The 71,919-nt window shown below is 43.8% G+C and overlaps 10 pseudogenes; 2 read left to right on the forward strand and 8 right to left on the reverse strand.

Annotated features, from left to right (window-relative positions):
* Positions 1-16,276: 16,276 nt before the first annotated feature.
* On the reverse strand, positions 16,277-16,485 carry LOC138822516 (mediator of RNA polymerase II transcription subunit 21 pseudogene; annotated as a pseudogene).
* Positions 16,486-17,714: 1,229 nt separating this feature from the next.
* On the reverse strand, positions 17,715-19,295 carry LOC138822518 (transcription initiation factor TFIID subunit 7-like; annotated as a pseudogene).
* A 3,375-nt stretch (positions 19,296-22,670) lies between these two features.
* On the reverse strand, positions 22,671-24,282 carry LOC138822517 (protein Red pseudogene; annotated as a pseudogene).
* Positions 24,283-25,433: 1,151 nt separating this feature from the next.
* LOC138822519 (zinc finger matrin-type protein 2 pseudogene) lies at positions 25,434-27,800 on the reverse strand (annotated as a pseudogene).
* A 1,036-nt stretch (positions 27,801-28,836) lies between these two features.
* Positions 28,837-30,137, reverse strand: LOC138822520 (WD40 repeat-containing protein SMU1 pseudogene; annotated as a pseudogene).
* A 35-nt stretch (positions 30,138-30,172) lies between these two features.
* LOC138822521 (pre-mRNA-splicing factor SLU7 pseudogene) lies at positions 30,173-31,906 on the reverse strand (annotated as a pseudogene).
* A 13,338-nt stretch (positions 31,907-45,244) lies between these two features.
* Positions 45,245-47,077, reverse strand: LOC138822522 (zinc finger matrin-type protein 2 pseudogene; annotated as a pseudogene).
* Positions 47,078-47,982: 905 nt separating this feature from the next.
* On the reverse strand, positions 47,983-49,626 carry LOC138822523 (pre-mRNA-processing factor 17 pseudogene; annotated as a pseudogene).
* Positions 49,627-67,114: 17,488 nt separating this feature from the next.
* Positions 67,115-68,849, forward strand: LOC138822524 (pre-mRNA-splicing factor SLU7 pseudogene; annotated as a pseudogene).
* Positions 68,850-71,682: 2,833 nt separating this feature from the next.
* On the forward strand, positions 71,683-71,759 carry LOC138822525 (small nucleolar RNA U3; annotated as a pseudogene).
* The last annotated feature ends 160 nt before the right edge of the window (positions 71,760-71,919 follow it).

Raw genomic sequence — 71,919 nt, forward strand, 5'->3', positions numbered from 1 at the left:
ACTGCCGTGTGCCACATAACACAGCCGTGCTGACTAGTGAGCTCAACCCCCATCCTGCTTACCCAGCTGTGCCACACCAGGTGTTACCTCAGTTATGTCTTGGATTTACTGCCACGTGCTGGCCTCTGTGGCCTAGGTACCTGAGGTCTCAGGCCAGGAACTCACAGCTCCACACTGATTTTTCTCTGCTTGTATAACTGCCCTCTCCCTCCCACCCCAGGCCCTGTCCTTTCACTCCATCTCTTCCTTTGGCCACCATTTAAAACCGGGCAGAGAGAGCTGAATGAAGAGACAACTAGAACCACACCAGTGTATCAACAGGAGCACACAATGCACTCATGCACACACACACACACATGCAAGTACATGCACACATACATTGCTCCGAGTCAATGCAGCCCACTCACCCCCACTCCCAGCTGCCCCTCTGTACCTTTCAGGAGTCTTCAGCCTGGTATAGGAGGAGGAATCCTTGGCCTGGTATATCCAGAGGTCTTCTGTTTTCCTTCCACTACCAGACTTACAGGTTTGGATTAAGGTACAAGTTTGGCTCTTTCAACTGAGAGGGTAAATAATCATGGCTCAGACAAGACATTCATTTGTTTTTTTCTCACCCAGAATTCTCAGTGATATGGTGCTGGGTGGGTAACTTTACCCACAGGAGCTGGCTCCTGTCCTTCCAGGAAAATGCAGAGCCATGTCTTTTTAGGATATGAGTAGCAACTCACGCATACCACTTCAGCTCACATAATGCAAGTAAGCGCTCAGTCATAAGGCACACAGGGGCTGGATATTATATTTTGGTAGTCATGTCCCATCATACATTGTATCTACAAAGGGAATAAAGGATTTGGGGGTAAATGCAGGAGACACTGCTATAATCTTTAAAATCTTCAATGTGAGTCCCCCAGGAGAACTGACCTTTTTCTGTAGCCTTTCTGCCTCCCTTTCCTTTTTCAGTTGTTCATCTATCAAAGTTTATGAAGCAAGGCTGGGGGCAGAGGTCAGTGGTAGGGCAGTTGGCTAGCATGCATGAAACCCTGGGTTCAATCCTCTACACTGCTAAAACAAAAACAACCACTAAATATAAAACAAAAGTCTATTAATTAGCTATCAAGAACTAGGCCTTGGGCTTCGTGAATGTACACAGGGTTTAGCCTGAAGTTTTTCATTGTTGAAAGAAGGGTCAAGGCTTTGGCTGTAACTACTGGGAATGTTCACTTAAAAAAAAAAAAACAAAGATGCTGCATTACAGAGTAGGATGAAGGAATTCCAAGCATGGGGAACTTCTCTGGAAGCAGCACCTTATGAAGGGGCAGTGGGCAGTGGACAGGGCCCTGGGGGTGGCGCATGGCTTGTAGACTTAGGCAGGGGATGAGCAGACAGTTTTCTCAGCTTTGCTCTCAGCAAAACTGCAAGCACCTGCTTTATCTGCAACTGAGAAGCCAGCCACAGCAAGTCAGGATAGAGGACAGCAGGCATTTCCCTGTAAGCTCCGGTGCAGAGGCAAAGCTGTCTCCACTGAAGGGGTTCTGGGGAAATGACAAAAATTGGATTCAATCCTGTACTCGATAGGCTCTCTGAGAGTCCCTATGCAGAGGCCTGGTCTCGAGGTGTTTCTGTAATTTCCATAGGATCATAGGATTTAGAACATCAGCTGATAACTGTGTGCATAGATCATAACCAGCTCTTCTTATTCATGCTCATGGAGATGTAAACTAGAAAAGAACTGCTGCTCTACACTCAGAAAAAAAAAAAAAAGCATGGATGCCCGATTTGGATGACTTTGTATGAGGAGGTACATGTCAGATGACCCTGAGAAACAGTGTCTGTGTTTTCTGTTGCTAATTGTACAGTACCACAGTCTGGTCTGCACCTCTATGGGACATCAGAAGAGCAGGATCCTCCGGATCTGTGCATCAGGACCTGACCGTCCCGCCACAGCTGGTGGAAGGGGTTCGGCCCTTCCTCAACCAGCGTCAACTTATAAAGGAATGCCACCAGGAACCCCATCTTCCTTCATCTCTTGCCCAAGGCTCCATTAGGTACATGCGCCTTGGTGGCAGTGGCCTTCAGACAAACCTGGCTATAAAGTTCTGCTACTGGCTGGCCCGGAGACTTTAGGCAAAGTGGACCTGTCTTACACTCACAGTCCTCATTAAAGAATGATTTACTGAGCACCTACCTACCAGGTACCAACAATCCCTCATTCTTAGCAGTTGTGTAAGCCTTTGTGCCATTCACCATCATTTGGCATAGGAAGAAACACTCACAGAGGGGAAGTGACTTGGACTACAAGTCACAGGCTCAAAAGGTTGGATGACGGATCAACATGGACTCCTGGTCTGTTGGATGGGAAAGCCCATTCTCGTCAACTCTCCTTAGTCAGCAAACTTGCAACAGGAACACCAGCGTCCAGGACTCTGGACTTTCCCATGAACATCCAACACTGTTCTCCTTATTTATGGACCGGTTCTCTGCTTATCTTGGAAATGCGCTTGTCACTTAGGGGAATCCCGTGCCTAGAGCTCGCTTCTATCTTTCCACTTCTCTGTCTTTTGCTCTCCATGCTCTCCATTCCTTTCACACTCCCTTCCCCCCCCACACCTCCCTACCCCCCACGCCGCTGGGCTCTCCCTCTTTCATTCACCTCCCTCCTTCACAAAAACCCTCCTTCTGCCCTCTAATCCTGTCTTTGCCTGATTCTGTGGCTCCCCCCACCTCCATCCCCCTCACTCATCTCTGCTCGTGCTGGGCCATGCTCTTCAGACATCTCATTAAAGTAATTGTTGACCTGAATTCCTATTCCAATGCATCTATAATTATGCTCCGCAGGAGACCCAGGGTGAGGGGGAGGGGAGGATTCAACACAGACTCTTAATCTATTCCGCAGGAATCAAAAACAACTCCCAAGAAAGCAGCTTAATAGCCACGATTAGTGGAATGTTGCTCGGCCATCCACGGGAGATGGCACTGCCCACCTCCCTGGCATCAGCTCAGAGACATCAAAGGTCCTCTCCGAAATGAGTAAGGCTTTAGGGTCTAATTTCCTTTTCCTAGTTAATTAACTGGATGAGGAGAGAGCTGGTGAATTCTACGAGAAGGGCTCCCTTGTCCTTGCTCTCTGTCCTCTAGGCACAAGTCACGCCCCTCCCTCACCTCCCCCCCCAATCAGGCCTTGTAAGCTTTGGCTTGACTCAGCCTCCGAGCGCCCCTCCCTCACCTGCCCTCCCCCCTCCCCAATTAGGCCTTGTAAGCTTTGGCTTGATTCTCAGCCTCAGAGCAGGGTCAGCTCTGGTGAGCAGCATGGGTTGTGACTGTTTGCCAAGATTAAACCAAGCTCCTGGCAAAGCCAGAAAATGCCCTTTCTCTGCCTCAACTTTCTACCCACCAACCTCACATTTTTCCCATCCATAAAGAGAGCAGGGCCATCAGCATGGGTAGCCAGCGGCTCACTTGATGCTGAACCCTTGACAGAGGCCCGAGCAGCAGCCTCTGAGTTAAAGGCTTTTCCCAGAGACCACTGGGAGGGCAACTTCAGGAAGCTTGTGAATGGGTCTGTGCTAGTTGAGCTCGTGTGGAGTGTATTATTTCAGAGGTTTGCAAAAAATCAAGCCTGCAACATGGGGTGCTGATACATGCTCATCAGCCCAGCACTCTAGACGCTAAGGCAGGAGGATGGCGGGTTGGAAGGAAGTCTGGGCTACATACCAAGACCCTGTCTCAACAAACACTACCATCATCTAAAAGGGCAGATGAAAGCCAGGTCTCTGATTCTCAGACTCAGGTGCTCTGAGTCTAAGAATTTGCATTTCTTAGCAAAGTTCTCTGCGAGGATTCTCCACCTGAGGAGAATTGACACTTTGGTTTTTCAAAGTGTGTTCTCCAGAACAGCAGCACAGGCCCTACCCTGGAAACCCACTAGGCATGCAAAGTCTCAGAACCCACCAGATCCACAAGTCTGTCCAGTGTCTGACATTCTCAGGTTAAGTCACAGCTCGGGTGTGGAGGAACACTCTAACGACCCCACGTAAACATGGAACTGGGGACAGGTGGAGAAGAACCTGTGCCTCCCAGCTGCCAGAGTGCAGTGTCTTCACAATAGTCTCCCCTGGCTCTGTCTCGGCTTCCATTGTCCCTCCTCATGCCCATCCCTACCCCACACCATGAGGGCCTAGTTAGCCTCCATTATCAAAGCCCCGACATGGTGAGAAATGTTTCCTAGGGAATTGTGCTAGGGGAGCAGACCCCGCCTGCTGGCCTGAGGCTGATAGTTATCACTTCTGTCCCCCATGGATTCTCATGTGTTTCCCCTAGCTCACTCCCCTTCTCCTTGGGGAAGGAGGGGGCAGCCTTTACTACCCTCCCGGCTTTGAGAAACCTTATCCTAGTGAGAGACCAGGAAGATAGTTTTGTCTTACTGTTATCACGCCGTGGCAGCCTTAATGAAAAGTCATTATGCATCACAGTCAAAATTAATCATTTCATAAGCTGTGTTATTTCTTCTTTGGCAAAGGAATGAGAAGTCATCTTTTCCAGCCACAAGAAAACAAACATCAGTCACCTTCTACATCCTGAACCACACAAGGCCCTCTTGTCTTCAGTGTTCTCCCCCTAATAGGAACCTGATCTAATGTTGGCTAGAAATGGCCAGGTGGGGGGTGGGGGGGACAGGGGGTGGGGGCTTTAAAAAGTAAACAGCCGTTAGCAGTTCCCTGTTAATTTCCAGCAATTCCCCACGTGATTCTCCCCTGACACCCTCCCCCACCCTCCCCACCCCCCACCCCCGCCCAAGGCCCTGGTTTACATCTGTGTTTGATTTACTTTTCCACTCACAGTTAACTAAAACCTTATTAAGCTATATAAGTCAACAATAAGATAATACTATGTGCCAGAAACTTCATGTTTAGACACCGTACTATTCCAGCTTCCCAAAGACTCGAGTGCAAAAGTAACAGTGCCAGGTAGGACTCCACTCACACATTCAGGCAAGAAGAGGCCATGGTTCTTGCCCCAAACCTCTTTTTCCTCATCACTTGGATAATCTTTGCTCTTCCCAATCTTGCAGGCCAGATTTATGGAGTTGGAAGCATTTTTAGGGCCCAAGGAATTCCAGAATTTACTCCCATATCCACAACAGACCCAACTGATAAAGATAAAGCCCTAAAGAAGACGCTATCTCCTCCTCCTCTTTGTCTTCCTCCTCTCACCAAAGCATCCATGGATTCAATAAACTTATAACACATTACCACATTCTGAACTCCAGATGAAGTTAACCTTCCATTCTTCTGGGAACTTACAAGATAGGGTCGTGGACAAATGTAGCAGCAACTATCTGCCAGGCAAATAGATGTCAAAAGAAGGTTCGTGAAGCAAAGCTGACAACAATTTCTCAGGGTGTTGACAGACAGTCCCGTGGCCAATCATTGCTGTTTAGAACATGTTTCACACCTGTTGGTTGAGCAAGAGCAACCACACTGAGAAATCAGAGGTTTCTACAGAGACCGAGTCTCAAATCATGGTCAGTTATTTCTCCTATGGCATTTTTGCTTGGGGAGACATGGGGAGTGAAGACAAGAAGTCAGCCACAGAGATACTTTTTTTGAGTAACCAAGCAAGCAGAAAAAGGAGAGGAGGACAGGACTCCAACAGGTGATGGTAAAGGCCCCTGCCTTTTGAGAGCCAGCCAACTGGCCAGCTGAGACGTACTAGCTACACATACACTAGGCAAGCAGAAGGCATATGCTTCTCAGAGTGTAGGTTTTCAAGACAGTTTACAGAGAAAAGGAGTGCTAGCTTTTAACCACTACCCCCCTCTTCCTTCCCATCTTTTCTCCCTCTTTCTACCACATTTTGTAAAACCTTTGCACCCACCACCCTCCCAGCTTTACCCATTCCTCCTCCCTCCTTCCCCAAGGCCACAAAAGGCCTCCAGACTTCAAACAGTAAAGTGCTCCTTGCCTCACCACCCAGGTTTTATAGACTGGAGGTTAGGACCCACCCTCCTGCCCCAAAGCACCCAGGATGACTTCTCATTGATTGTGAGGCCTGAATTCTGGGCCTGGGCACTGCTCCTCAGCTCTTCAACTCAAGGCTAGTGCTCTTCCACTTGAGCCACAGCACTACTTCTGGCTTTTTCTGCTTATGTGGTGCTGAGGAATCGAACCCAGAACCTCATGCATGCAAAGGCAAGCACTCTACCCTTGAGCCACTTTCCCAGCCCAACTAAAGCAATTTTATAGATGAAAATTTTTGAAACTCAACACGTTCGCATTACATCAACCTCCCCAAAGCCACAAGTGTCAAAGATATTTACTGAAACAACAGACTCGGGTCCTCCCTGAAGATTTTAGTCATCATTTCCAGGGAAGAAGCTGGTTGACTGGAAAGAGGGGTTACATGCACCTCCGGTGATTCCTAACTACAAGATAAACAAGTGAATGCAGAGATAAAGTCTTTCCATAAAGAGGCTGACCCTTGTTTAACAATTATGCCACTGTGAGCAGTGAGAAGCCATGTTTGGGGGTTGTTTTTTTGGCTGTGGAAGAGAGGGGCAAGCTAGAAACACCTGGGATTAAATAGCTTCACTCCTTTTGCCCTGGGTTGACAGACCAGGAAATAAGCCTAGGGAGGACAGGAGTTAGCGCTTGATTAGGAGAGGGAGAGAGCCAATGAGAAGTCACCCAGGGTGCTTTGGGGCAGGAGGGCGGGTCCTAAACTCCAGTCTATAAAACTTGGGTGGTGAGTCAAGGAGCACTTTACTGCTTGAAGTCTGGAGGCTGTTTGTGGCCTTGGGGAAGGAGGGAGGAGGAATGGGTGAAGCTGGGAGGGTGGTGGGTGCAAAGGTTCTACAAAATGGGGAAGAGAGAGAAAAGAACGGGAAGGGAGGGAGGGGGGTTTGTGGCCTTGGGAAAGGAGGGAGGAGGAAGGGGTGAAGCTGGGAAGGGTGGTGGGTGCAAAGGTTCTACAAAATGTGGTAGAGGGAGAAAAGAATGGGAAGGGAAAGGGGGGAGTAGCGGTTAAAAGCTAGCGCTCCTTTTTTCTGTAAACTTCCTTGAGAATCTACATGCTGAGAAGCGCATTCTTCTGCTTGCCTAATATGTGTGGCTAGTAAGTCTCACTGACTATCAAAAGGCAGGGGCCTTTACCATCACCTGTTGGAGTCCTGTCCTCTTTGTCTGCTTGCTTGGTTACTCAAAAAGTATCTTGGCATTGGTTTTTCTTAGAAAAAGTGACTACCACTCTCTTCATAGTAGAGGCAAAGCTTTAGTCTTTCGGGGAAAAAAAACTCCAGGAATGACTTCTGTCTGAGGAAGGCTTACCAATGAACCAGAATTGGCCCATGGGTCTGACAACTTGTCTTCTAGCTACTACTGGTAGGCTGAAAGTTCTTGAGTCTTCACAAATAAACTTCCTATGCAGACCTGCTCTCTCGCTGGTCACTGCCTGTGTTGAGAACAGCGCTTCTGTGTTCTAAGACTAGCTCCTCGTAATGGTGGTGCTTCTTGCTTTATCTCAAGGTCTTCTAAGCCTCTTGTCTCACTTGTCTCCAGGAATAAACTGCCCCCTCCCCCTGCCAAAAAAAAAGGGAGCAGGTGTGCTATTGCAAAAGCTAATCAGGAATGTGAACTCAATCTGGCAAAGTCTCTGAAAAGGAAATGGTAGCAACCTACGTGTTTGTCTCTCCTGCGGAAGAGAATAAGTTGCTGTGTAGAATTGGGGCAGCAGATGGTACTTAGCCTCTATGCACTCTTCTCCTGTGCGTGTTACTCAAATCCTCAAAGACTGGACTCTCTGGAACTTAGAATCGAGGCTAGATAGCTTTGGGAAGCTCTTTGCTGTTTTCCTACACAAGGGAGAGGAGCCTAGGAGTTCATACCGTCGCACAGCTTCAACTAATGTATTTTCAGTATTGTGATTAAGCCTCACCTGTGGTTATTGAGCTTTTCTCAAGCTGGAAGAGGAGGGGTTCTCTAGAAATGTCTAGAAGCTCCCCTTGAAGTTCAGGTAGAGACAAACCCAGGTACTACAGAAGGGGATCAAAAGCTGACTAGTCTGGAAGAGCCTAGATTCAAACAGACTGCAGAGTGCTCTAGAAAAGTAAATGAAGGTTTAGTATGCCCAGATCAAGGTGCACTAGGGTTGACTGTTTCAGAGAAGAGTCCACCCTTGAGAGACAGCCTCTTGTGAAAAGATGAATTTACTGGGGATGTGGCTAGCTGACCGGCCAGGGACACAGCACAGACTCGAGCTGAAACTGCAACCCTGAACAGTCCTCAATCTGGGGTTTTGAAGGGCCAAAATCATGTGGTCCAGCCTGGCCACACACAAGTGACCAATGGGATTGCAGCACACAAATGGTAGTCTCCTAGTAACTGTTTGAACTGACTTATTTTGGTTTGAATTGGTGCGCGAATTTGGCAGTTCCCCACACAAAGCAGGTGGATATTACTGGTGGGGCTTGTACGTTCCAGAAACATGTCATATGTCCCTGCATCCTTGAAGCTGGGGGTTGTTAGAGACGGCTATAGGAGGATACGCAATGTACACACTGAGGTCTACACCCTTGAAGCAGGAGGCAACCGATCACGGGGTGGGATGCACATCACATGGCAGGCGCCATTCTAATTAGGCAGGGTATGAGCTAGGGCCGAAGTCCATGTGAAATACATTTTAAGGTCTCCCTTTATGGCCTCTTTGTTTTTAATTAAGGGTCGATTTCCTCCTTACATGGACAACCCACGTGGAGTGGTTGGCCTGAGAGGAAGCCTGTGGGTGGCTCCACCTAAACAGGGAAGAGTGTAGTACCCAAGTCTCAGGACCCTCACCAAGAAGACCACCGAGTCAGACGTCCCGAAATGCAACAGCAAGGCTGCAGCTCGGGCCTCATCCTACACTCCGACACAGTGGAGCCTAGGAGGAGAGCCCAGAGCTAAAGATTTGCAGGGCTTATAAAGGAAAACAACCAGATGTTTGGATTACCACCACCACGTGTTGCTCTGCTAATTGGTGGTCTAGGTTTGCTCCCAGGATTTGCTTCTGAGGTTTACTTTAACTTTTGAATAGTTTAAACAAGCAACAAATGGTCACTGCCCCAAAAATGGAGTTAACCCCTCAGGAGCAAGAAGCTCTGAGCTTTGGGGACAGATAATAAAGGTGTGGAGTGTGCCCAGATGAAGCAGTTCTCAGCCTAGTGAGATCTCTTTAACCTTCAAGAAAGGATTCTCTAGAGATTTTATTTCAGCCTAAAGGGAGGTGGGCGTGTCTCATGACACCAAACAACAACCACCTGGTAGAAAGTGATGGTGGCTGGGGGTATGGGCTTGAGCTCAGCTGGGGTTGGCCTCTGTCACAAACACAGAGCGTCTGTGAGCTAATGATGCTTGGACACAGGGTTTAGCCTTAGGCTGGCTATACAGCACTGCTCATCACTGAAGTGTTCAGTGAACCCGAGTGGCTGGCTGTTGAGTCTTTTCTGAACTCAGGTTCTGTCATATTCATCACTTGAGCTTCTAGTGGTGACAAGTAGATCATGGGAAGTGTGTTTTACCTCCATGTAGTGTGCCCGCCTTTGTAAATCACAGGTGGTTCCGCACTTGTGTATCTTCCTAGCTTACCTGTTCAGGTAGAGTTCACATCTGAATTGCAGAAGCCTGTGTCCTGAGCGGTTACTTTGAATATTCTAAAACAACGGATGAGAAGATATTCTTTTTAGGGCCCCAAAAAGTAATGTAAAGAAATCTTCAGGGTTAGAATCTGAGCCCATCATGCCAAAAGGGGCTCCAGCTGCCTCTAAGGACTTGTCAGTCGAAGAGTGATGGTAGCTATGTCCACAGGTGCAAATTCGCTGCAGCCTTAAGCTCAGCTCCTACATGAGGCTGTCAGTCCAATAATGCAGGGCAGGAAGGCGCCCGTGAAATCCAAACATTCACTCCAGAACTCAGATGAACCTCTCGTGTCTGAGGAGAAGCGGGTCAGCTGACACTGTTTATTAGCTGAATGGGAAAGCTCCCCCCTTCTCCCCACCCCCCTCCCTGGGACCTACATGTGTGGAACCAGGTGCCACTGGGTTCTATGCCATGTGAAGTCTGAAGTTCACAGTATCAGTTGTTAAGGTCCTAAAAAGGGTCTACAGCTGCTGAGTTGCACTAGCATGAGCTCAAAAAGTTTGAGATTTCTGTCACTGTCTTTCAAATCCTTTGCTGTGTGGTGATGCTGAAGTCCTGGAGTCTTTTATTCTGTGCTCCCGTGTTGGGATGGCTCCTCTGAAATGAGTTATTGGGAGTTCTAATCACTAAAGGATAGGAGTTGAAATTTAGTTCTGGGATGACTGGGTAGTGCCTGATTGCCCTGTTAACACTGGCACGTTCAGAGGGAGGATTCCTTCAACCCAGGATCAGCTAGGTCCAGTGCTGGCATTTCCTATAGCCAGATAGAAATGTGGCAGAGGGGCATGTCCAAAGCTGTTGGCTGAGGGCAGCCAGGGAGCAGACTTCTGTTGATCTGTTGGAATCAAGTGAAACTAGACTCTTGCTTCCTGCTCTTGGCATGGAACAGAGCTTAAAGTTCTTCCCAGCACTAAGGTGCTGTCCATAAAGCAGGAAAGCTAACAAACTTACTGGCTTAGATCCTCAAAATGGAGTGTTGATCCCCTACTCACCCTGGAAACAAAGGTCAAATCTCGGGGAAGTGAAGATAACCTAGTGATAAAAGCCGACAATACCAAATGAACCACAGGACCACAGCTTCCCAGCACTACAGGTAATGAGTAGGATCGGTGACTAGTAGGAATGCTTCAAGAGAAATTGATAAAGCTTGTCTACACACAGCCTCTAGTGATTTACATTTGAAAAACTCGGAGCTAGTTTTAGACACCCCCCCCCATACATAAGCTATAAATGTGTGTATTGAGTAGAGGAAAGACACAGGATCACCATGAGAATTGGCAAGACCAATATCTACCAGCCTCCTAGATAAACCTAGAAAACACGGCCAAACATTGCCCTAGGGGTAGGTAGCCAGCCAGCTTGAGGATGCATTGTATCCACTTGGCTTTAATTTGTCTGTGGCCATTGCTCACAGCTGGCCTGGGATTTGCAGAGCCCTTTAGGATTTTCTAAAGACTTTTGTAGGACTGAGCCTTTCTCCCTTTTGCCTGAACTATCAGTACTATAACTGGTGTCTGTTGATCTTCCACACTTCTGCCTTTGCATGTAGAAAGCAGAGATTGTTTGATTTTCTCCTGAGAGCCGCTGTTGCCTTGTATTGTTAGCCTAATCTCAAGTGGTTTTTTCCCCCAGTTTTACAAGAAATCGGGTTAGACTGGCTAAGGAGGGCATGCCTCTTCAGTGACTAGGAAGTTTTCAGGAATAAATGCTCCTTTCCTGGCTGAGTTCAAAATGCTTCAAGTCTGCAGGAAGTTGCATATTTCCTTGACCTGGTCGCATGTAGCCCTCAGTCCTCTGGGGAGATGACATCGCTTCTTTATAGGTAAACTTTTGTGCTGTTATTACTGTGTTTTTAAAGAGAATGAAGTGTGGCCTGACTCCTGTCTTCAACTCAACCTGAGAATACAGGATTTTTTTTTGAGGCAGGGAGAGAAGGAAGATGCTGGGAGGATCTTAAGATTTCCCCAACCTGTCAAATTCAGGAGTGGATAGAAACTGGCTTGTGAGCAAGCATTTGACTCTTGAGCAGATGACTCTTGGTCCTGGGTTTCCACCTCAGTGCTCAGAAGGGTTTCTCACGGGGGTGAGGGGGAACCCCTTTCCTCTTCTGACAAAAAATGCCTTTTCACCATTACTCTCTAGAACTTGGAGAGTGAGCTACCTGAAAACTCACCCAAGAGCCAAAAATAAAAAAAGCCAGGCCAACAGCTGCTCAAAAGACATCCTCACTGAAATGCCACGCGCTTTTCTTGTGGCTTAGAAATAAGGCAATAGGAAGACTTGAGACTAAAAGTCTCAGACGGTGATAAGGACAACTTGTGCTTACTGCTAACAATGGAAAACTCCCATTTATAGGGATACTGTGTCAAGGCAGCCTAAGCCAGTAGCCAAACCAAACACAACGGGTTCTGTGTAGAGAGTCATGGCAAAGGGTACCACCCACCCAGGCTCTGGTATTTCTCAGCTTCTAAAACCTTTAAAACTCAAGGGATGATTTTTGCCCTCCATAGGTAAGCTGGTCTCTTGAGGCTCGCTTTGGGTCACATTCCGGGTTTAAAATGTTGGAGAAATGATGCATGTCTTCAGGTCCTTGATTTTCTTTTGCTTATGAACTCAAGTTACTACCAAAGAGTATGTGTAGTTCAACATTTCACGTAAGCTTTTGTGTGAAGAAATTGAGGTGGAGACACTATAGGCCCATGTTTCAACTTGCTTATGCATATAGTCTATAAACCCACCTCCCTAGGATCTTGCATGGGGAACACTTCTGTATTGAAGTTGATTGTAGCATGAACTTTCTCAGGAAGTGGTAACCTTATGGAAACACCTCACTTTGGTTGTGGGCTTTAGCCTCAATCATTTCCATCACCTGAGACTCCTTATATACCTGCATAAGAGGAAGTTCTACTCCTGTTAGGCCTCATTATCTGTGCTAAACTGATCTGAAGAGCACACAAAACATTTTGTGACTACTGACAATGACTTTGATGTCTTTTCCCTTCTCCAAGTCAAGGCTGGGAATTTTCCTGTTCTGTATTGCTTTGATAATTGAAAAGATTGGCTGCATTCCATCCATCTTGTCTATACCTTGTTCACATAACCATCTAGAAATGAAAATACGAAAATGACCTTCATTAAAGGTGGAATAAATTGTCCCATCAGATGGTATAAAGGACAAACACACAAGTTTCAGTAATTGCCTAAGTGGGCAGATTTGTCATATTTACATGTAAACATGAGCTCACTAGCAGTGTTTGCATGTATACGTGAGCTCAGGCAGCCCCTTGGAAATGGTGCCAGAATTCCTCCTCAAAGGTCAATGTGGGTAGAATCTGCCTGGACTTTATCAAAGGACTAATGGACATTAGTTAATGGACACTGCAAGTGTTAATGGAGTTGTAAGACCAATGAAGGAAGATGCTAAGCTCACAAAATGGAGATCAGTATCATCGCAAGAATCCAGCTCCAACTGCTATTAAAATTCTTGAGCACCAGTGGAAAAGCATCAGGCAATATAGCCATCTGAGTACAGGGGATTAAAGGGACAACATGAACTTGCTTAGCCAAGGCAATCACTTCCCTATGAAGAGATGCTACCTCTGAAGCAGATGCAAGACAAAATTCTATCAATGCAAAAGCAGATCAGAAGTGGACAGATGGGAAGGGGGCTGAAAGTCTGGGGAAAAGTCTTCAACTATAACTATACAAGGCTCTGTGACTCTCCAGTTGGAACATTAGCTTTGTTTGTAGGGTGATAAATGGATCTCCTAGTACAAGTGAGGGAAGTTCCCTAGTGGGAGAATTTTAGATCAGTAAGATGCATTTTAGTAGAAAGGTTTGGAGGCCTCTTTCAAAGAAATTTGGGAATCCTCTTTGAACTTCTCTAGATCTAAGATGCTCAGAGAGCTGGGTTTGGATAGAGAATGGCTCAAGCTCCTGTTCCCTACCCCCATATGAACATTGCTATACTCCATTACTGGCCAGACATCTGTCCTTGATGGTATGAGCCTTATTTTAGCTTTTATTCAGAATTTTCTATCTAGCCAACAATTTCTCTCTACTAGTTGGTCTGACAAAGGGAAAACTATTTCAACCTGCAAGAATAGAAAAGTGGCTGTCAGAACTAGAAAGTAACAGCAACTAGCTATATCATTTAAACATGGCTTGCAAGATTCTTCGTGAGGAATAAATCCTTTGATTGTATCTGGGCATGCTTCGGATGGCTTTCCTACAAGCTCCCTCAAATTGAATCTGCCCTGGACTTGGACATACTTAAGGTGGCTCAGCTTGAAAATCCAACTGTCTTTGTCCATTTTGTGCTACTACAATAATATATATGCTGCATAACTCAAAGAACAAAAGGCAAGTACCAGAGCACTGGCCTGTGCTGAGGCCCGTGCATTCCTAGGCAAAAGGTGAGACGTGGAAATACATCCACTCATCAGGAGTGTGCTAATGTGACGAATGCATTGGTCTGTTTGAAGAGCTGTTAGGGCTGCATGCACCTCTTGTTGCATTGGTGATTGCATTTTCAGCTCAAACTTGAAGAGGATACACTCAACCCATAGTACCAACCCTTGAGATCCCTTCTCAGGAATTCTGAACTCACAAAGGGGGTGCCCCGTGCTCTACCACAAGAGACACACCTTTTGTGTGTATTAAGTATCGTGATCCTACAGGTTCAAGATAGTAGATGACTGATGTGCCCTATAAACTTCAGTGAGATTAAGTTTTCAAGGTCAATGATAGAACCTGGTTGGGATGTGGTCGGGGGGAGGGCGGGTGTCAAGATTGATTCCTACCTGTGTTTAAAGGTTCGAATTGCATAGAATAGGGAAACTTGGGGCTACGGAAAGTATGGATGCCTACTCTAATGTAAAAGGAAAGTTTGCAGGTATGCTGTGTCTGATGGTGAAAGATGCCCAAATGCTTGTCTGCTGATAAAAGGCTGCAGAATACTAATATAACACTAAATGAGGTTAGCCTGGTTCTGGGAAGGAAATAAGGGGACTGGACTGGAAGGATGCCCTGAAGAGTGTTCGTAGTCAGCTCAACACTGGTGAGCCCCACAGGGGGCTAGGTCTTCACCTCTGCTCGCCCCATCAGTGGCAGAGATGGACTTATGTTTGGGGGGGAAGGGAGGATGAGTAAAATACGGCAAGTTCTATCTCCAAACCAAAATGAATTTCTTCACATCCCCAGACAGCTGCTGGGGAATTGAGCCAGAATACAAATGGAGAGAATGTAGAAGAGACTTCCGTGTTGGAATAAGAGACAGTGGTTGGCATTTGGGAGTGAGCTACTGGAAAAGTGGCTGTCCTCAGTGTAATTCTGTCACTAGGGGGTGTGCAGATCATTTTCTCCATGGAACACCAGCTGGGGGATTCTCTAGTTCAGCCTGATGTTTGTCTGAAGAGAGCACCCATCCTAGGGGTTAGTCTAAATGAAAGGATCAATGAAAGGATCCTTCAGGGGCAGGCACAGGAGAAAGATTATTACAAGGCTTATTAGAGGAGCCATATTTGCCCTGGAGAGAGCACATGACAGCCTCCAATATCTAGGTAGCAGCAGGGTCTGGGGGATAGGAACTGAGGTAGATGGGAGTTCAGGTGGGTCTGGGCAAAGAGGGAGGGGCAGTTATGATGAGAACTCAAAGGCAGAGAGGAGCTCAATTCTGGGTGGAGCTAAGGACCAAAGGTAGGCACAATTCTTACACTAAGACCCGCAAATCCTACTTTAGAAGCAAGTTGAAAATACTAGGTAGTCACTTACTACTTGTTCAGTAAATTATACCTTAAATCAGATATAAAAACAGCCACAAGAAAAGAGACCACACTATGAGAGGTCAAAAAAAATTTTTTTGTGGGGCCTGAACTCTGGGCCTGGGCACTGTCCCTCAGCTCTTCAGCTCAAGGCTAGTGCTCTACCACTTGAGCCACAGCACCACTTCAGCTTTTTTTTCTTATGTGGTGCTGAGGAATCAAACCCAGGGCCTCATGCATGCAAGACAAGCGCTCTATCCCTGAGCCACTTTCCGAGCCCAGGTCAAATTTTTAAGTCTTGGAGTGCTAGCAGAATGCAAGTGGTCAGTTATACAGATCTGCAGCCCCGAACAGAACTCACACCAAGCTTTTTAAAAAAAAAAAACTTTAATTCTGTTATGAACACAAATACACATCTGCCTTGATATCTTCAAGAGGGGGAGAAAAAAACAATGACGTGAAGATGGCTTTTATAAGCTTCTTTATCAACAATGAAGAGAATCACACATAGCTCAATGGCAGTACACGGGAGAAGTTGGTGCTGCTGTGTTGGTATGTCTGCTGCAGAATGCTAATAGCAGGGACCAGTCCTTTTCTCAGTCCAGGGTGTGACGGAGCCTAGTAGTTGGGAGGGAAAGACTGTATGTGAGGTCAATTTTTCTCTTCAGCTCGGACTGATTGGTGTCATAAGGTGCACTCTGGATCCTTTGTAGAAGCAAGTCACCTCGATAAACAACACCTTCCAGACAGGTAGCAGCTTCTTCGTTCTCTTCCTCTAGCTTACATAAGATACCATCCTGTAATGCAGCTGTGGACTCTTCACTGGGTAAGGAATCTATCAAAACATCAATGTCTTTTGCTGTCTGGGTAATCAGTGTAGTAAAAAGCTGAGCATATTCTTCTGTGGGGTTAGCTGGTTGGTCCTTGTTCATTGTGGATTGGATGTTATTAAATGAAGCAGGCGGACTACACTGTTGCAACACGCCAATGGCATTACAAAAATGATCTGCAAGCACGTTCACCGCGTCTTGGAGCTGTGTGAGATGGTCTTCCATGTTCCCACACACCACAGGAGCTGGAGATGCACCCACCTTTTAAAGACAAAGCTCACCTGTTGGGTGGAGACCAAGCCTCAGCAAAGCATTCTACATAAACACAGCACAAGGAACAGAACTACCCTGGACCTAAACACACTGTATCCACATATTCCCCTGGGTAGAGCCAGGACTGAGGATGACCTATCTCACCTTTAAACCTTGGAGCGGGGTGGATTAATCCCCCACCTCCTGACTAGGCTTCAGGATGTCTGGGAAACAACAGCCCTTTCTCCCTCCCCGCACCCCCCCCAGCACCTGGTCAGGCACTGGGATGGCTGTGACTCAGTTTCCCCACTACCTTCTCCACTGCTGTTTACATAAGTCAAATCAATTGACTTCCTCACTTCATCTCCAACTGCTTTTTTTAAAGTGAAAATATTTGCTTTTATTAAAAATTATTCACATCTCTACATAGGAGAATTAGCTTTGAATTGCAAATAGCATTTATGACAAAAGACAATTTAAAACTAGCTTTATTGTCTCCAAAAACTTTTTTCCTTAAAATAGAAGCTTCTGGAAAGCAGAGAAACAGCAAAGTTTTTTTAATGAGGCTCTGATGAAGGCTGAGCTGTTTATTTCACTCATCTTATAACTTTCACCAATCTTATAATTTGACTAACCTTGTCACTTTGATTTCACTAATTTTCTATGATACTTGTTGGGTAAATTAATCCGGCAGCGAAGAAAGCACCACACAGTATCCAGGCAGGAAGGGTTTACACGGGCTGAATTGGCAATCTGAGGTTCTGCCTGTGTTTAAGTAGAGAAGGGGGCCAGGTGTGGCACCACCGGAAGCGGATGACCTCAGGGCCCAGGACCCTCCCTAGTTCAGATGGGAGGCCTGACTGGGGACAGCCCAGCTTGTGACCTTGGAGGAGGGGCTAGGAAGGTAGTCTCCAAGTATGCCAGTTACCTAGGTAATTTAGGTACTGGGTGGAGACTTACACAGGGGGTAGGGAGGCCAGAGCCTGCATGGCCAGGGACCTTCCAACTAAAACAAGCATTACTCTCCCTATGCACTCTGACAGGCCAAATGAATGTATAACCCAGTATGTGGTTCTGAAATTGATGGTTCAACAAAACTTTGAGCATTAGAGAACTATTGCAATGTCTTAATACTCAGTCCAAGTGAGGAAACTTAGTGTTTATGGTAACCAGCCTGAAATTAAGTAGCAACATTCTCACTTCTATAGAAGTGATTCTAGCTCTTGTTGCAAAGAACTGAACTATTCCTTTTCTCCATCTTTTAAGTTTATCCGGTACAGCCTGAAACTTGTTCAGGATCTCACTTTGGTGAGATCCTCTTGTTTTGCTGTCCTGAGTCTCTTGGAGCTTGCCTTTCATATTTCTGAATTCCAATAACCAGTTGATTGGTTCCTTCATTTCATCTGATTCATTTAGCTTATCCTGTAGCTGTCTCTCTAGGTCTTCCTGTGTCCATGATGTTTACATCTTCATCTTGATGCTGTGTCTTGTCTGCATCTTCACTGCTGTGGCTAAGGTCATAGAATATCTCGAAAAGCACATCATATTCTGAGTGAAGGCCCTGCCAGTGGCCAGACATTTCTGGAGAGGAGATCCCAAGGCCTTGATTTTCTGTGTCTTGTTTGATCTTCCACCAAGTACTGACAGCTTCTGCATCTGTACTGATGGGAATCAGCTTTTGTTAGAGTATGTTCGACTTTTCCAGAAAACCACATAGACATCCAGGTGCAAAGAACAAAGGTTTATTGCTGGTAAAGTGGCCAGCAAGACCCTGTCTCACAAGCCTGATCCCCAAATTCACTCCTCGAACCTCCAAACCCACGGAAAGGTCTATGCCCCTTACTGCTCCTTAATAAACAGTCCTTGCCTTGTTGGCCATTGAGTCTGGCCTATTCCTTTTCTGTTCTCTATTTTCCCCAACATACAAGAAGCAATCACTTGAATCTCCAGATGTGGAAAAAGAAGCCAATACATTATCTTGCTGTCTTCCAAGTAAAGTCTGCCCTGGGCCATGCAGACACCTGTGCTAGATGCCTCCCTACTTCTAGGCTAAGTTTACGCCCAGTATGGTTACCTAGATAACTGGCTCACCTGGAAGCAGTCACTTGCTCCCTCCTCCAAGGTCACATCCTTGACCACTCCCTGTCACGCCTCCCATCAGACCTGGGGAAGGTCCCAGGCCCAGATCCAGTGTGGCCACACCTCTGCCTTCCTGTCCTGACCTGGGGGTGCGTCTCCCCTTCTTCCACCTGCTTCTGGACCATTCTCGGCAGGGCAGCAATTCGGTAAATAAACTTTCCTTGCCTGAATAGCACATGGTGTGATCTTTATGGGCTACCTAATAAAACCTACTGAATATACCTTACATTCCAGAACCTTCTCTTTTCTAACATTTTTATAGGCAGAAATTTCATGGTTCCAGACAAACTTTTTTTTTTTCTTGCCTGCTTTGGAATCGGCAGTAGCAACTGAAAACTCCATAGATCACCATCAAATGTGCATATAAGCATCTGACAGATAGCAGGTATCTTACAAAAGGTTTGTCAATGGTCTTCAACCTTTCCATACCACAAGGTAGATCTAGCCAGTTTTGCTGTCAAAGGGACCCGGTTCACTCTGAGTTCATGACGTCCATCAGGATATAACTCAACACTCAATCTGTCCTTCAGGTGGACATGGCCAGATAGTACTGTCCTCCTCACATTAGCAGCATATTCTGGAGGTAAGCGTAAAATAAGCTGGCTTTCTCATTCATGAGGAGCATCATCTTTGATTTTACTCATCTTCTGTGACTCTAACCTTTATTGCGCAAAAAGTTGCAGCTATTGCAACAGTTAAAAAGACTAATGTGCTATGAACTGTTACCTTCAATTACAAAGAACTCCAAGTAGAACAGGAGCAAAGTAGAATAGCGGCTAAGCATCCAGTTTGTCTTAATTTTTAATGAATTCCAAGTCTTAGATCAATGAGTCTTTACAAAAGGCCACTATACTCCAATTAAAAGCAACAAGGGGGTAGTTAGAAAAATTGTCTCCCAAGCATGGTCTTAACCTGGAATTTATTGAGGACCAAAGTTACATCTGACAAACTTGTAAGAATCTTCTTCTCTGTGGGCCTGCTGGAAACGTTAGTGATAATCGTTCACAACCATCCCAGGGACCATGTGGAGGCAAGCAGGAACAGGAGAAAGATCATAAGGCTGTATTAGAGGGGCCATATTTCCCGGGAGAGGGAGCACTGGGTATTCATCCCTATCCAAGTGGCAGGTGGGTCTCCAGGCAGGTACTGAGGTAGGTGTGTGCCCAAGTGGGTCTGGATGTAGAGAGGGAGTGGACAGCTGTTTGGCGGGAATCCTAGGGCTGGGTGGAGCTGAGGGACCAGGGGGACAATACCACCAGTTGCAAAAAACCTTGAAAGGGCAAACTGAAATAGCAATTACACAACTATTTTGGTAGTCCTAATTTTTCCTCCTTTTGAAACATTTAAGGACAATTTTACTTTGTCTAGGAAGCCAACCACTTCACAAATTTTTATACAGGGGTCGCTGCTTTTAATCCTTCCCCCCCAAAGCCACTTTAATTTGCATTTAAATGACCCTGAAACACTGGGTAACTCCCATTACCTTTTCCCAGTTTAAAACTAACCAATTGGTTGGCAGTCTGAGCTTTTCCTCTTAAAAAATTGTCATGAGTTTAAAGGTTTTCTAACGCAAGCACTAGCACTCTACCAAGAATCCAAGCTTAGCATCTTTATGCCATTTTAAAAATGCATCCAATTGTAAAATAGCATTGAAACCAAATTACATCGCAGATAAACCTCCTTAAATTGGAAAAGTTTTAAAAGGGGGGTTAAGTACATTCCAAGGGGCAGGTTTAGAAATACCAATCACCCACTTTAACATAAAGGTTTCCAGCGTCCATCTGCAAGGAACAGACACAGGATGAAGATGGGCATATATATTGGACACCTTAAGGTTAGATGAACTGCCTTTGTACCAGTTTACCCTCTTCCACCATGCATGGACTCACCCCAGGGCCTGTCACTGTGCATGGACTGGCTGAGCTCACCTTTTGCCAGAACACCCCTCCCAAAGTTAGACCATTCTTAGTTTGTTCTGTCCTTTTTTGATCTCTGAGAAACCAAGCACTTGGGACAGCCAGAATGGGCCATTTCTTTGGCAGTGCTCAACAAACCTTCACACTTAAATTTGACACTTAGGCCCCAGTTTTAGCAGTGCAGGAAAAGTATCTGCTAAGCCAGATAACTTGATTACAGTGCCAATAGCCTTAAGCATTAACTTTGCAAAAGTCAAGAACCCGTAGAAAACCTTTTTTTGTAGGTCTTGGGGCTTGAACTCTGAGCTTGTGAAGTACCCTGTTTTCGGATGCCCCCTCATAGACCACCAGAGACCACGATCAATGCAAACAGCAAAGAGTGGTTTATTGCAAGCTCGAGCTTGGTCCTCCGCGCACTCGGCAACCAGTGACGCTAAGAGGCCCTGAGCATAGAATCAGCACAGTTTTTTATAGTATTGAACAAACAATTTTAAGGAACTTTTACATAAGAAATTACATGATTGGTTAACATTTAAAGCAAGCTAAGCTGGGCAAATATGATTGTTTGACCTTTACAGAAAAATATCCTTGGTCCATAGCTTGACCAAAAACAGTTATGATTCACACCTGGACCAACAGAATGTATGGCATGTCTCGCCCTGGGCTCTGAAGAACCAGTTGGTCAGAAAATTATGTGGCTTTCCTTGGAACTGAAACTCTTAGCCCTAGGTCACTGGGGGGGGGGCAACACCACTTGGGGGCTAACATCTGCCTTAAGCAAACACCATCTATGGCTCCAAGAACTGTGCATGGCTTTGTCATAAACCCCTAGCATTAGGGCTAAAGTGGGCCATGAGTTAAGTCACAGAACCGAGATGGGGTCTTAAGTAAAATGGAATTGCTTAGGTTTTTCACTTGGGCACTGGCCCTCAGCTCTTCAGCTCAAGGCGAGTGCTCTACCACTTAAGCCACAGTGCCACTTCCAGCTTTCTGATGTTTTATTGGAGATAAGAATCTCACGGAGTTTCCTGCCCGGGGTGGCTTTGAACTGAGCTCCTCATATCTCAGCCACCTGAGTAGCTAGGATTACAGACCTGAGCCACAGGCCTGACTTAGAAAACCTTTTAACTAAAGGTCCTCTCTAAAACAATAATCCTTTCAGAGTTTGGTAACACACCCTAACTTGTTGACCTTCCTTAGAGTTTAAACTTAATCTCATCCATTTTTTATATCATGCTGACAGTTTTTTTAATCTCCAACATGTTTACATATATATACACACAGGTGCACAACACACATACCCTCTTATGCACAGATCTTAAAGCACACAGTTTTGGTACTTCAGGAGACATATTCTAAACATTTACACAATTATACAATATTTAAATAAAATCATTTGTTTTACACAAAAGAAATACCCTAACACAGTAGAGTCTTACAATGCTTTGACAAACAGCAACTGGATGCTTTAGAGTTATTTTAATGTACTGGTGACACATTTTCAATCAGGCAAGTTTAGATGTGTCTTCATATTGAATTCCTTCAACTCTGTCCTTTTCCAGGCCCCGTTTCGATGGTCACAGTAGCTAAGAAAGTCTTTTCATTGATGGATTCCAGAGTGGGGTCATTGCCTTTGTAGCTGCCATTTAAAACTAGAATTCTTTTTCCTGGTGTGGGAATTAGTCTCTAAATGAGTCTGGTCAAGTTTCACTCATCTCCAGAGTCCATCTTTACAACAGCTGGGTACTTGTCAATTATTTCCTTAACAAATGAAGCTCTGGCTTGACTGGCTGCACTGGTTTTCCACCCTTTTCTCTCTCCAGGGAGTCTCTTTACAGCAAGTTTCTTGTATTCATCTTTTTCCCACTTTCGGTGAAAGTCCAAGTTTGTTGCCCTGCTAATAGATGCCATCTTCACACAAAACTCCAAGATGATGCTTTTTTAAAAAACTGGTTACCAATTTTAATGCAATCAGGTGTTTACGCAATAAAACTTTATAAACATTTGCAAACAAAACAACAAATACCACCTTACAACCTTTCTAGGAATTATAGAAAGTAGAGAGGATACCCATGTGGAGATTTTTTCAGTTGGAAGTAAAGATTAGTATTTTAGTCTTTTTGCTTGAACCCCTTCAGCCTCCATCTTCTTCCTCTTCTCAATAATTACACTGATCTTCTTCCACTGCCGATCAAGCTCTGCTTTGCCATTGGTTTCTTTAAGTCGCCTGGTTTTCCGTCCTTCAGACATCTTGATACCATACTGGAATGCAGCCTTGGGCAAAGCTTCCTTATTGCTCATATACGTGCTGTATTCCTCCTGGGTATCAAAGTCCCAGCGGCCTAAGGGGCCCTTCTTGTTACCCCGGTCCATTTTGCTATAATCCACCTCCTCGTCACTATCCACTGCCACGTCATCCATCGTGGCAGGATAGCACTCTGCATAACTGTTAGACATGCCAAAGAAATCACCCAGCTGCTTTTTGTCTTCTGGCTTCTTCAATGCCTTCCCAACTGGCAGACCCTGCAAACTTTTCATTGATTGACTTGATCAAGTCTTGGGCAGACCCAGGTCCTTTGTCAACTTCCATGGGCTCAACATCCGCTTTTGGCTTCTCAAAATAGCTGTGCCTCTTTTCTTGCTCCCTCTCCTGATCTCGTTCTCTCTCCCAATCCTGGTCCAGGTCTCTGTCTGGCTCTCGTTCACCATATCTCTCTTGCTGCTTGTCCCGAGGTGTCTTGGTTGTGGAGAAAACATAGTCCCCAATGTCCTCAAAAATGTTCATGTCAGCCTCAGGAGGCTTCTTCTCTTCCATCTTCCCTTTATCCTTCTTCTTGAGCTTCTTGTTTCGGGTACCCAGCCTCAGGTATGAAAGGATCTGAGTGAGTTTGCTGATGACAGTGTCATTTGTTGTCAGCGTGGTCTGGGCCTCCATGGTTGGGCAATCAGCCTTGCTACGGATAAGTGTGTTGGGAATATCTGTGTCCCCATACTCATCCTCCAGGTCCACCAGATAGGCCATGCGCCCTGGCAAGAACAGCTCATTCCGCTCATCGGCTTTGCTCTTAAAAAGCGTATGATAAACATTGTGGCCAAGACGAGTTTTAAATTCAATTTTGTTCTCAGGATCCTCATCTTTCTTGGTTTCCTTTTGAGGTTTCTCCATCAATTCCTCTTCCTCTTTGCTGGCAATCTCAGCTCGTACCTTTTGAAGAAGAGCAAAATCCAAGCCTTTCACCAAGTGGGTGTGCTCCATGTCACCACCCAAAAATTTGGACTCCTGGATCACCTGTCTTCTCTTCTCTGCAGCTGATTTGTCCACCTCTGCTGTGGGGCCCACAGCCCTATAGTTGGCTGCAGTGCTAATCGGCTTGGTTTCCTCATAATCTTTGTTCACACCATCTCTTCGTTCCTTGGCAAGGTCCCGGTACTTCTCTGCTAGCTCGCTCTCTCTCTCAATTTCTTGTTGGCGTAACTTAGCATAATAACTTTTCTTTTTTCTCCTTCGGGCAGCTGGATCTTCATCCTCATTGCACTCTCTTGACATCTCATGGTGACATGACTTAGAAGGTAGTGCAGAGGTAGGTGCAGCCCTTGGGGTCATGAAAAGTTTCCTGAAATCTTCATTGGTGAGTTTTGATTGGAAAGGATCATCCACATCATGGCCATCTGGAGCCAAAGGGTGGGAGAACGGTTCACTGTCCCATTCCGGCATTTTGTCCGCAGTCTTTCCACAGAAGCAAGCACCAAATCTCCAAGATGATGCTTTGAAACAAAAGACAATTAAGAGCTTATTAGGGAACTTTTTTCCTTTGTTCTAATGGTCCAAGTATGAGCAATTTTCAATCTGACTTGGAAGCTTTTTCGGTACTAATGAACCAATACTTTGCGAAGGTCTAGACTTCTACTGCTTTCAGTTAATGGTTACAAGAAACCAAAGAACATAGCTTATGGTAGTGTCTCAAATTTCCATGTATCATTGGTCATCTTTAAAGTGCCTAGTCTTGGGTTTATAGCTGAAAGGATCTTACCTCAAAGGGCCACGCAGACAAAGTCACGTAGATTGTGGGAACTTGGCCTTGTCAGCTCTGCTGGTAATAGACCTTTCTACTCCAAGGGAAAAGGAAAATGCCTTGGTGTGTCTTTGAAGACTCTTATTTATATAGTGATGAGGCAGGAAGTGGGAGGGCCCCACCTGCCCCACCTGCCCCAGACATAAAGTCATCAAGGGCCCTGTTTAGGTCTGGGAGGGGCCTTTTGTTGACTTAGAAAGCTACTTGCAAGAGAGGCCAGGAGAAGTCCTTCACACTCTTTCTGTCCCATCCTAGGATAAACTGATTCTGGAAGAGTAAACACTGATACAGCCACCAAAACTTTCAGGCACACAATTGAACTTTAAGCCAGAGTCCTTTTTAGAGAAGGGAATATTCGCTTCAATTATGTTGAGTATGAGAATCTAACTAGAACTAGGTATAAATTTGAGACTGATACACTTAAGTAACTGGCATTGACAGAAGTTGACATCCAAAGGTAGAGACTGCTGATAAAACTCAGACTTTAGACTAGTTTGTAAAAATGATAAGAATGCAAAGATGCAAGAATGTTATTGACTCTGCTCAAAGGTGTTTATCCTTGGCTCATTGAATCTACTAGCTTTATAATGTGAAAAGTCTTCAGTGCTGCTGCAGGAAATACTGGAAAGTCAAATCTTGCCTAGTGATGGCTTTGTCTCTAATTGGATTTGTACTGATGAGAACAGAGTAAAACTCATGATCCAAAGGCATGAAAAGGTGGAATATGAGTAGGTAATGTCATATGAATCTGAACATCCTCTGAGCCACAAATGCCCACCCTCTAGTCTGGCCATTAACACTCTGAAGGTCTTTCTCCAGTATCCAAAAGGAATGACTCCACCCCCCTAACAAATACACACACCCACAAAGGCCAACATAGGCCAAAATTAGGCCCATCACAGAAAGGCTCAGTAACTCTTCTTGGTGGAATCACAGCCAAGAAGCCCATCACAGCCGCCATCTCCTCCTCCTCAAATGTCAGTCCTCCTCCACTCTCCTGTTCTTCTCCTTTTGTTTCTTTCTTGTATGCTTTAGCCTTTTCTTCCTGAGTTTCTTCATCCTTTGCTCAAAATCATAATCCTTCAGCTGGTCTTCCATCTTATTGACCAACCTCAAAGCCTTTCTTCACCTGATCCGGGATAGAACGTTCCACATGCATCGTCATGCCCAGGTTCCGTTGATTCTTTCCATTCATATGATCCAGGAAGTTGATGGAGTCTCTCACCACAGTCACAGACATTGCAGTAATATCCTCCCATCTCAGATGGTGGGGTTGTCTTGGTCATGACATTTGCAATCCAATCTTGGGAAGACGAGCCCACTTTATAGTCTCTGTTACTGAAACTCCCTCTTGATTGGCTGCCCTGGTTTTCCATCCTTTTCACTCTCTCCTGTGAGTCTTAGTTTCTTGTATTCCTCTTTGTCCCACTTTCAAAGAAAGTACACATTTTTTAATATAGAAAAATGCTTTATTTAAAAATAAGGATCTTTTCAAGAACAGAAAAATTTTATAGACAGGTAATTTAGCTTAGAAACAGTCAAACACACAAAAAATCCAGACTTAGAAATTATGATTTGTAATATATACAATACTGGTGCTGAGCAATAGTTTAAATGTAGAATGCTTTTAATCCCATCACATTTAAACAATTATTAAAACCAGTTCTTTGGACTAAAATGTCTGAATTCCTTTCTCTTATATTCTGCCCTTCCCAGAAGATACAGAAATGGCAGCAGCTAGGCAGTATAATTGTGTGCCTATGATTAAAAAAACATCTGAACTTTTTTTCTTTTCCTATTCTTTGAAATTGATTCTTATGTGACAGCAAGCCTGGTCCTATTTGCTTGGGTATCTTTTTTTCCCTTTGGTCAGTTGTGGGGCTTGAACTCTGGGCCTGGGGGCTGTGTCTCATCTCTTCAGCTCCAGGCCAGTGCTCTACTACTGGAGCCACAATGCCACTTCCGGTGTTCTGAGTGGTTTATTGCAGACAAGGGTCTGAAGGACTTTCCTGCCTGGGCTGGCTTTGAACCACAATCCTCAGATCTCAGCCTCCTGAGGAGCTAGGATCACAGGGCCTCAGCCACCAGCGCCTGGCTGCCAGCTGCCTTCAATTTAAAAACAGAAGTTCTCTAAGGGCAAGGAGCCTGTGCTACCAGGATAGCAGCACAAGCCTCAGGGGTGATGATCCTAAGTTACCAACACTCAACAGGATGTTGCTCTCTTAAGACAGCACTAGGAATAGCTATCAGCCAATTTTTGTCAGTGTCCTTCTGAAATACTTCAAGCCATTTAAACAACTAACATAGATTTATAAAGCAGGAGAAATAGCTTATCAGACTAAAGTGCTATTAGCGACTATACTCCAGAGGCTGTTGAGATTTCATAATCGAACACTTTTTAAACTATATTGTCATTACTAATATTTTAATACAGTCACTGCTTCTCAGACTGGGGAACTCTAGGTATCTTCCTGTAGTGTCCATTTTTCCCCCTAAATATTTGGAAAGGTTTCATTTTTTTTTTATAATCCTAAGTTGTGTTTTTTTTGGATCCACAAGCAAAATCTTTTAAAGACACTTTTATGCCCTGACTTCTAAGGAGATTTCAGTAGTAACATCTGTGTATGTATGAAATATCAACAGTGATTTCTGCGGGTGTGGCCAGGTCCTTTGTGTGAACATCAATTCAGACCCATGGCTCATTCTTGATTCCAGCTTCAGAAATAATGTAATTCTTTTGTAATTCTTTTCTGTCTATACTGATGAGGAAGTATGTCAAGGAGAAGATGTTTGGACTTTTATTTTACATTGTTTAGTAATTACAAGGATGTTACAATCAAGTTTACTGCTTACAACTAAAAATATAGAACATTAAAAAAAAGTGGAATTCATGAAGCAAAGATTAGAATGCATTCCTCTGAAAGTGCTGGGCACAGTAATTGGGAGACATTTTATTCTTTGAGTATACATTAAATCACAGTATCCTTGTTCTTTGTCACCCTTTTAGTTGAACTGGCAAGTATATGGTATCTTTCTTATTCATTACTTTGTTTTCTCTGGGCTCCAAACCCAGTAAGAAATTCTTTCTTGACACCAAAGAGATCGTTTCAATAATGTCATATGGGGATAAATACAAACTGCCCAGTTTCAATAACGTCATATGGGGATAAATATAAACTGCCCAGCAACAAGAATGTCAAGTAGAAAGTCAATGATCATTCTTTAACACCTATAAAGAACAAAATGAAGTTACCAATGAAATGCTATGAGGCAAACTTACAAACTTTATTTGAACAATGATTTGATTACATAAGACCTTACAAGGGAAACATGGTACATCAAGTTGTCAACTAACAGTAAATACAGTTAAACATGACTTCATATCAACCACGATCCTAGGTAACTGAAAGGCTATTCCCATTAATCCCACAATTTGAGACCATTCCAAGTGCAAGTGATGACCTTTCACAAGGTGAACTCCAGTCTCCAAATCTTTAACTGCCACCTCCAGAGTTAAGTCCACTGCCAGCCAGGGCCTGGTCAGAAAGTCCAAGTTTTTTATCCACTGCCGGACACCATCTTCACACAGAAGTCCAAGATGATGCTTTAAACACAGGAAATATGTAGTATCTCAACAGGGAACCTTATTTCCTTGGTTCTAATATTCCAAGCATGAGCAATTTTTAGTTTGACTTGTAACCATGAACGAAAAGCAACAGAAGTCTAGACCTTCTCCAAGTACTGGGTCATCAGTACCTACAAATCTTCCAAGAGAGAAATCGAAGCATATAGCTTGAAGGTTCGTGTCTCAAATTTTCATCTTTTTTTTTTTTGGGGGGGTGAACATTTATTTACAAAGCATCCAGAAATGTGTAGTGTATTAACATCTTTAAAAAAACAGCTACTGAATACAGGGTTATTCACAAGTTTTATGATGGGAAGTAAACTGCAATAAGGATTTCAGATAATCAAAGAACATCTTTTTTCTAGAAATGTCAGTAATATGTCTACCATGGTTATAAGCAGAAAAACTAAAATCTTAAAAATACATTTTTAAAAGAGAAACTTTTTAAGACTATAATTATCCTTGGGGAAATGGGATAATTTTTTTCCTTAGAAAGCTGATCTGAAAAAACAAACACATGAGTATGTCTTCATTTAAGTACATGCTTCAAACTAGATTTTTAAAATGTGAATTAGGATTTCCAGAGCTTTAGAAGTCCATCTTCACTGTAGGTAACAATCAAATTCTGATGAGGATGATGTGCAATCCCAATCACATCCTTCTCGTGAACTGTCAAAGTTCTCTCCAGTTTGCCAGTGACTGTGTTAAAGCAGTAGAGCACAAAGTCTTCCCCCACACAATAGATCCATTCACCAGGAGGAGAGAGAGCACAGCAAAGTCACCACCTTCTCTCTTACCAGAGCTGAAGCTTCTGACAATCTGGCCTTGCATGTTCATGATGACCACAGTGTTTGATCGGTTGCATACCACAAAGTGTTCTGGGTTTTTAGGAAGCAGGATCACATTGTTGACAGTAATGTCTGTCCCCGAAGTCCTGCCCAAGTATTTCAAGGTATTTGAGCATTCAATTTTCTTCATATTCCAGATCTTTACAGTGCCATCAGAGGAAGCACTGATAATATAATGTCCATCTTGTGTAAATGTTGCTTCATTAACGAAGGAGGAATGACCACGAAATTCCTTTAGGGTTTTCCCAGATTTTAAGCCATGAAATCTGATTAGTCCAAAAAGACACTAAGGATCTGACTGCTGTCTTTGGAAAAGCTCAGACAGTGACACCTTTACTATGTGCCCTTTCAAACCTCCTTAAACACTGTCCACTCTGAATCTTCCACAATTGATCTTTCCATCTTGGGCCTCAGTTGCTAACATTTCTGTATCTCTGCTAAAACACATGCAGAGGACAGCATGGTCCATCATCATGAAGTTATCCTGTGCCTGGTACTTAAGATCCTTCCTGATTTTTCCAGTCATAAAGTTCCATACTTCAATAAATCCATCAACAGACCCAGTGACCAGATACTGACCATCTGGAGAAAATCTAGCACATTCCACGTGTGACTTCTGACCAAACTTAATATGCCTGCTCAGCTGTGTAGGAAACTTTTCTTCCTCCACATCTTTGACAGCTGCTTTACCTCGAAACAGATCTATGGTGGGACCAGGCGGGAGCAACCCTTGGTGCTGCTGCCACTTCAGAGCTTGGCCCAGCAATGCCAAGAGACGAGATGGAGGCTCCACACTGACTTCGCCAGCTAAGGCTTGGGCAATGGCTGCTCTTCTTTTCTCTTTGCTGCTTCCTTCTGGGTATGCCTCACCAGGATCAAAGTAAGGCCTGGCCAAGAGGTTCTCCAGATGAATGTACCGCTCCGGCTGGGTCTTTTTTTTTTTTTTGAGACTTCTGAAAGCTTTATTGAAGTCAGGCACCAAGGGACAGGTCACGGTTTTTCTATCTATGAGGTTGCGGTGCATGCTGGACTGAACCCTGGACTACCTCCCCCGGCTAGTTATTGCTGGCCCAGGAAACAGGCCATGGGGTCATCTGGCCTCTGACGTTTCACTCTGTAGGCCTCCATTTCCTCCTCCGTGGGCTCTCGAGTTTCATATACACTGTTGTATGGCCGCTTTCTCTCGTCAATTTGTAAGATCTCCTTGACATGGAGCAGGCGGGCCTCCTCGGCGTTCAGTGCCTTCTTCAGTTTCTCCTGTTTCTTCTCTTCGTCATCACTGTCAGAGCTGCTCTTCCGGTGCTTCTTTTTCTTTAGTTTTTCGTGGTGCATCTTCACGAGCGTCTGTGGTTTCTTCACCGACTCTTCACCAGTCTCATCACTTATCACGCACCCCTGGGCATTAGCAGTCTCCTTCCCAGCTTCTCCAGTGCAGTAGGAATACTTGAAGAACGAGTGACAGCATTTGTATCCCCATCGGCCTTCTTTCCAGTAAGATCCCCAGATGTGCGTGTGGTTGTGGATCTTCACGTCCTCTTCATACTTGGAGCAGGCCACGGCCCGCTCCTGCCCCTTGATGACCGCCCCATGCCGTGAGTACTCCACATAGTCTTCCGTCTGGGCTAAGAGCAACTCAGAGGGAGGAGCATCCAGATGTTCTTGGCCGCCATACTTTTCCAGGCTGCTTTCTTTCTGCTGTTCTTTGAAGTCTTCCTTCTTGACTTTGAAGGATTTATACAACAGCTCCAGCTTCGTGGGATCTGCCTGCAGGTGCACCTCCGAGCCCTTGTCATACGCCTCCCAGGCAAACAACTGTGTCTGAGCCATGGAAATGGTATCTCCTGTGTATCTGACGAAGTTATCGCCTGCATAACTCACTTCATCTGGATTCTTCCCTGCATTGGCGTAGGGATTTTCTCTCATCGCTCTAGTTTTGGGATCATAGTAGGCAGAATTTGGATCTAAATTTCTCAAATATTTTGCAATATCTTCTCGAATCCTTAGATTCCGGACTGTAATTCGCCTCTTAGAGTCAAAATTCTGTCCGGGCATGTCAATATCATCTGCATATTTATCTTCATCCTCATCTTCACTGTTGTGATCTTTTTCCGTCTGAGAATTTGGTTCCTCTTCTCCCCACTGATGTTTTGGAGAATTAGCCTGTTCCACTAATTTTCCTGAGGCTAATTCTTGTAATTTCTGGGCTTTCAGCATTCGTTTTGCCAGGTCAACTTTGGCATACTCTTCCACAATTTTCATGTGTTCCTCTGGATTGTAGCCATTCCAGCGATCTCTCTTCCCGTCATAGTCAAACGTGAGCTGAGGCTGGACGTGCTCATCTGGCGCTATGTTAGTCCCAGTAAACTTGGCCCCAACTCGTCTGGGTCTCTCAAAACAGTCCTTCTTCTTGTGCGTCATGGCCCCGCAGTTCTCACAGGTGCCTTTGCGGTACTTGGTGGTTATGGAATTCTCTTTTACACCCCTCTTGTACCATTCTCCAGATGAACTGAACTGCTTCTGTTTCTCAGGTTGTGGCCTCTGGTGCTTTAAGGTGGGTCTTTTCGATGGATCGATGTACCATGGTACTGAAGAAATATACTGAGGGATGTGTGGATTGATATCTTTTCCTTCTTCATCCACTTCTGCAGGAGCATTACCCAGCTTCCGCTGTTCTTCTAGCTCCTTCTTCTTCCTCCAGTCCTCTCGGGTCATCTTCTTTGGTTCCTCTAAACTCAGTTCTTTGGACCCCGACAGGGGCGTGGCATTAACTGTATCCACAGCTGCCGAAGACATGGTAAACTGGCTTCAGTATTAAAACAATAGAATGTGTCAGGTAGGTGGTACACACAATCCTGGTCCTCAGGAGGCTGGAACAGAATGGGGAGTTTTAGGCTTGTCTGGGGCTACATAATGAGTTTGAGGCCTGCTTGACTTAAACAGACCCCAATCAGGAGCTCCCCACGCAACCGCTCGCTGACAGACCAGTAAACCCAACGGCCACTATGAATGTCAGCCACGAAACTCTTGATGCTGTCCACTGTATTCAGAGAGACGGCAGCCTCATCTTATAAGGTAGCCAAGGCCCGATGTAAACAGCTCTCCTTCAGGTACTGCAGGATCAGACGGATCACATCGGAAGACTCGATTTCCATGGACATCGAGGTATCTTTCCCAAACAGGCCTGGCTTCCTTTTTAGCTGCTGCCGAGTGCAAGTCACCGATTGTCCTCTTAGAAAGCGCCCAGTCTTGTGTTGATGGCCGGAAGGAACTTACCCCCAGAAGACCACGCAGACAGTGTCCCTGGAGAGAGGTTTATCTCCAGCAGAGCTGACAAGGCCACAAGTCCACGAAGGGAAAAGGAGAATGGCTCCAGCTTGCCTTTGACTCCTATTTATACAGTGCTGGGCAGGAGGTGGGACCTGCCCCACCTGCCCCACCTGCCCCACCTGCCCCACCTGCCCCACCTGCCCCACCTGCCCCACCTGCCCCACCTGCCCCACCTGCCCCAGAGATAAAGTCATCAAGGGCCCAGCTTAGGTCTGGGAGGGGCCTTTTGCTGACTTAGAAAACTTCTTGCAAGAGAGGCCAGGAGAAGTTATTCACACTTTCTGTCCCATCCTAGGATAAACTGATTCTGGAAGAGTAAACATTGGTGCAGCCACCAGAACTTTCGGGCACACAATTTGACACTAAGCCAGAGTTCTTCTTAGAGAAGGGAATATTCTCTTCAATTATGTTGAGTATGAAAATCTAACTAGAACTAGGTATCAATTTGAGACTGATACAATTAAATAACTGGTATTGACAGAAGTTGACCTCCAAAGGTAGAGACTGCTGATAAAACTCAGACTTTAGACTAGTTTCTAAAAATGATAAGAATGCAAAGACACAAGAATGTTACTGACTGTGCTCACAAAGGTGAGTTTATCCTTGGCTCATTGTCATATTATAAACCTAGTAGATTCAAAGTCTTCAGTGCTCCTGCAGGAAACACTGGAAAGTCAAGTCTTGCCTAGTGATGGTTTTGATTCTAATTAGATATATATTGATGAAAGCAGAGTAAAACTCTTCATGATCCAAAGGCACAAAAAGGTGGAATATCAATAAGTGATGTGCTGTGAATCTGTACATCCTCTGAGCCATCTATTAACAGTAACTCAAACCAATCTGAAGGAAAAGCCAACAGGAGAAAGTATTGTATAAAGAAAGCATGCCTTGAGCAGTACCCCATGCATACAGAGAAAAATAGAATTTAAATCAATCAGAATGCCAAAGCTAAAGCATTAGGGTTGGGCCTACTATGTCTCCACTTTGAACATAAACCTGATTAAGCATCAGATCAACCATGCTTTCCTTTTTTACATTCTTACATACCACATTATTACAATTTGTAACCTAACAGACCTAGGAAGCTGACTGTGACATTAAAGAAGTATTTTTGGAAAAGTGACCATGAATATCCATGGAACTTGTTTGACCTCATTAGAGCAGAAGGGTTAATGGGTCCAGTTCAGGCTCAGTCCAGAGCTGTGGCTGCTACAGCGGGGCACAGGCTGAAGCTGGATACAGATCCTGCACTTGGTGAATTTCTTTCATGCCAGCTGGATCCCTAGTTGGGGCAGCTATCCTCTGCAGGTTTATTTTCCCTGTCTAAAGGTCCCCATTAGTCAGAAGTCGGGTATTCCAAGAAAGCTGGCCATCCTGACCTTCCTGTGTTCAGTCTTCACACTGCTCTGTGCTACAACAGGGGCAGAGCCTGTGGGCTACATTGCTGGCTCCCTTGAAAGCTACTGTGCAGTGGGTCTGGCTAGGAAAGTGCAATGTTGGAAGCTATTTGGGTACTTGAACTTGACGTGGCATCTTGCACCTGGATGGGATGGGTATCAGTGTCTCTTCAGGCCTGCTTATCCGTCCAGGGGCATCTTCCTGTTATGGGGTCAGGGGGAGGGGATTCCACATTTCTCCCGGTGGGGATATTACATCCCACTGGACTCCACCACGCAGAGACAGCCTCATGTAAAAAGATGAATTTATTGGGCAAGTGGCTAGCTGACCTGCCAGGCATGCAGCACAAACTCGGGAGCTGTGACTGTGACCCCAAGCAATCCTCAACCTGGGGCTTTTAAGGGGTAAGTTGCATAGTTTCATAGACAAGCCAGGCAAGGCAGGTTTGGCACATTTTACTTGGTTGTAGTTATCTGACCTTTAAATTCATTTGTTCTTTATGGTAAATATCATACGTCATAATTGGCAATAGGCTGTCCACCGTGGGACCACTCTGTGGTGGTCTTTAATTGGTGGTCTTAAGGCCCTGTTACTGAGGCAAGCAAGGTTAACAGAAGCAAAACATAGCCTTGAGTCACAGGATCATAGGCAAAACATAATCTTGGTCAGTATGATTAATAACTGTCAATGCTATTGACACTATTACAGAGCTTTTATTTATTATAAGCTCCTGACTAATGCAGCAACTCAGTGCTGCTGGTAAAAAGCCTCAAGGTTATCCGCAGCCTTCTGCAAGGCTGCTAGCTTGGGGTTTTTCTAACTTGATGCCACTGAATAGCAACTCAGCAACTCAGACATTACATTCCTCCTACAAGTGGACTGTTAGTTGATTCTTTTGGTTCTGTAGCTTCTGACCATTCTAGTCTCTGATGCATCCTCCTTTTCTTCACTACTTGCATTCTACAAATCCTTTCCCTATATAAAATAATTCAAACCACTTTGAATCCAGCATTCTCCTGGAACTGACCAGTATATGGAGAAAGTTCTTAGATTAAGCAGCATTTTTAAAAAAACATTTTAACATATTTTTCTCTTCCGTACCTGAGAGAAATGGGATCCTCTTGAAATAGATTTCTGGGCATCTTGGATGCCTGTATGAGCTGCTACTTTAACTGACTTCCTGGTTCTATGCTGCCAGAGCCATTCTGTTCTCTATAGAATGCTATGGCTTGGGTCTACCATAGGCACCCTTGTCACTGGGATGTGGGAGTTTTCGGGCCTTTGTTGATAGGAGAGGGGTTATACTGATCTTGGATCTGCCATAGAACACGTGTGTACTAGGCTTTGTGCAAAACTAGAAAGCTCTGCTACTTAGCTGGGGAGTAGCATTTGCAAGTATATTACCTCCTGCTCTAATCCAGAGACTTGCCAAAGCATAGGAGGTACAAGGTGTAAGTGCCAGGTGTAAGAACTAGTCGGAGTCCTTTCCATGCCACAAATCTATGGCTGCAATAAATGCAATGTGGCCAACTTCAATAAAAGGTTACCACTTGTTCACATGCCTGTGGTTTTGAAGCCACCAGCAGGTTGAATATTTTTGCTATTGATAATGGGGTAGGCCATTGCTGTACAGGAACTCGATCGTGAGAAACAGAAGCTAGCACTTAAAAGACCAAATTGCAAGTCTTTATTGGAGAGTAGGTGGACTGCTGGTGGACTCTTGTCTCAAAGACCAGCAGTTCTGAATGCAGCTAACACAAAGCTTATAGAGCCTCCAAAGCAAAGCAGTTGTATAGAATTTATCCTAACAAAAGTAGCAACAGCAAAGAAAACCAACAAAGGAAACTTATACCTAATACAGGTGTCAAATATAAGCAAAAGCAAATCCCATGTGGCCACAAGGGAAATCGAAGACCAATTATCTAAGGAAGTAAGTTTTCTAGAACTTGACACATTTGTAAACCAAAGGATGTAAGAATGTCCTTTATCAAGGCATATTGCTTAGACTCAGTCTTCTTCCTTCAGTGATAGTTGTTCAAATCCTAAGGCCATAAGTCTTCTTAGCTTTACCGGCTCTGCCATCATAATCTTGTAGAACTTGAAGGTGGTGAAATGACTCCAAGGTTAAAGGATTACAATCTCCCTGATAAGGACCGAGGAGTGTATTCTCCTAGGCAATAGATTCAAAGTACCCAATTCAGATGGTGAGTAAAGACATCATAGCTGGCCCAGAAGCTATGAATTTCAGTTGGCTTAAGTTTGTGATAGTACAATATGGTGAAGAGATTTCATCTCACTTTTGAAGGAGGCATTCTAGTAATTCAGAGGATGGGCACCATGCCATTTTCTTTTGTGAATATCATTGGCCTTATTCTTGGCTCTGGGAAGAAAAAATGCTAAGGGGATTCCTCTTGGTATTCCTATCCTGATCACTTTTGTTCATTGGGTCAGGGCTGCCCTTTAAGTTCTCAGGGTATACATTCATCCTGATTAGGTACTTGGGGACTAGGAAATGACCACAGAGTTCTTCTAGATAAATGTTAGAGCTTCTAGAAGGGCCCTTGTTTCTTGCTACGCACCTTCTTGTCCCTCTCATTCTATCAAGGGGATTACTAGCTTGAGATCCTCTTGACAATGGTGGTAGTTCAGATTCTACAGATCTGTTTTCCTCGTATTTTTCTGGTCAGCCAAGGAAATGGGCATAGTTCCCTGCCAGAGGGTGTGGGAATATCGTTGGACATGACAGATCCTTTCATGCATCTGTTTTAATTCATCAGTCTAGGAGATATCAACCAGAGAAGCCTTACAGATAAGAAATTATATAATTATTGGAATGGGCTAAGCTATGTATGTATGTCAACACTGGTGAAACAAGTTTGAAATCACATGTAATTGTGTGAACCTATATAAGCTTCTCCATGTGAAGTTTCTGGCCTACTACCCAGTATGCTTGGTCAGTGGGTCAAATGTCTGCCCGATATCAGTTTCCTGGTTTGGGATTACTGCAGGAAATCTGGACTAGGTTTGTACATATGCAAGGAGAGAATGGATGTTGTGGTTGCATGCAGCATTAACTAGGGGAAAATGAGAATGTCAATCTGGAATGGATGTTATCAATGATTAGCTGCCACCAGAATAGGAGCAGCAGTCTTGTTATCCTTACTGGACCAGCGTGAAGATGACTTGATTTAACTTTGAACACTTCCTGCATTTTCCATGCCTTACACATACAGGCATCATTGTGCAAACCAGTCATTGATAAATGATTGCTGTATTCAGTGCTATGGATGAGTTCTAGTAGTCTCTTGCCAGTACTTGTGACGTGTTTGTTGCAATAAAACTTGGGCTTAACTTGATGAATGCAGACTGGTTTTAAGTGTGACTCTAAATGTTTACTTAAATAATTTGTGACTCATCTTTTCTATTCGATTTTATTTTTCTTACCTCAGAGAGCCCTAGAACAGAATCTTAGAGGAATTGGAGATCTGTTTCTTACTGTGAAGCCTGTCTTGGCAAAAGTTTTTGTATACTAGTCATTATAATTGATATTAGTAGTTCACAAGTTACTGTTATCTCAGCCAACTTATCATAGATGGATTCAGAGGAATCTACCCCCACAACACTTTGTTGTTAAATCTCATGTCCTCAAAGAGATTGAGGTGTGGTAACTCAGGACTCCAGGCATCTTCGACAAGCATGGAGCATAATTACTGCTGTCCATGAATTTACATGGATAATGAATAGTACCATAGCCTGTTGTAGGTGGCTAGTAAGGCCTACCCATGTCACGGCCAGCAGATGGCAAGCAGGTCTTGTGGGTTTGTGGAGTTCTAGGGTGTCTTAGAATATACATAAACTCAAAAGCTGGTGCACATAGTCTAAAAATTATTATAGCCAAGTTAACATTTGTGAATTTGACCCATTGCTACTTAGAGTCACAAACTACGTCTGTGTCTACTTGTATACTTATCCTACTGATCTAAAATAAGTCCAGAAAGTACCCCTTTCTTTGAGAAATTCTCTCAGACTAGGTGAAACATCCCCACCCCCCACAAAAAAAAAGTATTAGGAAAAAAATAGGAAACTAAAGGAGAGACAGATTTGAAGATTTGAAGGGTTATTTTCTATAGGTTAACTTGACAGCCTTTAAAGATAGAAAGATGCAGATGTGAGGACGGTCTGGCTGTGACAGCTGTCACCCCATTGGTTGCCAGAGTTGACTCAGCTGGTCTGGCTGGCTAGGTGGTGTCCCTTCCTACCTCGCCCTCCCTTGTGTGTCCTTTCCGAAGCTGCATGCTCTGGCAAGGAGGGTGACCATCCCTGATAAGAGGACTGGTCTTTGGTGAAGGGATACGAGTAGCTGTGCTCCCCTGTTAGAACCTCCAAACAAACTCTTAAAAATGTAAAGATGCTGTTAGTGGATGAACATATAAACAAGATGTAGTACCTACACTCAATGGAGTATCAATCACTATTTACAAAGGAAGGAAATATGTGACTGTGAGGAAGAATCCTTGCTTTGTATGTAAATTTTATACTCATTCTATGATTGTACAAGGCTAATAAGCGATCAAATTATTCAAGGAAGAACCCAGATGGTGGCCAAACAATGAGGAATCACCCCAGTCCTCTTTAGCCAAATGGAGATTTGGGAGTCCTGGTAGGTAATTCTTTCATAGCATGTAGTTCCCCCCAAGAGATTAACAAATACATGAACAAGCTAACAGTCATGGGAACTGGAAGAGCTTATAACTTGTACACATAAGGTCAGAAAATTGTGAAGAAGCCTTCCCTCCTCCCTCATCCTTTTCCAGAAACGTATGGGAGCTGCCATGAGGCTGCCTTGGAGAGTAAGATACACAGCAGATTGCAGGATTCTGATGAAGAAAATGCCACCTTTTTTCTATATAGACTACTGCAAGAGCAGCATTATCAAGTAAAGAATTGTGGCTATTACTGGGTAGCAACCAATCAAGTTGTTCGGGAATCTTCTAAAGTTTAAAGAGGGTCTTAAAATCTTGGAATTTGTTTCATAGAAAAGTTTGTTTGAAGAGTGTCAACACTCATTCTAGGCACACAAACAATGGCAGTGTCCCCTGAACAACTTTTCAGAATTGATCAAAATGACCTAAAGATGGATAGGAATAATCTCATGGCCTATCAATGGATAGGCATAATCTCCTGGGCATGTGGTCAAGAGCAATGACCAGCCTCTCACTAGTGTGGCTGCAAGGAACGGTTTTAAGTTCTGTGGGTAAGGGCTAGTTTATGCAAAATAAGAGGTACTACCGGGGCTGGGAAGGTGGATCAGTGGTAGAGTGCTTTCCTTGCATGCATGAGGCCCTGGGTTCAATTCCTCCACACCATATAAGCAGAAAAGCCGGAAGTAGCGCTGTGGCTCAAGTGGTAGAGCGCTAACCTTGAGCTGAAGAGCTGAGGGACAGCACCCAGGCCCACAGTTCAGGCCCCACGACCGGACCCCCCCCCAAAAAAAAAGAAAAGAGGTACTACCAAGCTATGCTTAAAGAAAGGGTATATAAAGGTCATCTGACTTGGAACTTGACATGCCCTTTTGAGCTTCAATGGTATAAATTATGTAATTGCTTGTTGAGGTTGTGGTGCATAAGACCCTGCTATGGTTCATTTTTAGCCTCTCTCAGATGGAAATGGGGTTGAAAATGAAGGCAAATCTATGAAGTGTGTATTTTGATGCAAGACTAGCTTTACTGGCAAACCCATGCCATCATCTATTAGACTTACAGCACAGAAGAATGTTTTTAGGTGGTGCTGGGGATGTGCATGCCCTTGATAGCAACAAGATGACATCAATATGCCTATTACACTAGGATTGGGATTATTAAACCCATTAAAAAAAAGGCGATGTCTGGCTGCAATGCTGTCTTGGGAATGGAATGGCTCTCAGAATGAGCAAGGGTGATTGGGGTAGAATACTTTTACAGGTCTGGGGTCTGCTCGAGAAAGCTTATGCTTGCTGTTGGGTAGCAGATAGACTCCATTACCAGGCTAAGATACCACAAGGTATCAGGTAATCTTTGTCAGCTCCTGTGCCTGTGTCTCTCTAGGCTTCAACCACATCCTTCATTGTGTAGCTTTGTTTAGCCCTCCATGTTATCTATTGGTGGCTTATTCCTTTCTATGTGTTGTGGCTCTCCATGCTCTACTCCCATATCAATTAAGGCCTGAAAATCTTTAGGTCAGATGTCCTGAGTCAGTCTTAAACAGTTTAACTTCTCCAGATACTCAGCTTGTAAATTCTATGTATGTAGGTTTGTACTTAAGTTCTTTATGGCTTGGTCATTTTATGTGAACTTAGAGTAATAGCCCAGCATGGAAATCCTGTAAGTAGAATTCCCAGGAAAAGATTTGGCTGTTGCTGATTTCTTTGGCCCGAGCTCACTTGAAAGTAGCATTTATATTAAAATATATTAATCTGATTCCCACAGGGGCTTTATGAATGTTACTACTCCCGGGATTGGGTTGGGTGGATGGAAGAATGATGTCATGAGTTTGTCATTCATGAGGTCAGCCAGAAAGGAGGAGCAAGTGTCCCAGCATGCCTGGGAACAAGGCAACTTCACTATTGCTCTTTAGGCACCTATAAATAGGACATTTCTCCCGAAGGCAGAATGCTAACTTGATTGATTCTATGGCCCAGGCTGAACTGAGCTATTAATGAGCAGACACATAGCTCAGATGGACAAATGTTGACCATACCACCTAGAATTCTCCTTTGATATCCATAGCTAAATAGTTAAGTGATTTGAGCTGGTTTCTTCCTATCCAGGACTTCATGTACTGGTTCATATGTAGGGCTGATGTTAGTTCCCAATGGACTTGGGAGTCCCTTGAATAAACATAGTTGCTTCCTTAGATTGGTATCTAGGCATCTCTGGACACTTAGCTAACTATACTGCCTGGACTGAATTTTTCTATATATGAGCTAAGATAAAAGCTTAAACTAATTCCACAGAAGAAAATTAAAGAATACAACCACATGGGGAAACATTTTTTTGAGAGGCCAGAGAAAGTTAAGAGAAACGGGTAGCTATGTGGACAAAGAACTTTACTGAAATTTAGTTGGAAGTTTTCATGGGTTGGTTTTGCACTGATTTTCAGGATAAGGGAACATGGTGATGTATATTAATCTTTTATTAAAGTCATGTTGAAATGACAGGGGTCTGAGAAGATATGGATGGAATACTACTACTCCTTCAAATAGGGGAGGCCCATGAACCTTTAACTCATCCTAGTCTGAATATTCTAGAATATTTTCCTCCATTCCTGGAAACTCTAAATGAAGCCTAGCTAGTTTGAAGCTGAGGTGAATGTTAAACTGAAGGGCTGAAAAATCAGAATTGAGGTCAAATCATTCTGAAGGAATGATGCAAACTCTACCAATCAGTGTCTTACTGGGTACCTGTCTTTAGTCTTCACATGTAGAAACCTAGTAACTAAAATTACTTTATTAAACTCCCTTTTTTATCAAATCTGAATATGGGGCCCTATAACAATGGTTTGATTTGGTTTTTCCAAACATTTGAAGGTAATGCCCTAATGGGTCAGTGTTTCTTGGAAGAACTATGCCTAAGAAGTTAGGTCAGAAAGAAGAGAAGAATAAAACATTCAACTTTTCACTATGAAAATGAGACTTAAGATTCAGAAATGAGTTAAGTCCTGAGAACATCATCCTGTCACCTTTCTAATCCTATTAAAAAGTATTCGTGGATCTGTTCATAGGTTCCCCTATTGGACTGCGGTATTGTGTGTTTCAGCCTGCGTCAACTTCAGCTCTTGGAGGTCTAAGATGAGACAAAGTTGATCCAAGTCTTCCAGGAATTATAGGGAGAGGTCAATGATCTCAATGCCATTTCCTGCATGGATACTCTTTGTACAGTCCATCTTTTTATAGCCTAACATTGCCATTTTTATAGAGAATCTGGTTTGGGGAAATATATCCCCTCTGGACACTTATTTTGCTGCATCTAAAATAATGCTAAGCCCACTATTCTTAAGAACCTTCTTGGGTAACTTGGAAACAATGATTTATGGAAGCATCAATTTTTATTTTTTAAATTTTATTGTAAAGATGCTGTACAGAGAGATTAGTTACACGAGTAATGAGTACATTTCTTGTCAAGCATTGTTACCCCTGCCTTTTTTTTTTCTAATTCCTTCCCTCCCCCATCTCCATTGCTCCTCCTCATTTTCAACACAGTGTCCTGTGAGTATCATTGTTGCCATGGGCCATCCTGTCCTTATTTCAGCATTTTATTATTCCCCTCCCTCTCCCCCAAACTAGATGAATGTACATACAAGGTGTAGGGTACTGAAATCAAGTACAGGGACAACAGGGGATATACCTTAGGGGGAAGAACATACAAAAGAAACAAAGTCACATGGTACAATTTCTTGAGTGAAGAGTTAGAAACCCTAATGAACCAGAGCTAAGTGGTTTCTCAAACAGGAAGTCATATGATGTCAAGATTAACTGAACTTGAAAAGGCATCCGAGATCAATCTAGTGGCCATATTGTGAACAGGAGTAGAATCATCAAGGCTGACTAGCACTGGGTCAAACTAATCTAATTCAAAGCAAGATGGACCACACAAAACAGAGCCAACATTGGCAAGGAGGTAGCGTCCAGTGAGAAGGGTTTGGCTCTTAGCCCTGGCAAAAAAATTTCTGCAGAAGAGAATAAAACGAATGTCATCAACTTTTCCCCCGGAGGCCATGTGGTGCTGACTAGAGGAACATGCTAAGGCTCACAAGCCACACTGGTATTCCATGTTAGTAATGACATCACCTTATAAAGCGTGAAGTTCTGTGCATATAAAACTAGCGAATCTTTCAGATGTTTTATAGCTTGTCTCTGAAGTTTTAACACTTCCATTTTATACCTTTTAACGTAGATTTGACCTCATCTATGATAGTTTTATTCCCCCACCCAAGTCACTGTGCCATTCATTGTCTAGCTAAAAGCTTATGGGCTTACCCAGGTACATTTTGAAGATAGGAATCCCATTTCCATTTCTCCTTTGTCACTGAGTCACTATTGGTCACGTTGGATTCCTCTTAAAACCTGCTGGCCTCTATAGGAAATGGCCATTGTAATACCTGAAAGCTGACTTGGTGTACAATTTGTGTACCATATTATGAATCTGGGCTTCTTTCTGAGCTATGCTCCTTTCCCTCTGTGTTGCTGGTGCTTCATACCTAGAGCTGCTGTGGCCTCTCATCTCCGTGTTGGTTGTATCCATTATCACCCAACATTAGGGATTTTCTGGAGACCTACAATACTCTGGACAATCCACGGAGCTTTTGTGCCAAATGAATGGGAAATAGGGGGGCAGTTAGCATCTAGGGACAAACTTGATGGATTGAGGGAGATAGAAGCCATGAATAATGGATCCCTTTATCCACCCAAGGCCAGGGATATTCTACATGGCTTTTCAGGTATTTCTACTGGAGGGAGCCACCTGAGAATCTACACAGAAATACCATCTCAGTGATGCAGACATGGACCAGCCATCCTGCAGGGACTACCCATCCTCCTAGCCTGGGGTCACGTCCTCAAGTCCATTACGGGCATATAGGCTTTTGCTCATTGCTTTGCAGTGAGAATAAGGCCCACACAATGACTTAATAAACTTCTCCAGGCTTGTTCACGTTTTCTCATTGACCTCCTGAAGATGTGTTTTGTTAATCACCTTGTTGCTAGACTCACGTCTAGAAGTCCTGCTGTATGGACAGTGTATGTGAGAGATGAGTGTATGGGGAAAGTAGGCTTTTTGAGGGGACTAATGTCTAGAGGTCCTCCTTTTGGGGAAAGCTAAAGCATGTCGCATGTCTTCCTATGAAGGTTGAGGTGCAGCTATTGGCATATCCCAGGAGCTGAATTGAGCACCTGTTTAACTCATGCTGGCATATACTTGTGGGAGTATGCTCAGAGTTTAGCTCTTGTGGTCAACATTTGGCTCCTGAAATGTCTTAGAAAAACAATACACTATGGCCTACACTTTGCATTCCTAAAAATGGGCAAAAGGATGAGCAGGAAAGCGAGGAGACGGAAGATGGAGCCATGGCTACCAATAACCTGCTACAATATCTTGTATCTTAGTGGCCAACAGTTATATCCTCAGATATTGCATGTAGAACATGCTATGAGAAAAGGTTACAAGGCCAAGGCCCTGCTGGGAGCAGCCCTGGGGAGGAAATGGCATATCTCCATTATAATACCAGTCTTACTATGGAGTTGATGTGCCTTAATAAAGCCAAAATGGCCGTCATGGACAGGCAATTTCAAAATACTTGTTAGGTTGTCTAACCAATGGATCATAATTCAAAGGGAAGCCAGACTTGAAAGCTTGACCCTGATGGGTAATGTGTCTTTTAAATAGTGTGACACTCATTAGCTATTGAAAGTGAATTACCCCAGAAGACCACATGAGCAAAGTCATGTAGATTGCTGGCAATAAACCTCTCTACTCAAAGATGACAAGGCCAAGTTGCCACAAAGAGAAAAGGAAAATGTTCCCAGTCTCTTCTTTCAAGGGGACTGTTATACAATGAAGTAGGAGGTGCTTCACATGCCCCACAGGTACTGTCATCAGCCTTTTGCTGACTTACAATAGCTACTTAGAAGAGCGGCCCAGAGAAGTCCTTAACACTTTCTGTGCCATCCTAGGATAAACTGATTCTGGAACAGTAAACATTGATGCAGCCACAAGAACTTCCTGGCACATTATTTGACACTAAATTGGAGTCCTTTTTAGAGAAGGGAATACTCACTTCAACTCAGCTAATAAGTATGAGGGACTATCTAGAACTAGGAATCAATTTGAGACTGATACAGAGGAAAATAACTGGTATTGACAGAAGTTGATATCCAAAGGTAGAGACTGACTTCTGATGAAACTCGGGCTTTAGAGTTTCTAAAAATGATCTTAAAATTGATAAGGATGCAAAGATACAAGAATGTTACTGACTCACAACGGTGAATTTGTCCTTGGTTCATTTAATCTTCTAGGTTTATAATATGACCAAGAGTCATAAACAGAAATAATATGACTCTTGTTCATATTATAAACAGAAAACTTTGTAGAAAAAATTAGAAAGTCAAGTCTTGCCTACTGATGGTTTTGTCTCTAATTGGATTTGTACTGATGAGAACAGAGTAAAACTCATGATCCAAAGGCATGAAAAGGTGGAATATGATTAGGTAATGTCATATGAATCTGAACATCCTCTGAGCCACAAATGCCCACCCTCTAGTCTGGCCATTAACCCTCTGAAGGTCTTTCTCCAGTATCCAAGAGGAATGACTCCACCCCCCTAACAAATACGCACACCACAAAGTAAGGCCAACATAGGCCAAAATTAGGCCCATCACAGAAAGGCTCGGAAACTCTTCTTGGTGGAACCACAGCCAAGAAGCCCATCACAGCCGCCATCTCCTCCTCCTCAAATGTCAAGTCCTCCTCCACTCTCCTGTTCTTCTCCTTTTCTTTCTTGTATGCTTTAGCCTTTTCTTCCTGAGTTTCTTCATCCTTTGCTCAAAATCATAATCCTTCAGCTGGTCTTCCATCTTATTGACCAACCTCAAAGCCTTTCTTCACCTGATCCAGGATAGAACGTTCCACATGCATAGTCAGCCCAGGTTCCGTTGATTCTTTCCATTCATATGATCCAGGAAGTTGATGGAGTCTCTCACACAGTCAGACATTGCAGTAATATCCTCCCATCTCAGATGGTGGGGTTGTCTTGGTCATGACATTTGCAATCCAATCTTGGGAAGATGAGCCCACTTTATAGTCTCTGTGTTACTGAAACTCCCTCTTGACTGGCTGCCCTGGTTTTCCATCCTTTTCACTCTCTCCTGTGAGTCTCAGTAAGTTTCTTGTATTCCTTTGTCCCACTTTCAGAGAAAATACAAGATATATACATATATATATATATATATATATATATATATATATATATACATACATACATATATATACATATATATATTGCTTTAAAAATAGGATCTTTTCAAAAACAGAATTTTTATAGACAGGTAATCTAGCTTAGAAACAGACTTAGAAATTATGATTTGTAATATATACAATACTGGTACTGAGCAACTATTGAAATGTGATGGGATTAAAAGCATTCTACATTTGAATAATAAAACCAGTGCTTTGGACCAAAATGTCTGAATTCCTTTCTCTTATATTCTGCCCTTCCCAGAAGATGCAGAAATGGCAGCAGCTAGGCAGTATAATTGTGTGCCTATGATTCAAAAAATACATCTGCACTTTTATTCTTTTCCTATTTTCTTTGAAATTCATTCCTATGTGACAGCAAGCCTGGTCCTATTTGCCGGGTTTCTTTTTTTCCTTTTTTCCTTTGGTCAGTTGTGGGGCTTGAACTCTGGGCCTGGGGGCTGTGTCTCATCTCTTCAGCTCCAGGCCAGTGCTCTACTACTGGAGCCACAATGCCACTTCCGGTGTTCTGAGTGGTTTATTGCAGACAAGGGTCTGAAGGACTTTCTGCCTGGGCTGGCTTTGAACCACAATCCTCAGATCTCAGCCTCCTGAGGAGCTAGGATCACAGGGCCTCAGCCACCAGCGCCTGGCTGCCAGCTGCCTTCAATGTAAAAACAGAAGTTCTCTAAGGGCAAGGAGCTTGTGCTACCAGGATAGCAGCACAAGCCTCAGCGGTGATGATCCTAAGTTACCAACACTCAACAGGATGTTGCTCTCTTAAGACAGCACTAGGAATAGCTATCAGCCAATTTTTGTCAGTGTCCTTCTGAAATACTTCAAGCCATTTAAACAACTAACATAGATTTATAAAGCAGGAGAAATAGCTTATCAGACTAAAGTGCTATTAGCGACTATACTCCAGAGGCTGTTGAGATTTCATAATCGAACACTTTTTAAACTATATTGTCATTACTAATTTTTTTAATACAGTCACTGCTTCTCAGACTGGGGAACTCTAGGTATCTTCCTTTCCCCCCAAATACTTGGAAAAAGGTTTCATTTTTTTTTATAATCCTAAGTTGTTTTTTGGATCCACAAGCAAAATCCGTGTGCTTTTAAAGACACTTTTATGCCCTGACTTCTGAGAGGAGATTTCTGTAGTAACAGCTGTGTAGGTATGAAACATCAACAGTGATTTCTGAGGGTGTGGCCAGGTCTTTCGTGTGAACACCAATTCAGACTCATGGCTCATTCTTGTGATTCCAGCTTCCGAAATAATGTAATTCTTTTGCTTCCTGTGTACACTGATGAGGAAGTATGTCAAGGAGAAGATGTTTGGACTTTTATTTTACATTCTTTAGTAATTACAAGGATGTTACAATCAAGTTTACTGACTTACAACTAAAAATATAGAACATGTTAAAAAAAAAAAAGTGGAAATCATGAAGCCAAAGATTAGAATTCATTCCTCTGAATATACTGGGAACAGTAATTGGGAGACATTTTATTCTTTGAAGTGCCCAGTTTTTGGATGTCCTCACACAGACCACCAGATACCACGATCAATGTAAGCAGCAAAGAGTCGTTTATTGCAAGCTCGAGCTTGGTCCTCCACGCACTCAGTAACTGGTGACACTAAGAGGCCCCGAGCACAAAATTAGCACAGCTTTATAGTATCAAACAAACAAGTTCACAAGTTCAGGGGGTTTCCACACAAGCGGTTACATGAGTATACATTAAATCACAGTATCTCTGTTCTTTGTCACCCTTTTAGTTGAACTGGCAAGTATATGATATCATAGTATATTGTATATAGTCGTTCATTACATTGTTTTCTCTGGGTTCCAAACCAGTAAGAGATTCTTTCCTGACACCAAAGTGATCATTTCAATAATGTCATATGGGGATAAATACAAACTGCCCAGCAACAAGAATGTCAATGGTCATTCTTTGTTTAAATAACACCTATAAAGAACAAAATGAAGTTACAATGAAATGCTATGAGCAAATTTACAAACTTTATTTGAACAATGGTTCTATTACATAAGGCCATACAAGGGATACATGATACATCAAGTTGTCATCTAACATTTAATAATATAGTTAAACATGACTTTGTATCAACAACGATCCTAGGTAATTGAAGGGCTATTCCCATTAATCCCACAATTTGATGAGACCATCCCACCCACATGTGATAACTTTGGAAGTTTCATGAGGAAGCCACACTGCACCGATGCACACCTCATCATGGGCTTTAAACCGACTGTACAGTTTTGTAGTCTTCCAGTCCCAGATGTTTAACTTTCCATTTCCATCTCCTGAAATTACATAGCTCATGTCTGGTGAAAAGTCTATCTGACAAGCATAGCCTGCAACCATGTGGCCCTTAAAAACTTTTTTCTTATTTAACCTGAATCTGTTCTGTGCTCCAAAAATTAAGATTTGGTTGTCCATTGACTGGCATGCTAACCATTTTCCATTTGGAGACAAAGTTACTGCAGGCATGGAATGCATGCTGGGCTCTGCTATGTACTTGAAATCTACAGGGATACCCCACTCCCAAACCCTAAGGCTCTTATCATCAGATGTGCTCACAAATCTCCTACTCTCATCCACAAAGACAATGGCATTGACATCTCCCAAGTGCCGGTCATATTCTTGGACAATTTGTCCACTTCGAATGTCCCACTGTACAATCTTTTTATCAGACATCCCAGCCACAAAGAGATTTTGCTTATCTTCATCAGGATTGAATTTGACACAGTAGGGCACTTTCTGGTTTGTAAACCTTGATAGACATTGTCCTGTCTCCGTGTCCCAGAGTTTAAGATATCTGTCATAGGCTGCACTAAGAAACTGTGTTCCTGCAGTGTTGAAGCAGATGTCTCTCACAGCTTTGCTGTGACCAATAGCTGTTCGCAGACAACGCTCGTCTCCATAAACTTCCCAGAGCTTAATTTTACAATCCATGGAACAAGACAGCAATAAATGGCCAGAGAGAGGAAACAATCTGACTGCACTGACTCCCTTTGTGTGTGCAGACCACACATGAATTTGTTTTTTGGGAAGGTAACACTTTTCAGGCAGTACAGATGACCTCAGATTAACACCAACATCTTGAGGTATGTGAAGGTAGGACCTCCCTTGATAGTCGTACATATTTTTAACATGGAGGATTGTTTTCTCTTCCCCAGGTTTCTCCTCTTCCTGCTTGCCTTTTTTCTGCCTCTTTGCTGTGATTTCATCCAAATCTTGTTGCTGTTCGTCTGAAGGTTTAGCTACATCTTTTTCATCCACGTATTTTGCCCATGGTCCCGAGAAACCATCAATATTAGATGCATCATTTTCTTTGAACCTTTTCCTCTTTGCTGTTTTCTTCTGGCCAGTTTCAAATACGGTTAAACCTTGATTTTTTTCAGCCTTCTCTACAGAGCCAATATACTTAGCAGACACTTGGTGATTAGCCAGTGAAGGGTCTAATGCATAACCATATGTAGCAAAAGTTCTTCTTTGCTGTTCGAACATGAAATGATTGATGTGAGCTGGCTCAGCATATCCAGATAGCATATTTCTAGGGGCAGCCATTTGCTGTGTTCTAAAGGGATTCTCTGGTCCAAATTCGGGAGCAAACATAGTCTCATAGGTAGGATTGTACCGAACTTCTTTCACAGCAGGGTCAAGGTAAACTCCAGTCTCCAAATCTTCCTTGACTGCCACCTTGGGAGCTAAGACCACCGCCAATGCCAGCCAGGGCTTGGCTGGAAAGTCCAAGTTTTTTGTCCCACTGCTGGATGCCATCTTCACACAGAAGTCCAAGATGATGCTTCAAACAAAGGCAACAAGCAGTAGCTCAACCGAGAACCTTATTTCCTTGGTTCTAATGCTCCAAGCATGAGCAATTTTCAGTCTAACTTGTAGCCATGAATTAAAAGCAAGAGAAGGAAGTCTAGACCCTCTTCCAGTACCAGGTCATTAGAACCTACAAATCCAAGAGAAACCAAAGCATATAACTTAAGGCTGTGTCTCAAATTTTGGTCTTATAAAGTGCCGAGTCTCGTGTGGATGGCCGGAAGGAACTTACCCCAGAGGACCACTCGGACCGCATCCCCGGAAGGAGGTTTATTTCCAGCGGAGCTGACAAGGCCACCTTCCCACGAAGGGAAAAGGAGAATGGCTCCAGTCCTCCAGAAGACTCATATTTATTCAGTGCTGGGGAGGAAGTGGGAGGGGCCCCATCTGCCCCACCTGCCCCAGAGGTAAACTCATCAAAGACCCAGCTTAGGTCTGGGAGGGGCCTTTTCCCACTTACAGAATCAACTTACTAGAGAGGCCAGGAAAAGTACTTCACCCTCGTTTCTGTGACATCCTATGATAAACTAATTCTGGAAGAGTAAACATTGGTGTGGCCACCAAAACTTTCTGGCACACTATTTGATGCTGACTCAGTGTTTTTTTTGTTTTTGTTTTTGTTTTTTTTTTTTAGCATCTAAGTCTTTATTAATGAGAATTTTTAAAAACATCCATAGCAATGGGAGAGGTGAGGTTGGAGGATGAGGAGAGGACAGGAGGAGGACTTTTCTACTGGTAGTAAAGTTCCAGGTTCATTCCATCATGGATTTCATAATCCCCCAGAGACACATGGTCCTTGAAAATCGTGTACCATTTTTTAAGGACAATTTTGTTCCAACGGGTGCCAGTTTGGGCAGCGATTAACTTCTTAAGGTCCCCGATGGTGTCATCGGTGTTGCACTTAACGGGGACTTTCTTCCCCAGACGGTCGTTGCAAACAAGCTCGATCATCCTGGCGGGATCTCGAATCTCGTCGAACCTTCTTCCGATGCCACAAACTCCTCACTGGAAACGCTTTGGTCTCGACCAAAGGAAATACTGGTGAAACCGGAAGCGGAAGTGACACACCCGAAGTACCGGTCTCCTTTGTGTCCGGGTTGCCTGCACCTGGCCAGTTCTTTAAGGTTCCGGTGTGGAAGTGGAAGTTGAGGGTGACTCAGTCTTTTTAAGAGAAGGGAATATTCGCTTCAACTCGGCTAAAGTGTTTCAGTCTCAAATTTATTCCTAGTTCCTAGATAGAACCTCATACTAAGGAAAATAACTGCCTTTGACAGAAGTTGATATCTGAAGAAACTCCAGCTTGAGTGCCTAAAAATGATCTAAAATGGATAAGGATTCAAAGATGCAAGAATGTTACTGACTACTCACTACTCCTTGGTTCATTGAATCTACTAGGTTTATAATATGACAGTCTTCCATGCTCCTTCAGGAAACACTGCAAAGTCAAGTCTTGCTTAGTGATGGTTTTATCTCAAATTTGTATTGATGAGAGCAGAGTAAAACTCTTCATGAAAAGGTGGAATATCAGTAGTGTTGTATAAAGCATGCCTTTAGCAGCACCCCATGCACACACAGCAAAACAAAATCTAAAGCAATCAGAATGCCATTGCTAAAGCATTATGGTGGGCTCAATGTCTCCACTTCGAATATAAACTTGATTAAGCATCAAGTCAAAAACTGTGCTTCACTTTTAAAAAAATCATTCTTACATATTGCAATATTACAATTTGTACCCTAACAGACCAAGGAAGCTGACATTTAATTTTTTTTTTTTTTTTGAAAAGTGGCCATGAAGATCGATGGAGTTGAAATTTGACACCACCAGATCACTCTGGTTTGAGATTGGAATGACCTGTCAAATTCTTGAGTCTAGAACATGGAAATAGGGAAATGAAAAATTTGCCAGAGTTGACTGTGATGAATGGACCACATCTGCTGTTGAAATTTTATCTTGTGATAATTGATACTCATTTTCAACCGATGCTACCTTTCCCTTTATCTTCTGCCTGAAGTTCTGTCTGGGTTAGGTGCCTGTGGGGATAACCTAATAGCATATGCCACAGGATTGAGCTCCTGACTATGCTAAAGTTGACTGAGCAGATAATGAGGATCATCTACCCAGTTGTCCAAAATGAGGAACCCATCTCCAAGTGCTTCCTGTGTGTGTTTTCTGACCTATTCCCATGATATAGTGGCAACCTGAATAGCAAAGAGATTTCTGCCAATGTACTCTCTTCTTCCTTTGCCTCTGATTCCCACTGTGAGTTCAGATCCTGGTAGAGACATTCCTCTCCTTCAAGGAACTAGAACCTCGGGTCATTGCTACTCTGCACTTCTTAGACTATTGGGGGCCACGTGTCTTTTTCTGAAGGACTGTGCCAATATCACAGGACTGTTTCCAGGGTTGGGTTCTTGGTACTGTTTTAAAGAGAACTATAACATCTAGCCAGCTTGTTGACCTATTTCTGGTAATCTGGTAGGACCAGTAGCTCCCTTGATCACATACCATTTGAGTCACAAATCAAATGGATTTCTTAGTCTGAGACAGTTAATTTCAACTAAAGAGTATCTTCTGGGTTATCAGAAAGAGTAGTAAGGCAGGACTCGGCACAAATAATTTCTAATTGTAAATAGTTCTTCCAGGGTGAAAAAGGGATCTGCTATTCAACTTATCCCTGTTCTCAGGTCGCAGGACCCCCACCAAGAAGACCACCGAGAGTCAGACTTTATAGCTGTTTTAAGGTTTTATTTAGATGGGCTGCAGCTCGGGCCTCGTCCTACACTCCGACACAGCAGAGCCTAGGAGAGCCCAGAGCTAAAGATTTGCAGGGCTTATAGGAGAGCACCGAGCTAAAGATTTGCAGGGCTTATAAAGGCACACAACCAACCAGGTATTTGGATTACCGCGATGCATTGCTCTGCTAGACAGAATTTGCTGATCTTAAACAAGCAACAAGTGGTCACTGCCTCAAGACTTTAACCCTTCAATCCCCAGGCAGCTTGTCAATTCTCTTGAAGAATGATCATAAAGTTCATTATTGAAATACAAGTCTTGCTGCTTTCAAGGCCAAGTAGATGGACAGGTCTGAGTGAGAAAGTTCATGCTCCTGGGTCTGTGTGGCCTGCGTTTGAGTCACCATGAATGGGCCATTTGAAGCATTATGTATCTGAAAATTTGGACTGTAGATGGACAAGAGTCTGTTGTTCTTGGATGTCTGAGTTCTCACACACAGATGACTTTTTGTGACTCCTTAAATAGCTCCACCCACATGTCTCTTGAGAGATCTCTTTGCATCTAACCATCAATCTCCTTCCTCTCTGGCATCTACCCAGATAAAAGCTATTTGCCTACAAATTTTCAGATGACTTTTAAATCATCTCTCCAGAATCAATTAGAATCTACTCGAGGACAGAGATCTTCCTAACTTCATTAGCAGCATTGAGTTGCTGCTCCCTGTGTGACTATAATGTCTCAACCATGATTTTGCAAAGATGACACTTAGTTGAATCACATTTGCAAATTAGCTACCCCAACCCCACCGAGGTACTGACTGGGTAGAAGAGAAAGATGGGAGGGAATTAGGGGAGACGCCTGGACTTCCTCCAAGCTCCATCCTCCCGTTCCGATCCTTGCTCACCGCATCCACTAACAGGGTAGTTGAGATCTCAGGGTAGAATTGCTCTAGAGAAAGCACCCTAGTGAGCCTCTGCCCATGCTTTTCTGAAGCAATGATGCTCTTCATGACTCGGAGGGAAGCAGAGCATTGCTAATAACAGTGCAAGCTCGCATTTCTAGAACGAATACTGGGATATTGATGGTTTTTAGCTATCATGCTCAAGCTGTTTTCTAGCCACCCTGTGTTAATAAAGTGTTAGCCCTTTATAGTCCTACTATAAACAAACTGAAAGCCTTTTAATGATGGAGATGCCATGATCTTCTCAGAAGGCTACAGTGGAGCCTTCCCCTTGGGCCTAGGCTCTAAGGTGGAAATCATGTGTGGGGCCTTGGTGTTCTTTCTTCTCCTGGGCCGAGGCATGGGTGCCAGAACCCACCTCAACCCTGCTGCCTCCCCTTTCCCTGCCCACATCCATAGGGCAAATATACATTAGTGCCTGTAAACAGGAACTTTACCTGAGTTGGGGACCTGAGGAACTGGCTCTGACTCTGCTGTGAGGGGTAGAAATGGGGAGATCCATTGCTGCCTCAATGTCATGTTGGGAAAAGATGTCACTATTCATATTTTGAAGCTGAGTGACAGTGTTCTACCAGCTGACAACTAGATTTTGTGCTGTTTTCCCATGTTGGTTAAACATGGAAAGATGTTTCTCTGTGGTGATCGTGGCAGAAGGCAGGTGATATCTGCCCTTACCTGCTCATGTTCATGTGCTCTCAGGACTACCTCAGTCTCCATCCTGGATTAACTGCATCCATCTTGAAGGATACAGTTGAGGTCACCCATTCTCTTTTCATGAGTCTGTCCCTCACCTGATGTGGCCAGCTCTAGTCATAACCACTAGCCATCCAACGCGAAGCCCCTAGTGTCTCAGATGTTGGGCTCAGAAATGATGCAAAGAGCATGACTTGCTTGTCACTTGTTAATGTCTCCTTTATACCAAAGATGGCTCACTGGTTTTCTTGGATTGTAGAGAAACAGTGATAAAAACAGCTGAGTATCCTACGGCCTTTTTTATTAGAGATTCTGTAGACAAATGGTCTTCAGCATAATCAAGGTGTGCTGGAGCAATGTTTCCAAATGTGGTGTGTCTTTTCTACATTGGATGAAAATGTCACCAGTTTTGTATTCCTTTTCCCATAGCAGGGGAGGAGGGAGGCCAGATGCAGCAGCATTCTGCCTTGGAGATGTCCCCAATGCCATGAGTGACTACAATCCAGAAATCCTCATCAGTGAACATGGCTTAGTTTTTCCCTGCCATCTTCATAGTGGGTACTTTGGTTTCTCAACTCATGAATAACAAGAGTAAGATTTTCAGAAAAAAAAATATAAAGGCTTATCCTGCTGTGTAAAATGAGGGGCATAATGCACACTGCTATCTTGAAGTACATCCTTCAGTAGAGGGTGGGAAAGGGGACAGACTTCTAAACACAAGCCCAGCTGTAGAAGCTTCTAGATGGATGTACTGAGGCATGACTTGGGGCTCATTCTCTGATGGTACTGGCATTCATGTCCAGAACTGTTTTCTTGTTGTCCTGAAATGTTCCTTTACTCCCATGGTTGAAAGAAGGTGTTGACCTTTCATGTAAAAGATGTAAAGAGAGATGTAAAAGAGTTCCCACAGGTGGGGAAATATGGAGAATCAGCATCAGATAATGGAGAGAAAATGGAAAATTCTCTAAACAAATTGGTGTCACTGAAAGCAACTTGGTTCATAAAACTGAGTTACTGGGCAAAGGCAATTGTGAGAATATGTAGGTGTCCCTGTTACATTTTGGCAGGTAGATACTTTGCTAGAACAGCCAGAGAACTTGCTATCTCCCTCCCCTTTTTCTAAACCAGATCCAATTAACATGGTACCACCAGAGAGAAAGGATTAGATTGGTGTTCTAGGGTGTGTTAAAGCAATCTGTAGTCTAAACAGGGATGGAACGGGAACTTTTGCTGTTGTCTCTCCCATGGAGGTATGAACTACCTTTGAATTTTATCAAGGAGGGTGGTAAAGAATGTATGTTGACTCTTGGAGCACATCTGTGGCATTTGGTACTAAAGATAGCTATCAAAACAGCTACCTTTTAGAGCTGCTACTTGGAAGGGAAGAGAGCACTATGATCTTCAGTATATTATTTGAAAACTCAGGGCTGAGAAGATAATACTTGGGTGTTATCACAACTCTGTGCCTTTTTGATCCACCAAACTGGCTGCTTTGAACTGTGACTCTCTGGCCCTTGTCCTGGGGGACTATGATAGGGTCTCTTGGTATGTGTTTCCATAGCCTCTTTGGTTTTTCTCAGTGTACAATTACAGTAAATGACTACTGAAGTCTCAGGAAGGTTAGGGATAATGCTCATTGTATACCTGTAGACAAACTCCTGAAGAATTTGTCTTTCAAGGAGATTTAGATCCGTGAAGCAATGGGCTCTTGGAGGTTTTGAAATCTGGTATAAATCTAGAAGTAAGATAAGAGGTGATAAGCTCTCATCAATGTGGCTGCCTCCATCCTTCCCACTACCTCATCCATGCCCTGGTTGAGAAGTCAACCTACCCAGCTAGCAGCCCTTTCTCATCCCTAGGAAGATAATGGGCGTAGGAGCCATCAGAGACCCTTGGTAGGTCAAGACATGCGGGTGACTACATGACTTGCCGCCTGCTATAATTACATTGGCCTAGTCTCTGGAGGTTGTGCCAGCCAGCTCTGATCTCTCATCGCTGCGGACACCAGGAAACCTGGTTCCATAGCTTCGTCTCCTAGTGTCATTCTTGACCTACAGAGGACAGCCAATGCTGAGCTTGTAACTGGCTCTTCACTAGTGTTCCTTCCTCCCTTATGTTCACTAAATGTGGTGTTTCAGAGAGGAGTCCTGAGCTGTAGGAAGGCCATTTCCATGAGTCCTTTCCAAAATATGAAATCCTTAACCATGGGATCCAGTCTTGGACACAGTCAACCCCTTTACAAAATCAAGGTCTACTTCCCAGGTGAGGATAGGCCATGCGAACTTCTCCACGAGTAAGTTATTTTCTTCGTGAAGCTGGTGTCATATTTCCCTCTTCAAGCTGCACAGGAAATGGATCCTAGACCTTTAACCTCAGTAAGAAGAGCAAAGATCTTGATGACAAAAAGTCTTCTGCATTTTCTATCCCTAGAGAGGGCTTAGCAAGTCCTCAGATCATAATCAATGGCTCTCCATTTGTAGAAGGTGGAGGGGCTTGGTTTTGCCATTTCTGGGTGCTTTGAGTGAATTCTCAGTCAATGTTCTTGGATTCATCTGCATAGACTAACCCTGACTTTATGTCTCAGTTTCAATCCTTTATTGGCTCCCTGACTTTTGTCATGGAGACCTGCTAGCATTGTCTATTTTGCCTTTTGTTGTAGTTCCAACACAACTGAAGTCCAGAACCTAAAACCTTTTAGCTTTAAGACTAGCTTAAGGTTAGTTTGGAGACCTTCCTGGTGAATGGGTTAAGCCTTGAGTCCACTGAGCACTGGCCACTCAGAACCTCTGGTCATTGCTGACTTCCAAAGTAGTTAGCAAGTCTCCTCCCACTCCACCAAACTTGGAATTACCAGTGGACATGGCTGTTCATGTATTATATGAGAGATTGTATAGCCCATTGCCCAAGTGTTTCCTCTTCAGTGGAAGTCTTGTCCAAACATGCCAAGGTGGGTCTTTGTGGTGCTACCACATTTTGCCACTCTTTAACCTCCAGCATTGAGATGCTTGATGCCATACAACTGCCTTAGGTCTAGAGAGCTAATTCTGAATGTTCAGAATTGTAACCTTTGCTTGCTTGAAAGCAGAATTTTTTTTTCTTTAATCTACTAGTGTTCCATTGGCGTGGTAGAGTTACCTCTAAGTAATCTTAACAACTCATCTAGTTGTGAAACAGTACTTTTGGTTGGCCTTGATGTACTAACCTATATTTCTTCTTGGGGAGCACCAAACACTTTAACCAGTCCCTGGGAGTCATCATGAGATATTCCTGTCATGATCTGGAAGGAGACTGATGACTTCTGCCACTACTCCCCCTAGCTCCAGAGTTGCCATTGCTTTTTGTCCTTGAAAGCAGAATCTTAAAAATGGCACGACAGTACAAAGTGTTCTGTTTGGGGATTAATTTCCACAGAGCAAGAGGTAAGGGAGTTCGGTTGCCCAAGGATAGCATTATACAGTTCCACTACAGGCAATGGAATAAGGGAGTTCAGTTGCCCAAGCATTGCGTTGTATGGTTCTACTACAGGACAATGGGAGCTGGATTCCACTGAAGTCCTCTTGAAGAGTGTTGGAGGCTCAGCTGGAAACAGTTGGAAACTCAGGAAGCAGGGACACTGATCTAATAACTTTCATAGTCTATTGTTAAAGACTATTGCTGTTTTGCCTGACAGCTATTCTAGACAGGATATTCTAGTATTATGCCAAGGTCGCAGGAACCCCGCAAGAAGACCACCGAGAGTCAGACTCTGCGGCTGTTTTATTTAAATGGGCTGTAGTTCGGGCCTCTTCCTACACTCATACACAGTGGAGCCTTGGAGGAGCGCCCCGACTAAGGATTTGCAGGTCTTATAAGGGCACACAACCAGGTGATTTAGCACCACATGTTGCTCTGCTCCAATGGTCACTGCCTCCAATACTCTCACCTTTCAGTAGTGGAAGCCGAGCTAGGATATTTTTCTTTAAGGGAGAAATTAATCTCAATTTTTGTATATATCACTTTTAAATATATTGGGACCCATAAAACTTTTGGAAGTTGGGCTCACCCATTCTGAGCCTTGCTCACCCTCTAACAGGGTAGAAGGTAGAATACTGTAGAGAACTCCTCCCACTGAGTCAAGTACTCTATCTAGACTCTGTGCTTTTTTCTGAGATCATGCTTTCTCTGGTCAGTTCCTGAGTTTGCAGGAAATGATAGGTGAATGTGAACAGGGGAAGGGATCACATGACCAGACATCAGAAGCATCTGCTCTACCTGGTTTACTAAAACCCTCAGTTTTAAGAGAGGCCACCTCCCAAGTCTTCTCCTCCTTGTTGTTTCATAACTTTCTTATGGCAACATTGACCATGAAGCCTTTCTTCATTTAAAGAAGATGTGAAATTTGCTCTCTGAATGCTGTAACTATTTCCACAGAGCTATTTGCAGCTGGACTTCAGTTTTGGTGTACGGGGAGTCCTAAGAGACCCCATGGAAATTGTGATCTAAGGCAGCCTTACTAGAGAGAAGAATTGAAGGAGTATCTTCAATGTGTTCCTGACCTCCCTTTAACTGAAGCAATTCTCTATTTTCCAATTAGTAGAAGCTAAGGAATTGATCCTGCCTGCACCAGGAGTGGAAATGACTTACTAGAGGGCCATTGTATAGAAAACCTTCTTTGCCATTGGCCTGTGAGCTATGAAGAAGTTGGTTGGTTTTGCTGTGGGGAAACTCCACAAAGAGAAAGAGAAGCCACTGCTAAGAAGACAATTGTGAGTCTTTATTGGAGAATTGGTTGACTGCTGGTGGTGGTCTCTTGTCCCAAAGAACAGAAGCCCTGGATGCAGCTTATAGAGCCCCCAAACCACAGCAGGTATATGGAATTTATCCTAACAAAAGGAGCAGCAGCAAAGAAAACCAGAGAAGGGCATTTCAGCTGAATAAAGGTGTTAAATATAAGCAAGAGCAAATTTAATGTGGACATAATCAAGGACCAATTATCTAAGGGAAGTCAGACTTCTCTAGACTTCAAATTTTATTCTTCATGGCTACGCTTGGTGATTCGTAAGCTTACAGTAGAAAGAGGCCTTATAACTTACAAAGGTGTAGAAATGGCCAAGATTCTGAGGTCCAAAGCGCCTTCTAACTGCTCTTGGAGAGTAGTAAAATGGAAAGTGATCAAGAGGTATGATGTTCTTTTTCACCACCCCCCTCCCTCTGTAAGGTACTGAAAGTCAGACAGCAAGGTGAGGAAAGATGGGAGGGAATTAGGGGAGACGCCTGGACTTCCTCCAAGCTCCATCCTCCCGTTCCGATCCTTGCTCACCGCATCCACTAACAGGGTAGTTGAGATCTCAGGGTAGAATTGCTCTAGAGAAAGCACCCTAGTGAGCCTCTGCCCATGCTTTTCTGACGCAATGATGCTCTTCATGACTCGGAGGGAAGCAGGGCATTGCTAATAACAGTGCAAGCTCGCATTTCTAGAACGAATACTGGGATATTGATGGTTTTTAGCTATCATGCTCAAGCTGTTTTCTAGCCACCCTGTGTTAATAAAGTGTTAGCCCTTTATAGTCCTACTATAAACAAACTGAAAGCCGTTTAATGATGGAGATGCCATGATCTTCTCAGAAGGCTACAGTGGAGCCTTCCCCTTGGGCCTAGGCTCTAAGGTGGAAATCATGTGTGGGGCCTTGGTGTTCTTTCTTCTCCTGGGCCGAGGCATGGGTGCCAGAACCCACCTCAACCCTGCTGCCTCCCCTTTCCCTGCCCACATCCATAGGGCAAATATACATTGGTCCGTGTAAACAGGAACTTTACCTGGGTTGGTGACCTGAGGCATTGGCTCTGACTCTGCTGTGAGGGGTAGAAATGGGGAGATCCATTGCTGCCTCACTGTCATGTTGGGGGGGAAAAGATGTCACTATTGATATTTTGAAGCTAAGAGTGACAGTGTTCTACCAGCCAATGGTTTTTTTTTTGGATTCCCACTTTGGGCTGAATTTCTGTATAAATATTAAACCTAATCTTGCTGATCTTTCATCTATGGTGGTTATGTCTAATCTGTCAGGTGTTCCCAGTAATAAATTCTACACAGGCATGCTGGTATTCTGTGTCCTTGCTGGGTTTGATTTGCTGGTAGCTGATGGATATCTTGGAACATCTAGGTTGATGAGGCATTTGGAGCACAGTTCCGCTTACAGGTGTAGCTAATGGTGTTATATTCCTTTCATCATCAAAATGGATTTGGAAAACTTTTCTGAAATCTTACAAAAGATCACTGAAGCATCTGGTATATAAGGACTTCTTTTAACTTAGGACCTGTGATAGGCCAGGTCCTGCAAGAAGTGAAAACCAAGCATGCAAAGCAAGTATTAGGGGAAACAAGAGGAAGACAAGGAGACTCAAAAGAGCTGTCCGCTTCATTACATCCATCTCTAACTACAATGGAGACAGAAGGGCTGATCAATGAATGGCCAGGAGGATCCTATTCTAAGGAAGTTCTCATACCATAGAGATCATCGAAGGAGTCCCATACCCCTGAGGAATATATTTGAATTGGTGTTTATGCCATGCATGGTTAGTCAATAGCCATAAGAAATTTGGCTCCCAGATGAAGCAGTGACACATTTTAATACACAGCAACATTGAGTCAAACCTTTGCTGCACTCCCATAGATAACACAGTTGACTCTTCATACTTAAGCCGGGCTTACCTCTGACATAGCTTCAGACTTGACAACATAGACTATGAAAACATAGTAATTATTTTTTTGTTTATTGTGAAAATACAAAGGGATTACAATTACATGAGAGGTAGAGTACATTTCTTATCAAGCATTGTTACCTCCTCCTTTGCTTTTCCCCTACCATTCCTTCCTTCCCACCTTCACAACTGTAGTGCCCACGTTGCAGGACCCCCACCAAGAAGACCACCGAGAGTCAGACTTTACAGCTGTTTTAAGGTTTTATTTAGAGGGGCTGCAGCTCAGGCCTTGTCCTACACTCTTACACAGAGGAGCCTAGGAGGAGAGCCCCGAGCTAAAGATTTGCAGGGCTTATAAAGGCATACAATCAGGTGTTTGGATTACCACTGTGTGGTGCTCTGCTAGCTGAGATAAACATGCAACAAATGGTCACTGCCTCAAATGGAATTACTTTAACCCTTCCCAACTATACTTCCCCCACCACCAGCATAGTAATTCTTGAGGCTACCTGCTCCCACTGAACTAGAGCAGGTTTCTTTGGAAGTGATGCAGCACTGAATGAATGCTGCATGGTCCTTTAGCACTTATTGCTGCCACCATTCAGGAATGAACGCCTGGTCTTCTGGGTTCTAAGCTGGTCTGGCTCCTGTGTTGAGAGTTGTTTGTTTGTGCTGATGCAGCAAGAAAAGGAATGGCCAAAATGAGGATGGGATTCTAGGATGCTGGGAACTAGCGCTGAGCAGCCCACCTCAGGCAAAGTTGGCATTGATGGGGAACCCAAACTGTGCCTCCTCTCAGACCTGACATTAGCAACCATCTGCTGTTGTTCCTCTGAGAAGAAAGTACATGAAGTTCTTGGGTCTAAAGACTCATGTGTTACCCTTCCTGAGTGAACTATAGATGGTCACTGTCTTCAGCCAACGTGATGGGTCTGGTTCATGGTGACTCCTAAGTTCTTGAGCTCTGTGCAATTAAGAGACACAGCTGGAGAGAGAATGTAGCTGCAGATGCTACATTCAGTTCTTAACCCTCTTGAGTGGCTCTTTATCTAGGGTTATAGTGTATCAGAGGAAAGCTGTTTTCTTATCTTCCCTCTGCATGATCCTATATTACTTCTAGAACTGGCTCTGCCCCCCACTATTGGACTTGAACCCAGCATAACCTTAATCCTTCTCCAAGGGCTCCCATAATTCTGTTTTACTAGGAGTTATTATCTTGGACAGTGGCCTGCCTTGAAAGATAAGTAGACTCCCAGAATAGATGGAAGGTGAAGTCAAAGATTTGACTCATTTCTCCATCTTCAGGCATCGGTTGACACCAACCGTAACAAAAGATACCAAAGCACAAAGTATCTAAAAATCTTGCCCTTAAGCAAGATTGTCCCACGAATTTGCAGTCAAACTTAACTAACTTTTGGAAGGCAACTTGAGAATGTTTTCACCTTGTCAGGCTCAAGATACTTTGTTCAGAGGTTCGGAGTCTATTTAGATCCTGAACTTCTCTTGTGGTGGGGGCCAGTGGGCAGCGGGTACTACTTCATGTCCTGGAAGAAAGCGCTCATCTCCAGGATAGACTTAGAGCAGGAGAACTTTTTTTCAGCTAGAATGTGCTAATAAAAAGGACCTATGTATCTTCAGATGCAGTATTGTACAAGGTCAACTCCAGTCATAGGTTACAGCTTGGTAGATCTTTGGTTTCCCCTCCTTAGCAATAAGAAGGGCAAACTTGTGTGTGGTCCCGAGAGGATGGTAATGTGTACTTGTGCTAGAACTTTGGCGGTCCTCTTGGTATATTTCACCAAAAGTAGACAGGTTAGTTGGTGGCAAGAAGTGGATGGGATGAACTGGATGGCAACAATGATTGCAAGATAGAACTGATTAGATGGGATAATGGCACTCAAGATTCTGGGGTGATCTCACCGGAAACTTTCTTAGTACTTGTGAACTTCATTTGTCTTCAGGTACGACTGGTATTCAAGATTCCTGAGTGATAGCACCAGAAGCTTTCTTAGTGTGAACTTAGCGTGAACTTGTGAACTTCAGGTGTGACTGGTTTTCAAGTCCATTGGACTTAAAGCTCAAAAGATGCCTGTCAGGCTTAGGTCTCTCATCCTGGTTATGTATCGTTGAGCAGTTACACGAGAGACCATCAGCCTGACTGAGAACCACGTACAACCTTAGGAATTTACCAAGCTCTTGGATGAGAGGTTCTTGCGGCGAGCGCCTTCTCGGCCAGTGAGGAAGAACGACCACCACACCAGGAGTCTTCGCAGATCACACTTTATTGGAGAGCCTTCTTGTTGATAGGAGAGCTTGAGCGAGAGACCCTGTGCACAAAAACATGGCCGCTTATATAGGGAAATAGGAACACGGGTCGTTCTATCATTGGTCGTCTGCCTTTCACCGTCACCAGGTGCCACGGGATTGGCTGGGGACTCTACGTGGCTCGCGCATGCACAAAGCCCAGGACCCACCGTCCCGCCAAGCACTGCCTAATATGAAGTTGTTTACCTCAAAGCTCCAAGGAAGTGGGCGGCGTCTTGTAATTGCGTTCGCCCTGGCTCCCCGCAGGTTCTGGTACCAGGATCTGAAGATATAGCCACTGGTTGGGTTTTCTGGAATATGGTCTGTGTCTCTGGATGTATACAACATCCCTATATCATTCTGTATGAGAACGCATGCACACATGAGTTATTCCCTCCTCTACAGGCTTGTCATTAAGGATGATTATGGCGTAGTAACCATGGAAGTTAAGTTTATTCTAAGTAGGATATACTACTGATGAATTTCAAGTTGGCAGGAACCTGCTGCCCCCAAAGGGAGCAAACTTGATGTCGACTGTGGGTGGGGTGTCAGCAGTAAATGCTGACCAGCCAATTGTTGGATCATCTCTATGTTCAAATAAGAGGTGGAAATTGGTTCTGGAGTTCATCTGGAGTTACTCTGCAATGTAACTGGCAAAAATAAGATTTTAAAGACCTGCTGTCTACATAGCTGTTGATCTTGTTCTTCTCTGCCTAGAAAGAGGCTCTCTTGCAAGACTTAAATCCTGTAAAGAATATCTTGGTCTTTACTGAGTTCTTAGTGTGGTAGAGGTATCAAATATCATAAAGATAAAATACTTTTTTTCCATTGACATTCACATGATAGATTATTGGGAGCCGACAATAAAGTTTAAAGGTCATCTTGACCCCAGTGCTCACTTGAAGGCACGTACAAGGAACTGGCTTGCTTAAACACCAGGTGCCCGGCATTGCTTTGCTATGTCTGCAGAGTTTGTTTTACTTTCTACCAGTTGACCTTGTCTTGTTTTTACTGCACTCTGTTTTTACTGAAATTTTCCTTGTTTTTCTGGAGTATTGTAACCTTATGTTACCTCTTGACTTCTAATAGTATATATTAGGGAAAGTTAAAAATAAACGGTGCTGCAGTCTTGAGCTGCAGACCTCCCGACCCCATCCTTTGTCTTATTTTTCTCTTCCTCGCCCCCTAATTCAGGATTCCCTTTCATTGCCTGCAGGCTCCGGCAATAGATGACTAGGCCAATGTTCAGGTTCCAGAGATAACTTAACAAATAATGAGTTAGTGGGAATGGTGTTATATGGGACCACTTTTAGGCCCCAGACCTGTGAGATCTTCTTCCTCATGCACAAAGCTAGAGATGTCTAATTTTATGTGTGCAGTGTAATTTTTAGAGGTAAAGCTCTGCATAATTGCAGGCCAGAGCCTCTAATCTGACTTATTAAATGTCACCCCAGTACTCTTAATCAGTTTCTCAGGCTGTATGACCGTGCTATTGCTATAGAAAAGGCAGTCTCTCTGGACCCTTAGAGACAGGACTGGCTGAGGTTCTGTGGTTATCTTTCTGTAAGAACTCATTGTTGTTCCCCACAGGAAAGAAGGGGTCTAGTAGAGTTAACTGCCCAATAACTGGTCATATCAGTAACTGACAGTGAACAGCCGATATAACACCAGTTTATTAGTTTCTCCATTTCCCTGTACATGGAGACCAGGCTTCTGTAGCTTTGCATAGCCATTGTCTCTACTGCTGTGACAGTTAAACCCGGGTTTAACTATCATAGTAGTTCTTGGACGATTAGTAATGAAGCCAATGCCAAAAGGTCAAGTTACTTTATCTGTATGTATTCCAGGAGGCATTAACAAGTCTTTGTACATTGCACAATATTATATCAAATACTATATCAGATGAGGAACCATTTTATGCCAAGGACAATCTGAGTATTAGGGGGACATATAAAATGACCAGTTAGGCAGATGCCCATCACCAGCTGATGAGAAGCACACATATCTGTCCCATCGTGTACCAAATGATTTGGTGGGCCAGAGAAGATCCACAAGCCGTATGTCCCCTGTCAGGCTTCTATCAGGACTTGTTTGCCTATAATTAAGTTCTCGCCTTTCCAATACCTGACAAGTCAGCCAGGCACTTGGAGCTGCCCAGAAGTCTCTCCCCCCCGCCCCTTACAGGTTACTTCCTTTCATGGTATATGGATGAAGAGCCTTCCATTGGGAAAAAATTCCCATGTCGCTCTATTTAAAAGCCCTCCTCAATGTATTTAAGAGTTTCCACTCAGATCAGCTCACATGGCCTACTCCATCTGGCAATACAACTTGCATTTTTTTCTTCCAGCTGGCTATAATGGACCCCTAGTAGTCCATAAAATCTCAAGGAAGGACCCTGAGAGAAGCAATGTAGGTGAAATGGAAAGCCATGGGTCTGCATCTTGGGCCCTCTGGTATTGCTTGGGTTCAGTTCTGATTTCACTATTTTTACCTCTGAATGATAGATTCTGGGTTTGGTCCAATTTGATCTTGTGGGTCTAACTGACCTTCTGGCAGGTAGTGGAAAATTCCAGGTGTGGAGTCACTTCATACCATTTAGCTAAAGCTCCCATTTGACAGGTACTAGTGGGACTTGAACCATTTCTTGGAAGACTTGTCTGCTGGTGGTGAGGTAGGACTACTGAAGGTCTTGAGCTCCAGGATACCTCATTCTGGTTTTCACTGAGGCCTGAAAAGTTCGGTGTTGCATCTTCCACTGGTAGTCAGTCTTTAATCTGTGATCCATTTTTTTTTTCCTGAATGAAAATCCTGTTACGTTCTTGTTTGAAAGTTATTTCATTGAACAAGTCAAGACTTACTGCTTAGTATTGTTCTGGATATTTCATTCATATTTAGAAGGAGAAGAAATGGAAAAAACAGTAATCACTAAGATAATTTAACAATTTACTCTCCAAAAAGAAAAGACTTGGAAAGTTTCACCACAAAATTATAAATGTTTGAGGAGATGATCTGTATCAGGACATAAAAATGGCGTCACCACAATAGTATGTACAATTCTTGGGTTTTCTGTTAAAACCTGAAAAAAAATCACTTTATGAACAAGTTGAGCATTGAAAACAGGATGATTTTCTCCATAAGGGGTGCAGCTACCCTGCTAATGTTTATGAGAATCTACAGAATAATTATGAGTACTGGGGTAATGTTTGTTACTAGCTTCTTTTCAAAGATACCAGTAAACCAAACTTCCTCATGATACTGGTGCATGAGTTGAAATCTGATCAGGGAACATTAGAATAGTAAGATTTATCTTTCTATATTTTCCTGGGAAGTAGAGGTTAGATTCTCAGGATGGGCAGGAAGGATTGTGAGTTCTGCCTTGAATTAATTTGCCTACCAACTAGAGACTCAGTGCCCAAACTCAAGAGGTATTGGTTCCATGCAGGGGCTCACTCAAAATTCTTTTCAATTTATTTTGTGTTCCTAGGAATGGAACCCAGAACCACATACATCTACCAGGCAAGCTAGTCTACCACTGAGCTAACTCTGAGCTCCATTTTTATTTTTAATTGAAGCCAGTGAGTTTTGCTGAGAATGAAGTTAAACATACTAATGGAAATAGGTTGCCTGAGTGACTACCCATTTCCAAATGTGGGAATTCCAACTCCAGATCAACAGGGAGAGACAACGAAGAATCTGTGCCTTAAGACACCTGACTTGCCTCCCCCATCCCTTGTGAAATGCTTCTTTCACACAGTGCAAGAGCTCCCAAGGACAATTCTCAGGGTGGTGAGGATCAGTCTCATGAGTGATCCCACTGTTAGAGGGTAGGGAATGAGATAAAAAAACATATTGCAGGAGGGAAGTAAACATCGGTGGCTTGGTTTACTTGTCTGTCAGGGAGTGGTTGTATAGGGAGCTTGGGACTGGGGTCTGACTATTTAAGTCAAGCAGACCTCAAACTCTTATGTAGCCCCAGACCAGCCTAGAACTCTCCATTCTCCTGTTCTGATTGTGTGTACCACCCACCTAACACATTCTACTGTTTTAATACAGATGGCCAGTTCACCATGTCATCGGCAGCTGTGGATATAGTTAATGCCGCACCCCTGTCCAGGTCCAAAGGCTGAGTTTAGAGGAACCAAAGAAGATGACTCGAGAGGACTAGAGGAAGGAGCTAGAAGAACAATGGAAACTGGGTAATGCTCCTGCAAAAGTGGACGAAGAAGGAAAAGATAATCAATCCACACATCCCTCAGTATATTTCTTCAGTACCATGGTACATCCATCCATCGAAAAGACCCACCTTAAGGCACCAGAGACCACAACCCAAGAAACAGAAGCAGTTTAGTTCATCTGGAAAATGGTACAAGAGGGGTGTAAAAGAGAATTCCATAACCACCAAGTACCGCAAAGGTGCCTGCGAGACTGTGGGGCCATGATGCAAAAGGAGAAGGACGGCTTCGAGAGACCCAGGCAAGTTGGCGCCAAGTCTACTGGGACTATCATGGCACCAGATGAGCATGCCCAGCCTCAGCTCACGTTTGACTGTGACAGGAAGAGAGAGCCCTGGAACAGCTACAATCCAGAACAACACATGAGAATCGTGGAAGAGTACACCAAAGTTGACCTGGCAAAATGAACACTGAAAGCCCAGAAATTACAAGAAGAATTGGCCTCAGGAAAATTAGTGGAACAAGCTAATTCTCCAAAACATCAGTGGGGAGAAGAGGAACCAAATTCTCAGATGCATAAAAGATCACAACAGTGAAGATGAGGATGAAGATAAATATGCAGAGGATATTGACATGCCTGGACAGAATTTTGAGTCTAAGAGGTGAATTAGTCTGGAATCTAAGGATTCGAGAAGATATTGCAAAATATTTGAGAAATTTAGATCCAAATTCTGTCTACTATGATCCCAAAACTAGAGCGATGAGAGAAAATCCCTATGCCAATGCAGGGAAGAATCCAGATGAAGTGAGTTATGTAGGCGATAACTTCGTCAGGTACAGAGGTGATACCATTTCCATGGCTCAGACACAGTTGTCTGCCTGGGAGGCGTATGACAAGGGCTCAGAGGTGCGCCTGCAGGCAGATCCCACGAAGCTGGAGCTGTTGTATGAGTCCTTCAAAGAACAGACAGAAAGCATCCTGGAAAAGTATGGCGGCCAAGAACATCTGGATGCTCCTCCAGCTGAGTTGCTCTTAGCCCAGATGGAAGATGGAAGACTATGTGGAGTATTCACAGCATGGGACCGTCATCAAGGGGCAGGAGCGAGCCGTGGCCTGCTCCACGTATGAAGATGACATGAAGATGCACAACCACCTGCACATCTGGGGATCTTACTGGAAAGAAGGTGGCCGATGGGGATACAAATGCTGTCACTCGTTCAAGCATTCCTACTGCCCTTGGGGATACAAATGCTGTCACTCGTTCAAGCATTTCTACTGCCCTGGAGAAGCCGGGAAGGAGACTAACACTGAGGAGTGTGTGAGTGAGACTGGAGAAGAGTCGGTGAAGAAACCACAGATGCTCATGGAGATGCACCAAGAAAAGCTACAGGAAGAGAAGAAAAAGCACCGGAAGAGCGATGACAATGATGATGAAGAGAAGAAACAGGAGAAACTGAAAAAGGCACTGAATGCCAAGAAGGCCCGCCTGCTCCATGTCAAGGAGATCTTGCAGATGGACGAGAGAAAGCGGCCATACAACCGTGTATAGGAAACTCAAGGAAATGGAGGCCTACAGAATCAAATGTCAGGCTGGATGACCCGATGGCCTCTTTCCTGGGCCAGCAGTAACTGTCCAGGGTACAGTCCAGCATGCACCACAACCTCCTGTTCATCATAGATGAAAAACCATGACCTGTCCTTGAGGCCTGACTTCAATAAAGCTTTCAGAAGTCTCAAAAATTTAGGAGATCAACACAGGCATCTAAGCCTGGGGAAGATAGCCTATAGCCACTGCTTTCAAACTGCATCTTCATCACCAGAGCAATCATCTAGAGTTCCATCCTTTACCTTCTTCCCCATGTTCTTTTGTTCTCTGGATCTCTGCAAACAATAAGTTGACCCAAATCAGATGATTCTACCCCTAGAGCATTGTCACTGGGGTTCCCACCCCCTGATAAGATGCTTGGCTAGTGAGAACTCCAGACCTGTTCTGAACCTGGGCGCATGGCCATGTTCTCAGCACAGGTTGTCTCTCCCTCTCTGTAAGCAGTATGCTCCTTAGGTGACAAACTCTTGAGCCAGAGATCTGGGTCCATGGGTTACTGCTGTGCAGCTTCTAGCTAGCTCTTCTAATGTTCAGGTCCTTCAGGAAGCTTTGACAATATCTGACAGTTAACTGCCAGGAGCAAATGTTTGACCAGGAAGCTTGGTAACATTTGTAATCTCTGCTCTTAACAGGCTTCTTAGACTTCACCAAGAAATTTCACTTTCTTGGGATTTTTCAGTTTCAGGACTTCACCTCTGACTTCCTATCTGGCAGGATTGGAGTATTAGAAGTGGGGGGCATGCAGGATTTTAAAAGGCCATCCTTTAAAACAACAAAAAACCCTTCAATGACAGGTCTTATTCCTAGTCACCTGTCCAGGGGTAAAGGGTATTGCTTTCTTGGTGGATGAGTGGGGTGTGGGGGAGGGTACAGAACTCGAGGAGAAAAGTGCAGCAGTAGAGCTGATGAAAGTGAATTCTACAACTCATGGGTGAAGATGGGAGGGAGGAACTTGGAGAGCAAGAGGGAACAGAAGACACTGTATGGAAGGAAAGGTACTCGTTACCTGATTCGTGTAACTGTCACCCCTCTGTACATCCCCTCTATAGTGCAAATTAATATGTATATAATATAAAATACTCAGGGGCATTACACTTGTTTATAAGTCAATATGAACTGGGGGACTCTGTAGTCCTCCCCTCTCCTGACTTTTGATATCTAAGCTATACGTATAAATTTCTCCCTAAAAGGTTGAGCCCAGAGGAAATCTTCCCAGTCCTGGAGCTCCATGTGTCAAAAGAGGAACATGAAATACCTCTCCCTTTCTTCCAGAGATCAGGACCTGCCCTGGGGGGAGAGGAGCAGGCCCAGTGTTGGAGGGATGGTGACAAATGATTTAGAGGCCAAAAACATCCCAAAAGATGGTCTTTCTCTTTTGGTCCTGCTTTTTAAATTAAGGGCTCCTAATAGGACCCCCCTGACCTCCCCATTTCTTCCTCAAAGGACATGGTGGGAGTTACTTTCTCTACTAGGGCATTTTTCATTTAAAATGTCCACGATTCCAACATTAATAAAACTCATTTCTTTCTCCCTGAGACTTGGGCGTTTGACCTTCATATTTGAACTCTCTGGGCAGGTCTCAGCCCAATTGTGGACGAGATTTTAGCCTTCTCGTTTTCACGTCACATACACCTTCTAGGCCCCTCTGAATAATTCCTCCAAACTTTGATCCTCCCAGTTCTGTCATCTTTGCAACTGTTAGTAACAAAAATGCAGCTTAATGATTCCATGCTTTAGGGAATTGTCAAAATTTTAACCCTGCATATTTTCTCACCTGATTTTTTTTTCTTTTTCGCCTGAACTTCTGCCTCCTTCATTGCTGCCATACATCAAAGGCCTAGGCTAGGTTTGGGGGATCAGAAATGGATTCCCCAATCCCTTTCATGTTCATACGCTTCCTGTCTGTGGGTCGAACCCCAGGATCTGGTGGGTTCTCTTTTCTACCCAGTCACAGCTGCTCTCCTAATTATAGCTCTCTCTCTTCCCTGGAGAATAAGGTTACAAAGATGGACATGACTTCTGACCAGGTATAGATTTGTGGGCCTTCAAACTGATCAAAGTTCACAACCGCATCTGGGTCTCCTCAAAGGGGCTTTAATTCTCTTGGAAACTTGGGTTTTGTTGATACCCTGGGGGCTAGCACAGAAGTTCAAGTCACCATCTCCGTTCAGATCTTCATAAGAGGGTAGAGGGTTTATGGTTGTACTCTGGGAGCGAAGGAAGTAGGAAATTCTGAACATCGTTCTAACCTTGTAGCAGCTCCATTTTTTGAGCCTCAAGAATGATGAACTTCAAACTGAAGGTGGAGCTGAAGCTGACAGGTGTTACCTGGGGGTTCAGGAAGGAGTTGATGCAGATCCTATGGAGGTTCCTGCTGCAATCTCCATCTGGAACTGGGGGACACTGGAAAGCAACGGTTTGAGGATTGTGCAGAGGAGGCATGTAGGAAAGAGGATCCCGCTCTGACATCTCTAGATTATAAGGGGGAGGTAAGCAGGGAAGGAATCCCACTTGGAGGATGTCTCCTCTGGTTTAGTTTTATCTTTTTCCTAATTTTCAAGGAACAAGGGGTCCCTATTTCCAACAGGATGTATTCAATCTTTTCCTTGTTCACACACGTAAGCAACTGGAAGAACCCAGTCTTAATCTGATCCAGTTTTGGGCCAAAAAGCAGCCTGCTGAGTAAGAGGTTCCCAGGTCCAGGTGAAGCTGCAAATATTCAATCATTTGCTGCATCATTTTCTCTTTGGTTTGAGTATCAAACCAATATTTTAACGTCCATTTTAAAGGACTGTCCAGTGGGATCTCACTCATTTCGTGTACCTCAGAAGCTGCGCTATTTAGAATGTTCCCCTTAAGACTATACTTTCAGGGATCATTTCTATAGTTTGTTACTAGAATGTAACAAACTTGGTTTGGTTTACCAAGCTAGTGAGAGTACCCTGTAGATGCTCAGCCTTCAAATTCTGGAGACGTCCTGCAAACTACTCCATGTGCTTTGTCGGTCTCCAAGCAATTCCCTTTTGGGGTGAAAGCTAGTTGAACGTACCTACGTAGCAGTACAAACCTGTACCTGTGAGTAGGTGCAGGAAA

Source organism: Dipodomys merriami, unplaced genomic scaffold (assembly GCF_024711535.1).
Source record: "Dipodomys merriami isolate MVZ:Mamm:240054 unplaced genomic scaffold, mDipMer1.0.p SCAF_1116, whole genome shotgun sequence".
Classification (NCBI taxonomy): Eukaryota; Metazoa; Chordata; class Mammalia; order Rodentia; family Heteromyidae; genus Dipodomys; species Dipodomys merriami.